Source organism: Salvia splendens, chromosome 12 (genome assembly GCF_004379255.2).
Source record: "Salvia splendens isolate huo1 chromosome 12, SspV2, whole genome shotgun sequence".
Taxonomy (NCBI): domain Eukaryota; kingdom Viridiplantae; phylum Streptophyta; class Magnoliopsida; order Lamiales; family Lamiaceae; genus Salvia; species Salvia splendens.
The window spans coordinates 18,261,387-18,333,475 of NC_056043.1; the positions used below are offsets into that span (position 1 = coordinate 18,261,387).

Sequence of the window (72,089 nt, forward strand, 5' to 3'; positions counted from 1 at the left end):
CTATTTTTTGTGGACAACCATATATGGCAAAATGATACTCCCTCCGTCCGCGAATAGGAGTCCCGTTTTTCTACTTTGGTCCGTCCGCGAATAGGAGTCCTGGTATATTATTACTATAAATGGTAAAGAGGTCTCACATTCCACTAACTTATTTTTACTCACATATCATTTAAAACTAAAATATATAAGTGAGATTCATATTCCACTAACTTTCTCTCACCCACTTTTTCTTAATATTTCTTAAAACCCGTGCCAAAAAGGAATGAGACTCCAATTACCGGAGTACTATTTTTCATGGATGGAGAGAATAATATTTTGTTTATTTTAATTAATTTCATATTTATTTTATTACTAAGCAATAAATTATAGAGGAGGAGGTGAGATGAATTTTCTAACTCAATTATGAAAACTCTCAAGTCAATTGATATAACGTATATAGTGTAACACATTGTAAATTTAAATATGATACGATTAATTTTGAAAGATGTATCTTTGATAAATTAATTATTTGATGCAAAAAAAATTCATGTATGTCTTTATTAATTATTTGCATGGTATATCTTCAATTAAAATGTTTGATTATTTTGTATTATATACTATCTTTTAACATTAGTGTATATTTTATTAATAAAATTAAACTAAAATATTAATTAATTTAAGTTATCATCATTTGCAAATTTTAAGCGAATGGCAATCAACATTCAAATAATAGAATTGTCAAATAGAGATTTATTATAACTAATTAATTTTATATATGACAATGAATATAATTAAGGAAATGTTAGAAGTATACCATAATTATATGGATATTAGCAAATTTCATTCACCTTAATTAGAAGAAATAAACGGTTTTATATATATGAAGACAAGGGATTGTGATCCATTTCTAACTAATTAGCAATCTAATAAATTTTTAGCTACTAGATTAGGAGATCTTGTGGTTGAAATAATACTAAGTAGATTATATTTTAAAATTTAAAAATTATTGATTAAGTTTAAAAAGTAATAATGTCAATTCGTATATATGATAGATAAAACTAACCACTTTTGCTCTTCAAAATCATCTTAAAACTTTTAAATTTATGTAACTCTCTCGATTGAAATTATTTTTTCATAAAAAATATATCAAATTAAAGGTAATTTTATAAGGATTCTAACGAGAGCATATGTTCCGACAAGGATCTGATGATGAAATTTTATAATTTTTATTTCAATTTTAGCATATGTTAATAAAAAGATTTATATCAATTAATGCATCAAAAAGTTTCGCAATGCATGCATGTACAATCAATAAAACTATGTTGAAGTTTTCGTTTACATATGTTAAAATATATATATCATTGTATTGATATTTTTAATACACTATGTTGATATCTAGAAAAACCACAAAAATTACTATATTATGATTGATTGACAATTTTACCCTTTTATTAATATTTTATACACTATTTATTGAAAGCCGTGAGCTTTAATCTCATCTTCTCATTTTAAGATCTAATAATGTATAATTGATATTAGTTTTGGATTGGAGTATTATATATACATTTTAATATGTAATATGACCCTAGGACAAGAATGTATGTATACAAAATGTAAATTTAATAAGAAATGAAATACAATGTAATATTACTATTTAACCTCTATAATGGCAATGCATGCATATAAATAGTGGATATGATTCTTTAGGGTCATGTTAAAATGCATATGGTATCCAATCCACAATTAAGATTAATTCTATACCATTAGATCTTAAAATAAGCGGATAGATTAAAGTTTACAAATTTCAATAAATAGTAGATAAAATGTCAAAAAAGAGTAAAATAGTCAATATGTTATAACATAATAATTTTTTGCGATTTTTTTATATCAACATAGTGTATTACAAAAATCAACACATGCACCAGAAAATATGAACACAATTTTATCGATATTGTAGATGCATTATATTGGGATTTTCGATGCATTTATTGATATAAAATCTGTTTATCAACACATACAAAAATTAAAATTAAAATTATAAAATTTCATCATCCGATCATCGTCGGAACTTATGCAACTAAGATCTCGTTAGAATCCTTACAGAATTACCTTTAATTTGATATATTTTTTACGAAAAAATAATTTAAATAGGGAGACTTATGTAAAGTTAAAATTTAAGATGATTTTGAGAAGAGAAAATGATTAATTTTAACTATCATATATAAGAATTGACATTAATATCATTTAAGATTATTTAATAATTTTTTAATTTAAAATATAATCTGCACGTCACTATTTCAACCACTAGATATTATAATTTAATGACTAAAATTTAGTCTTAATTTGGGATTGGTAATTATTTAGCAATTGATTATTACCCTGATTCTTTATATATGATCTTCATTTTCCAATCCATCGTCATTCCTCTGTCCATTAAAGAGTCATTTTGTCATTTTGAATTATTCATAATTTATAAAATTATTTGCTTTTTCTCACTTTTAGTATGCGGAATCCACATTGAACTAATTGTTTACACTCACGATCTATTATAAAACTAATACTACAAATGGATCCCACCTTCCATTCACTTTCTCTATTTTAATTATCTTCATAAAGTTAAATAATTTTATAAAATTCATATCGAATCAAAATGATTCTCCAGGTGGACAGATAGAGTACAAGTGAAAACTGATGGCATACGTTAAGTAGAAATTTAATCATATTACATCATCATTACCATTATTAAACACCAGATGAATAATCACCGTACATAGATAGTGCTTCCAAATATTTCATTTTACTTCATCATATCTTTTGGGAATGTCAGCATTTTTTTTGAATATATTAGGTCGTAATTAAGTTAAGCAAACTATATTGGTGTACTAAAGCATTTGCAAAATCCGAGTGGACTCAAATAAGAGTTTTTTTAATCAGAACACCAGATTGAGCCTGGTATGGCCCAATTGGGCCTTTATTTTCGTGAATTGAAATTTGCTAACAAGTTCACGATATTTATTTCAACATTCCATATTATAGTTATATATCTTCCAATTTTAACATGATTTTAATTATATTTATTTTTATTTTTTAAAATTCTATTTTATATTTGATTTTTCCCAAAAGTAATTGCAATAAAAGAATTTGAATGTTAATTTATACTCCATTGTCTAATAATATTATATTTCACATAATTCTTAAATCATCTAATAAATACTCCCTTTAGGCCCAAAAAAATTAAGACTTTTTGGGACAACACACGAAAATTAATGCATAATTAGTAAAATAAGAGATTTAGGGAGAAACATAATTAAAATAATGTTAGTGGATAGTGGACACATCATATTATTAGTGTTTAATGGTTGACCATAGTGATATAAGTTGTAAATAAATTGATGTAGATGGGTAATTAGTTTGGGAGAACTTTGCATAAATGAAAATGAGATCTTTTTATGGAAAAGACGAAAAAGGAAAGTATCTTTATTTTTATGGGATTGAGTGAGTATATATAAATTCTTAGTACAAAAATAAAATGTTATAAATAAGTTTAATCCTATAAATGTACTCTCTCTGTTCCACCATAACTGAGTCGTTTTTCCATTTTATAAAGTTTCATAATATCTTAGTTATTTCTATAATTGGAAACAAATACTCCCTCCATCCCAAGGTAGTTGGAGCATTTTTTTTGGGCCCGAGATATAAGAAATTGATGTGTTACAGATTAAAGTGGAGAGAATAATGTAAGAGAGGGAATAAAATAAAAAAGATGAAGAGAGAGAAAAGTATGAGCGAAGATAAATTTTTGTTAAAAAAGGAAATGACTCAACTACCTTGGGACAGAAAGAGTAACATATTTCTCTTTCTTACTTTATTATATCTCATACTTTATTTCCTCTACAACTCTACTTTATTCTCTGTATAACTTTGTTTCCTATGCTTTATTACTCTTTCGTCCCACTAAAATGATACACTTTCTTTTTTAGTTTGTTCCAACCAAGATGACATATTACTATTTTTGGTAACTTTCTCTCCCCAATAAATACATCCAACCACTTTTTTCTATCTCTCAATTCTTTCTCTTCCCATTTAATACTTGCACTCACTCTTTTTCTCTCCAATTAACCACATTAACCAACAAATCCTAAAATCGCGTGCCGACTAAGAAATGTGCCATTTTAGCTGGAACGAGGATGTATCTCTTTTACTTTATTTTCTCTCCATTTAAAATAATAAATATATTTTTTCTCAACTTTGTGGGACCAGAGGGAGTAACTATATTTTATTATAATATCTAAAATTCAAAAATACGTAACCCTTTTTTTTTAAAAAAAATGTATGAAAAATATTTTTCTATACAGCCCAGCCCAGTCCGGCCCAAATGTTAAACACGGATTTTGCATGTTTCTAGAGCCTATATTCGGTCAGTTTTGAATGTTAATCATGCAAATTATGTCATTTAATTGCATACTATTTTATACATTTTGGTATTCCGACGTGTTTTGTAAGAAATGTGCAAAATAAACTTAGAAAATGGTTGAAAAAGTTAAAAAATGAAGATTGGAGAAAACAGACTAAGTCAGCGGTCCGTTGAGAAGCCCAATGATTGTTGAAGAGCTAGCGGTCCGTTTCAGAAATCAAGCCTGAGCCTACCTCCCATCTCGCGGTCACCGAACACAAGTCAGCGGTCACTGAGATTGATACAGAGAGTCCAGTGTAAGTTTTATGTCACACATATGTGACATATGATAGAATCCTAAATAGAATTGGACTTTTCATATAATATATGAATTTTGTATAAGACAAATTTTCCCGAATTAATTAGCTTTCAATTAATTATTGTATTAATTGGAATGAAAAGGGACGATCAATTAGCTATTATATATTCTCTAAACCAAAGAAAGTCCGAGGAAGTTTTCTTCGTCTTCCCTAATCGCTTCCGCTATGGATCGTCAAGGTAAGTTTTCGATCCATTATGTTTATGGTTAATACGTGAAATACATGATGTTCGAAGATCTTGCTTTATTTATATTCAATTATGTATTCTTGAATATATGATGATAAATTCAACGATCCGTTGAATTTATGCGGGGATGCAACAGTTTCAGTTCGAGCTAATTCTTCCATCGATGTTGAAGTCCAATGAGTTCCAAATGCATACTATTCTCTTTATCTTTGAAAGAGCTTAGCATGGGTACCTTGAAGGTCTTAATCGGAGTTCTGTAGAGAAAGTTATGACCATTCTATAAAAATCAGGCAGTGTAGTCAAAGCTGAGGAAGGATAGAAATTGTTACCTTGTGAAGCCAAATCTTTTCCATTCCTTGTAGGACACGAAAATTACCACGTCTAAACCTTTTTCAACCTATATACCCCATAACCTTATTCATATTATTCACCATCTATACACCACTCCTAGGGAAGCCTCCAAGACTCCTCCCTCTCTAGTCTATACCCTAATTCTTCCATCATTCTCGGAGATTGAAGCAAAGCAAGAGGGAGACTGAAGACTTTAAGATTCAACCTTGGGTTTTGTTTGTTTATTTCAATTTTCTTACTTTAATTATTGTTTTAATTCATCTGTCTATGCATTGCTAAACAACAAAATATTCAGGATTTACAGTATTTGACTTTTATGTAGTTCTTTTTATGTTTAATATTCAAAACTCGTTGCGCTTGATTTTTCGTGAGCTTTTGTTCAACTAATTGGCTGTTATATTGATTGCTGTTAATCACCGATCGGTGATTGCTTTGATAATTTTTATTTTAATTTTTATACATGTTGTTAAGCAGATTTTTATCAACAAATGCAAAAAAATATCAATATAGTGTATGTAAAATATCAATAAAAATGTGTTGGTATTTTAGTGTGCTTGTGTTGAGATACTCATGTGATTGTGTTGATGTTTGTATACACTATGTTGATATAAAAAAAACTCATGAAAATTATCATATAATAATATAATGACGATATTACCCTTTTGTAGATATTTTGTCTATTATTTATTGAAATTTGTGAGCTTTAATCTCATCCACTTATTCTAAAATTTAAGGGTGTAGATTTAGTGTTAGTTTTAGATTATGATACTAGAGGACCAATCTTATATATACACACATATATATGGAGCATGCGATTTTTAGACATGCCGGACTTTGGATATAGGATGCATATATATTTTTATATATAGTGAACACATAAATTACTAGAAATCCATGGTGAGCGGTGATTGATTAGAGGGTTTATTTCTTTATTAGATTTTCAATACATATTTGTTATATGAATGGATAAGTTTGGAGTACTTTATTACTCACTTCGTTTCAATGAAGATGATCCCTTTATTAGGCGGCACGGGATTTTACTATCAATCCTCAAAATTCTACTATTGTTTATCAATCCATAGACAAATGAACTAAAGCAATAAATTAAGTACAATATATGAAATAAACCAACAAAACCCAAGGTTGAATCTTGAAGTCTTCATGCTTCTCTTCCCTTGCTTCAATCTCCAAAAATGATGGAAAAATTCGGTCATGGAGTGGAGAGAGAGGAGTCTTGGAGGCTCCCCAACGGGAGGCGGTCCTTATTTTGAGTTAGGTTATGTGATATTTATGATGCTTGAAAAATGTTTGGAGAAGGTGAATTTCGTGGCCTATAAGGAATGAAAAAGATTTGTCTTCACAAGGTAATATTTTCTTCCCTTCCTTGAATTTCCGCCAGAACTTGATTGCACTGCGCGACGTTCGTAGAATGACCATAACTTTCTCCACAATACTCCAATTGAGATGACCTTGGTACCAACATGAAGCTCTTCAAAGAAAAAGAGAATGAAGTGTAGTACGCACTGATTGGACTACAAATTCCCTGAAAAAATGGGTTTGAACTGAGGCTGCTGTGAGCAAATAGGCCCAGCGGGCCACTAGAAAGTTTCTGACCTCTCTGTGCAACTTTCAGCGACCACTGGCTTGGGCTTCTTCTACAACTTCCAGATTTCGACCTTTTTTTTTTACTTTTTTTGCTCTATTTTGCATATTTCTCACAAAACACGTCAAAATATAAAAATAAATAAAATATGCAAATAATGATATGCAATACAACTTTGACACTCAAAATGGACCAAATAATGACATTAAAACAGTGCAAAATCCGAGCGTATCAACGAACCGCCCCGTTCCAGCGGTTCAAAATGGCTCGATTATCCACTGGTTTTGTACGATGAATCGGGTCGGACATGTTGGCGGTTCGCGGCCGAACCGGTCAGTCCGATCCAATTTGTAAAACATTGATTTAGACTCATATTTCTTTCAACCTTGTTAAAATACTTTGTTGCTTTGATGGCAGTGGTGGTTGTGTTCCATATCGAAAATATACATCATCTTGGTTGTTCAAATCAACTTTGAATGTTCCTCCTCCTTGATCTTGTACGAAACTCGACATCACCACCAATATTTTAGGCAATATATTTATCTTTGTGCTGAAGTAAATGAATATATAAAATTAATATTACTAGTATATAAAGTAAACATAAAAAAAAGTAAACATAATTTAGAGAAATTAAAGTTAAAAGTAGTAAAGAAAAATATTGGTAATAAAATAGGTGTGATTTGACAATGACGAGATGCAAAATTTTTGAAATTGAATTTTTTTATAAATATTAAAATAAAAATATAAGATAACAAATTCTTTTCTGTCTAAAAGTAAGTCTGTAATATTGGCTGTCTATTCTCAGCTAACTGTAGTTCGAATAGTGGATTTTCAATATACACTGATTTTCGATACGGTAATAGTATGCCTTTTTTTAGCAGCGTGGTGAGTGATGCCGCGATCATAGCATAATGTCAGATGAAACGTCGATAATATCCCGTAAGACAAAGAAATCTGCATAATTGCTTTAATAGTCTTCGGGGTTGGCCAAGCCACCCATGATCGAATGACCCAAATAATCTACTGTGTGGCTGCAAAATGAACATTTTGAGAGCTTAACAAAGAGTTTACAGCCAAAATTGATAAGACCTCTGAAAGATGTATGACATGCTCCTCCTATGTGGCACTATAGACAAGAATGTCCTCAAAAGAGACGATTACAGATTTGCGCAAGAAGGGCATGAAGTAATATTCATCATCACTTGGAACATTGAAGGCGCGTTCATCAAGCCAAATGGCATCACTAAGAACTCATAATGACCCTCGTGGGTATGGAAGACCGTCTTGAAGATGCCATTGTGATGCATTCGATTTGATGATACACAGACCAAAGATCTAGCTTTGTGAAAAAGCGTGCTGCCCCTAACTCATCAAATAACTCGTCGGAAGTAGATGTTGTGACAAATAGGGCAATTGTGTAATCGACAAACGAAAGAACGTAAGGAGACACAAAATTTACGTGGTTCACCAATTGGCTACATCCACGGGCAGGAACGAAGAACAAATTTTATTCAGAGTGTTTTCAGATTATGGTTACAAATTTCAGATTGGATCTAAGATTACGATCACAGAATTATGTGCTCTACTCCCATATAAATAGGCACACATGAGATCCTATCATAATTCAGAAACATAATCCTATCCAAATTAGGAAGCATAATCCTATCCCAATTAGGAAACAAATTCAAGGCATACTAACAAATCTCCACATTGACTTGAATCCTCCTTCCAAATGCATCATCATAATACCAAACAAATAAACTTCTTCATCCTTGCCTCAAATTTGCCCTCCACGGGCAACTAATAGCTCATGACATTAAGCAAGTCCAAACAATGTTGAAACTTACTCTGCGGGACCAGCTTGGTGAACATATCAGCAGGATTATCAGCAGTGCCAACTTTCTTTACCTCAATTCTTTTCTCATTCTTCAGAAAATGATACCTCACATCAATATGTTTAGTCCTCTCATGGTGGACTTGATCTTTGGCTAAACAAATAACACTCTGACTATCGCAGAACACAACAGCTTGATCTTGATTTAAACCAAGATCACCAACTAGCCCTTTCAACCATATTCCCTCTTTAGCAGCTTCTGTCAACGCTATATACTCTGCTTCAGTAGTAGACAAAGTAACAACGGCCTGCAAAGTTGCTTTCCAACTAACAACAAAACCACCAAGAGTGAAAATATAACCGGTCATAGATCTTCTACTATCGACATCTCCAGCATAGTCAGAATCAGAATAACCAGTCACTGAACAATGAGTATCACCTCCATAAATGAGACCAACATCAGACGCACCTCTCAAGTAGCGAAAAATTCTCTTCACGGCTTGCCAGTGTTCCTTTCCCGGATATCCCATGAACCTGCTGACAACACTAACAACATGTTCTATGTCTGGTCTAGTACAGACCATAGCGTACATCAAACTCCCTGCTGCATTAGAGTACGGGACTCGAGACATGTACTCCTCCTCAACTTCAGATTTCAGTGCATTATCCGATGACAGATGGATATTTGTAGCACTTGGAGTATCAATAGGTTTAGCTCCAGACATGCCAAATCTTGACAGAATCTTCTCAATGTAGCTCTTATGTGACAAACAGAGCTTCTTCTTTGCTCTTTCCCTAGATATCTCCATGCCCATAATTTTCTTCGTAGCACCCAAATCCTTCATATCAAATTCAGCACTGAGATGAGCTTTCAACTTCTGAATTTCGGACTTCGACTTTGCAGCTATAAGCATATCATCTACATACAGAATGAGATAGATCACGTGACCATCATCAGTTTTGTTGTGATACACACAACAATCATACGGACTCCTGCTGTATCCCAGCTGGACCATGTAGCTGTCAAATCTCTTATACCATTGCCTCAGAGACTGCTTTAGTCCATACAAGGACTTCTTTAGCTTGCAAACATAATCCTCCTTGCCAGGAACCACGAATCCCTCTGGCTGAGTCATGTAGATATCTTCTTCAAGCAATCCTTGTAGGAAAGCTGTCTTCACGTCTAGTTGCTCAAGCTCCAGATCATAATGTGCAACTATTGCTAGTAACACTCTGATGGAAGTGTGTCTGACCACTGGCGAGAAAATCTCATTGTAGTCAACCCCCTCCTTCTGCGTGAACCCTCTTGTAACTACCCGAGCTTTGTATCTAATACCCTCATCTACTGTGGTCCCTTCCTTCTTCTTGAAGATCCATTTGCAAGTAACAATCTTTCTTCCCTTAGGCAGTTTGACTAGCTCCCATGTCAATTTATTCCATAGTGATTCCATCTCTTCTTCCATTGCAGCGAGCCATTTAGCACGCTCACTGCTCGAAACAGCTTCCTTATAGGTGGATGGTTATTCAGTAGATGGTTCATCTTCCACCTCACTGGCAACTTGTAGTGCATATGCCATCATGTCCTCAAAGCCGTACTTCAACGGAGGCTTCACACCTATCCTCCTAGCTCTGTCAATAGCAATGCTTCTCTGACGAGCTTCTGGATGAACATCAGAACTAGTAGTATCAATAGTAGCTTCAGCAGTAGTGTGTTGATCTTCTCCACCTTAGAGTTGTGATTCACTCTCATCGTGAGTGACTTGCAGCTCCACCTGTTTATCAACACCTTCCAAATCCTCTACAGTAATAGACTTCACAGTAGAGTTAAGCATAGAATTTTCATCAAACACCACATTCTGACTGAGAATAATTCTATCCTCTGAAGGCGACCAGATTCTGTATCCCTTAACTCCATTCCCATAACCAACAAATATACCCTTCTTAGCTCTCGGTTCTAGTTTACCCTCACTGACATGATAATAAATAGTACAACCAAAAACTCTAAGCGAAGAATAATCTGCAGGCATATCATTAGACCATACCTCGTAAGGTATCTTACAGTCAATGCCAGTGTGAGGACTACGGTTGATCAGATAACACGCCGTGTTTACTGCCTCTGCCCAAAACTTCCTAGTCAAACCAACATGAAAGAGCATGCATCTTGCTCTCTCCAACAATGTATGATTCATGCGTTCTGCCACACCATTCTGCTGTGGTGTATGTCTAACGGTGTGATGTCGAACGATCCCTTCACTCCTGCAGAACTCAGTGAACTTAGACGAACAAAATTCTAGACCGTTATCTGTTCTCAATCGCTTGATCTTCTTCCCTGTCTGGTTTTCAATCAGAGTCTTCCACTCTTTGAACTTATTGAATTCTTCACCTTTACGTTTCGTCATAATCACCCAAGTCATCCTCGAGTAGTCATCAATCATCGACACAAAATACTTGTGTCCTCCAATATATTCAACACGTGAGGGACCCCAACAATCCATATGAATGGAGTCAAGTGTCCCTTTCGTTCAATGAACACCCTTCTTTGGAAACTTGCTGCGATGGAGCTTCCCAAATACACAGTGTTCGCAGAAATCAAGTTTCTGCACTTTATGCCCAGAAAGAAAATCACGATTTGACATGATTCTCATGCCACGTTCTCCCATATGACCGAGCCTCATATGCCACAGCTTGGTCATATCCTTGGTTGCAACCTCGGATGATGCAATATCAGCAGAATTTGCCACGATGGAACCTCTCAAAACATACAAGGTACCTCATTTCAGAGCTGTCAGAACCACCTTCGAACCTTTCAGAATACGCATTACTCCACCTTCACCTTTGAAACTAAGACCCTTACTGTCAAAAGTACTCATCGATATCAGATTCTTCGTCATTTGTGGAACATGCCTAACATCGTTCAAGGCGCAGAAGACCCCATCATGCGTCCTAATCTTGATTGAGCCGATGCCAACCACCTTGCAGACAACACTGTTGGCCATGGTAACATTGCCTCCATCTATTTGCTCATAAGTGGTGAAATACTCCCTGTGAGGACAGAGATGATACGATGCTCCAAAATCCAAAATCCACACATCATTACAGTATGGCTGTTCATCCGCAACCAAGGCCAGTTCTTCTTCCGAGTTTGCGTCACCAGCTTCTGCCACAGTAGCAGAACCGTTAGCATCCGCTTTCTTGCCCAATTTCTTCTTTATCTTTGGACAATCAACCTTCCAATGCCCTGGTTCTTTACAATATCTGCAAATGTCATCTGACTTAGTGGCTTTAGGACCTTTTGAACTTTTGGAGTTCTGCTTCTTCTGTCCGAATTTATTCTGTCCCTTACCCGTAACAGATAATCCCGATGCCAGATTTTCTATGGGCTGAACTCGTTGCCTGTTAATTATCCTATCTGATGTGAAGAGCAGATCGAACATCCTCCAAAGACAGAGTTTCTTTCCCAGTCATAAAAGACTCAACAAAATTCTCGTACGACTCAGGCAAAGAAACTAGTAGAATTAAAACAGCATCCTCGTCTTCTACTTTAACATCAACATTACGCAAATCCAGCAAAATTTTGTTCAAATTTTCCAGATGATCCCGAAGGGGCATACCTTCCTGCATGCGTAATCGAAACAAACGTTGCTTCAGGAGCAACTTGTTGGTTAGAGACTTCGTCATGTATAGTCGAGTGGGCCTTTTCGTCTAAGGTTGTCCACTCCTCATCATCTTCCATTGCCTTCTTTGTTTTGAGTGGCGCCCACAAACCCTGCTTCATCAGGGATCGCATCTTGATCTGCCATAAGCCAAAACTATTTCTCCCGGTGAATTTGTCGGCCTTCACGTTCAGAGCAGACATCTTGATCGATTAACACATAAACCCTAACAGATGCGGAATTCAAAACCCTAGTCCGAAAAACAGGGTCTAGATACCAGTTTGTTGTGGCAGAATAGAGCAATTGTGTAATCGACAAACGAAAGAACGTAAGAAGACACATAGTTTACGTGGTTCGCCAATTGTCTACATCCACGGGCAAGAACGGAGAACAAATTTTATTCAGAGTGTTTTTAGATTATGGCTACAAATTTTAGATTGGATCTAAGATCACGATCACAGAATTATGTGCTCTACTCCCATATAAATAGGCACACATGAGATCCTATCCTAATTCGGAAACATAATCCTTTCCCAATTAGGAAGCATAATCCTATCCCAATTAGAAAACAAATTCAAGGTATACTAACAATAGGAATAGGAAAGAGATCAGGAACAGTGGTGGTATTAAGAGCTCTGCATACTACATATAATCTAAATGTGTTATCTTTCTTGCGAACAGAAAAATGACAGGAGATGAAAACTAGCTATGACTATGGCGAATGATTCCCTGATCCAACATTTCTCGAACTTGATGCTAGATCTCATTTTCTGAAAATACGGGTATCTGTACGTGCAGACATTGATTGGTTTAGTATTGAGAATATGTATTCGATGGTTGAATTGTTGAGGCGGTGTCATGCCTACAGGCAAGTGAACCTCGCGATGAGACATCAAAGAATAATATCTCAGCTGGAATTTTGATCTCAATGCTGCCCCAACACCGATGTATAGTCGTCATGTGACATCCCTAACCCGAAACATACATCATTTTTCATGATTACATATTTTATTATAATTTGCATCATATTATACAGTAACTATGCCTAATAATTTTTCTAATTGTAAATATTATTGTGTTTAGAATACACATACACAATAAATAAATTAAAATATATATCAATGTGTGTAGTTATGCACGAAAATGTTAGATAAATATATAGTATGTATCTATCTGTATATATATATATTTGTCCTCAAATGGAAATGAATTAAAGTATGTAAATAATATTTTTATATCGTTTATATGTTTTAATCATCATCAATTATGGATTCTTATTATTATGCCACGTACTATATTTTCCTATACATGCAAGCATATATGTGTATGCGTGTAGTTATATTAGTATGCCACTTTTCCATTAGTTTTGTAGTAGAGAATTAAGGCGGCTGAGATAAATAAGTGTTCATTTTCTACAATATGAAGTATAAACCTAAGTACGGTGGACTAAAGCAGTAAGGAGACAGCAAAAGAGTAGTCCAAATAAATTACTCCGAATTTCTTGGATTAGGGAAGGTGAGATCTTTAATTGAGTTAGTTACTCTTATGGACTTCGAATAATAATTCTACTTATGCAATGATTTAATTATCATAAGTAGCATATAGTACCCTACTTTACGAAAAGTAGTAGCCTTTGAAATGAAACTTTCTATGTAAAGAAAATTTGAAGAAGATAGGATTTTAAATTTCAAAAATTCATAAATAATTTTGGAATATATTACCACATTATAATCAACTGTGCATTTATAATACTATAATAAAATGATTTCAATAGTCAATAAGTATATATATTCATTTTAGTGATTATATGACATCAAACCAAAGTAATTATTATAGTAGAATTTTTGTATTTATTTGTATAGCATCAAGGATCGTACATCTTGAAGTAAGAACAAGTGCTCAACTAGATTATCTGTATCAGGTGTGTATAAATCACACTTTTAATTTTACATGTTTTACTTGCTTCCTTGCTAGGTGTTAAACAAAATAAATGATTTGATTATATGATGTGATCCAATATGATTATGTGTTATTTGATATAGATGGTGGAATATGATATGGATATGTGATTGGTGCAATGAATATGAGGTTGTAAATGAATTATATGATAGAAATATGTAATTGATGTTTTACATATGGTATTGAAAGTACATGAATCATGTGATTAAAGAGGATATGTGACAGCCTTGTACTGGATGTGAAATTTTAGAGGGACCTATGAGTCCAATTACAGAGAAGCCTTCGGGTTAAATACAGAGGACCTATGAGTCCAATTACAGAGAGGCCTTCGGGTCAAATACAGAGGACCTATGAGTCCAATTACAGAGGGACCTTCGGGTCAGAGAGGAATCCCGGGCAGATACCAGACTTGACTGTTACAGAATAATAAACTGAATAGAGGGCATATGCATATGAATATGAAATGGTTTGTTTTTAAATTATGTTATATATTGTTTCTGATTATATGTATTGATAAAAGAATATGCTTGATGTTTGTTTCATGTGAGATTAAAGGTGGAAATTTATATATACTGAGTTGTGGCTCATATAAACCACTCAATTTTTCAGGAATAAGATTGCAGTAAAGTTTTGACTGACGTGGGTCATAGGAACTCCACGTGTTATCAGGTTCGGCGGCTGACGCATATTGGCAACCTTCTCCTCCTCATCTTTTTGCATGTAGATACACGTATAGTATATAGACTGGTGAGAGGGTTCCAATACTTTACAAGATATTTTGAAATATGTATCGAATAAGTGTTGATTTGAACTTATATAATATGCGTGTTCTATGAATTAGATATATGTATTATTTGCGTTTATGAGAAGGGATTTATTTATAGTAAGAGTATACGTAAGAGGAGTTAAGGTGTGACAGTTTAGGTGGTATCAGAACAGGGATAAGGATCCCGCTGGGACATTGCATCCATGCATTGCATATGATACGTATTGGTTATAAGTTGCATTTGCATTTGAATTATCAGGAAAATGGATATTCCTGAACATATGTCATCGAGGAGAGAAGGGTCAGCCGCCCCGCATAATTCATTAACTGCAGAAGCATCTCATACACTTGTTGCATCATCTGGAGGTAGCCAGCTAATACATAGGCGGGTTGAACAAGAAGTACATGGGCTAGAAATGAGACCAAGGGGTAGAAATTTTAAAGAACTACGAAAGATGGGAGCCGTTGACTTTGTTGGGACTACTGATCCTGCCGAGGCTGAGATATGGTTGAAGAGGACAGAACGTGTGTTTAATCAGATGGGTTGTATTGCAGAAGAACGTTTTGATTACGCAGTGTCTCTTCTTCACGGCGATGCATACTATTGGTGGGAGACTGTCCCACGAGCTATGATACATCCTCCAGTACTCAGTTGGGATGACTTTTTGAGAGAGTTCAGTGATAAGTATATGCCACCAGTGTATCGTGATGAGAAACACAGAGAGTTTTTATCCCTTAAACAAGGATCTATGTCAGTTGCAGATTATGAAGTGAAGTTTACTCAGCTTTCTCGTTATGCATTGGCATTGCTACCTACAGAACAAGATAAGTGCAGACGTTTTGAAGAAGGATTGATATATGCGATAAGAAGCAAAATCACACCTTCAGACTTTCGTACTTATAATGATCTATGTGCAGCGGCTATACGAGCAGAGAGACTAGTGAAAGAAAGACATGTGTATATTCAAAGACAAAAGAAGGGACCACCGGAGTATAGGGGTGAATCAAGCTCGAGCATTTCAAAAAGGCCTAGTTCTTTTTCTTCGGCATCGAGTTTCAGTAGAGGAGGTCCATTGGGTCAAAGGGGCGGACGTGCACCACCTTTCAGTTATGAGTGGGGACGAGGATCTGGTATGACAGCACGTGCACGACCTTTATGCGTGCACTGTGGACGACCACATACAGGGGAATGTCGAATAATTACAGGAGGTTGTTTTCACTGCGGACAACAAGGACACTATTATAGGGAATGCCCACTTCGGTCTGACATGATATCAAGTGGAAGAGCAAAGCGACGGAACCAACAGTACAGAATGTGTGACCCGCAGCATCGAGTGCAAGTATTAATCGAGGTCGTGGAAGAGGACAGACTATGAGTGCACCTATGGGTCGAGGGCGAGGTCAGTCAGAGGCACATGGATCTACACCCCGAGGACATGCTCGTGTGTTTGCTATGACATATGAGGAGGCATCTAGAGCACCAGAGGTCATTACTGGTACACTTTATTTAGTTGATGCTATGATATATACATAGATAGATCCAAGATCTACTCATTCATTTATATCACCTGTCATCACATCACATATGCATAAAGAACCTGAACCTCTAGATCACAGACTAGGTGTACACACACCTTTGGGTGAAGTTATTTCAGTATATACAGTATATCGAGATTGTGCGGTGAGAATCAATTCAGTAGAACTATTGGCAGATTTGATTCCCTTGTTCATACATGAGTTTGATATTATTTTGGGTATAGATTGGTTGTCACGTCACCAGGCTAAGATAGATTGTTATGCTAAAGAAGTGGTAATAGAGTCACCAGGATGAGATCGAGTGATATTCTACGGCAATCGACAGATTGTTCCCTCCTGTCTTATATCTGCTACAACGACTTTTCAACTGATTCAAAGTGGATGTGAAGCATATCTTGCCCATGTTGTAGATTGTGCTACGGTTAATGATCAAGTTAAAGAAATTTCCGTTGTTAAAGAATTTCCTGACGTTTTTTTTGAAGATTTACCTGGATTGCCACCTGATCGAGAAACAGAGTTCACTCTTGAGTTGTTACCAGGTACTGCACCTATTTCAATTCCTCCTTATCGAATATCGCCGATGGAGTTACAGGAGTTGAAGAAACAGTTACAAGAGTTGTTGGATAAGGGATTTATACGGCCCAGTGTTTCACCTTGGGGAGCGCTAGTTTTGTTTGTGAAAAAGAAAGACGGTACATTGCGACTTTGTATAGACTATCGGAAACTGAATCAAGCGACGGGGAAGAATAAATATCCATTGTCGAGAATAGAAGATATGTTTGATCAACTTCAGGGTGCACAAGTGTTTTCAAAAATAGATATCCGATCAGGGTACCAACAGTTGAAGATTGCTAAAGATGATATTCCGAAAACAGCCTTTCGAACTCGATACGACCATTATGAGTTTTTGGTTATGCCTTTCGGACTGACGAATGCACATGCAGCTTTTATGGCACTGATGAATAAAGTATTTTAACCATTTCTAGATTAGTTTGTGATTGTTTTTATCGACGACATATTGGTCTACTCGCGAAGTACAGAGGATCATGTTAATCACTTGCAGTCAGTATTACAAGTTCTACGAGATAAACAGCTTTATGCAAAGTTGAGTAAATGTGAGTTTTGGTTAGATCATGTGCTATTTTTGGGACACGTGGTGTCAGGTCGAGGAATAGAGTGGATCCACAGAAAATTGAAGCAATTGTCAACTGGAAAGTGCCAACTACAGTCACAGAGGTTCGAAGCTTCCTGGGTATGGCTGGATACTATAGACGTTTTGTGGAAGGATTCTCAATTATTGCGGGATCAATGACAAAATTATTACGGAAGAATGTCCCTTTCCTATGGAGTGAAGAATGTCAGAAGAGTTTTGATGAGTTGAAGCATCGATTGACTACAACACCCATATTGACTATTCCGACAGGTATAGGAGGATTCGTTGTGTACAGTGATGCTTCTCGGCAGGGACTTGGTTGTGTTTTGATGCAAAATGGAAAGGTTGTTGCTTATGCATCACGATAGTTAAGAGTACATGAAGTTTCATATCCTGTTCATGATCTGGAATTGGCAGCTGTTGTTTTTGCTTTGAAGATTTGGCGTCATCATTTATATGGAGAATCTTTTTGAATCTTGACAGATCACAAGAGTTTAAAATATTTAATGAGTCAGAAGGAGTTGAATATGAGACAAAGACGGTGGATGGAGTTGCTTAAAGATTATGATTGTACCATTCAATACCATCCGGGGAAGGCAAACGTTGTTGCAGACGCGTTAAGTCGGAAGTCAAACAGTATGGTAGCACACATGGAGATGACCCCATTATCAAAGTTGATTGCTCTTCGAAGTTTGAATGTAAGATTACAACTAGATACGAGTGAAGGGTTAATAACGACTCTTGAAATCCGACCAGTTTTGAGACAACGAATTCAAGATGCTCAAATGAAAGATGAAAAGTTTGTAGAGTTTATTAATGAGGTACGAAAAGGTAAGGACACGCTGTTCACTCTACAAGAGGATACATTGATGTTTGGTACTAGATTGTGTGTACCAGATGTTGATAATTTTCGGAGAGAGATTCTAGATGAGGCACGTAATGCTCCTTATGCAATGCACCCAGGAACAACAAAGATGTATCATACTATGAGGCAACATTATTGGTGGCCAAAGATGAAGAAAGAAGTGGCAGAATTTGTTTCAAAGTGTTTGACGTGTCAATAGGTAAAAGCAGAACATCAAGCACCTGCCGGTTTATTGAAACTTTTATCTATTCCAGTTTGGAAATGGGAGCGTATCACGATAGATTTTGTAACGGGTTTACCGAGGACAAAGAAAGGGAATGATGCTAGTTGGATTATTGTAGACAGATTAACTAAATCAACACATTTCTTGCCTATACGATGGGGTTGTTCGTTAGACCAGTTGGCTGAAATATACGTGAGGGAAGTAGTAAGCTTGCATGGTATTCCGATATCCATTGTATCAGACAGAGATCCGAAATTCACATCCCGATTTGGGAAAGTTTTCAGACAACCATGGGAACCCAACTACATTTTAGTACTACTTTTCATCCACAGACAGATGGTCAGTCAGAAAGAACTATTCAGACGTTAGAAGAAATGCTTCTTGCTTGTGTTATTGATTTTCAGGGTTCATGGGATAAGTATATTCCGCTGATGGAGTTTGCTTACAACAACCAATATCACAGCAGTATTGGAATGGCACCGTATGAAACATTGTATGGCAGAAAATGCAGAAGTCCGGTATATTGGGACAAAGAAGGCTTGGAGATTCTAGAAGGACCTGAAATTATCCAAGAAACTGTTTCTAAGATTGATATCATTAAAAGCAGATTGAAGGCGACACAAGACAGACAAAAGAGTTATTATGATCAACATCGAAAAGAGATGGAATATGAAGTTGGAGATAAAGTTTTCTTGCGAGTCTCACCTTGGAAAGGAGTAATGCGATTTGGAGATAAAGGTTCTGAGAGTCTCACGTTATCGGTCTGATCCGTTACATGTTCTGAGAGATCATGATATACAGATTTCTGAGAATCTGAGTTACATAGAGGAACCCGTTAATATTTTAGACCGACAGGTTAAACAATTGCGAAGAAAAGAAATCCCAATGATTAAAGTTATTTGGCAAAATCACGGAGTCGAAGAAGCGACTTGGGAAACAGAGGAAAAGATGAGAAAGAACTATCCACATCTGTTTACGGGTTAGCAATTTTATTACGCATGTCAAATTAGAAAGAAATGAATTTTGCGGACAAAATTCTTAAAGAGGGGAAGAATTGTGACATCCCTAACCCGAAACATGCATCATTTTTCATGATTACATATTTTATTATAATTTGCATCATATTATACAGTAACTATGCCTAATAATTTTTCTAATTGTAAATATTATTGTGTTTAGAATACACATACACAATAAATAAATTAAAATATATATCAATGTGTGTAGTTATGCACGAAAATGTTAGATAAATATATAGTATCTATATATATATATTTGTCCTCAAATGGAAATGAATTAAAGTATGTAAATAATATTTTTTTATATCGTTTATATGTTATAATCATCATCAATTATGGATTCTTATTATTATGCCACATACTATATTTTCCTATACATGCAAGCATATATGTGTATGCGTGTAGTTATATTAGTAGGCCACTTTTCCATTAGTTTTGTAGTAGAGAATTAAGGCGGCTAAGATAAATAAGTGTTCATTTTCTACAATATGAATTATAAACCTAAGCACGGGGACTAAAGCAGTAAGGAGAAAACAAAAGAGTAGTCCAAATAAATTACTCCGAATTTCTTGGATTAGGGAAGGTGAGATCTTTAATTGAGTTAGTTACTCTTATGGACTTCGAATAATAATTCTACTTATGCAATGATTTAATTATCATAAGTAGCATATAGTACTCTACTTTATGAAAAGTAGTAGCCTTTGAAAAGAAACTTTCTATGTAAAGAAAATTTGAAGAACATAGGATTTTAAATTTCAAAAATTCATAAATAATTTTGGAATATATTACCACATTATAATCAACTGTGTATTTATAATACTATAATAAAATGATTTCAATAGTCAATAAGTATATATATTCATTTTAGTGATTATATGACATCAAACCAGAGTAATTATTATAGTAGTTAATCTACAAATAGAGGTATTAAAGTAATTTTTGTATTTATTTGTATAGCATCAAGAATCGTAGATCTTGAAGCAAGAACAAGTGCTCAACTAGATTATCTGTATCAGGTGTGTATAAATCACACTTTTAATTTTACATGTTTTACTTGCTTCCTTGCTAGGTGTTAAACAAAATAAATGATTTGATAATATGATGTGATCCAATATGATTATGTGTCATTTGATATAGATGGTGGAATATGATATGGATATGTGATTGGTGCAATGAATATGAGGTTGTAAATGAATTATATGATAGAAATATGTAATTGATGTTTTACATATGGTATTGAGTACATGAATCGTGTGATTAAAGAGGATCTGTGACAGCCTTGTACTGGATGTGAAATTTTAGAGGGACCTATGAGTCCAATTACAGAGAAGCCTTCGGGTTAAATACAGAGGACCTATGAGTCCAATTACAGAGAGGCCTTCGGGTCAAATACAGAGGACCTATGAGTCCAATTATAGAGGGACCTTCGGGTCATAGAGGAATCCCGGGCAGATACCAGGCTTGACTGTTACAGAATAATAAACTGGATAGAGTGGCATATGCATATGAATATGAAATGGTTTGTTTTTAAATTATGTTATATATTGTTTCTGATTATATGTATTGATAAAATAATATGCTTGATGTTTGTTTCATGTGAGATTAAAGGTGGAAATTTATATATACTGAGTTGTGGCTCATATAAACCACTCAATTTTTCAGGAATAAGATTGCAGTAAAGTTTTGACTGACGTGGGTCATAGGAACTCCACGTCTTATCAGGTTCGGCGGCTGACGCATATTGGCAGCCTTCACCTCCTCATCTTTTTGCATGTAGATAAATGTATAGTATATAGAGTGGTGAGAGGGTTCCACTACTTTACATGATATTTTGAAATATGTATCGAATAAGTGTTGGTTTGAACTTATATAATATGCGTGTTCTATGAATTAGATATATGTATTATTTGCGTTTATGAGAAGGGATTTATTTATTAAAAGAGTATACGTTAGAGGAGTTAAGGTGTGACACGTCACTCAGTGGAAATAACTCATAAATATCATAATTAGAGTCCCTGTTGAAAATCGTTGACATTGAATGGAGTAAGATCAAGCATGGTCGCTGGGAATCCGCCTTTAAGCACACTTGAATATCCCCTCTAAGTAACTCCATAGTGCGTTCATCGTAGTCATGAATGACCATCCCAATGATTCTAACCATGTCATGCCCAATATAATATCCGGTCCATGAATAGGCAAAATATACAAGTCAACTAGGAATGGAACGCCCTGCATAATCAACTTTGTCTTGTGAGTGACGTGGGAGCACAGAAGTGAAGCTCATTTCCGACATACACTCGAAATAGCGAAATGGGTGATAACAATAGACTGAGTCGTTCGACAATCCGAGGGTGTATAAAGTCATGAGAACTACATGTATTGACTAAAACTTGGATATTAATTCCTCTGATGTTGACTGTGATCATGTTGGCATCATACCGATCCGCATCTCGAGTGGAATCCGGTTCTTAAATATCATGTTCTATCCCATATAAGCAAAAAAAATTGCATTTGTACCAATGGCCTTGAGCCCATCATGACAACATAATGGAGGCACTGCACATCAGGCATCTGGACATGATCAAAATAATATTGAACACGCGATATGCAATTAGCTGCATGGGAACCATCAAAGAGCGATCCATTCGGATACGGGGTGTAGAATCAAATCCCTGATACTTGTGTTGTGGTCGAGTAGACGGAAGATCCCGACAAGATGGTTGGTGACCCGAATGGTGATCATAGAAAGGTGTCCTGAACAAGGTGTGCGGGCTGGGCAAATCGCAACTTGTGTGATGGCGAAGGGAACCTAGTACAGATTGGTGGAGTGCAGCCGTTGAATCCACCCAGAATGAGGGTGAATGTTGACGGTTACTAATGGAAGAGGGTAGTTGCGGTTGAGTGTATAGGTCATGCATGTTGTTGGAGTGGTTGGGAAGGGTATCTGAGGGGATGGTAGGGCGAAGATAGTGATGGTTTCTAGAAAAAGCGTAAGGTTGTGGAATCCTTGTAACTGCACCATGTTCCTTTAATGGAACGTAATCATGTTGTTTAAATCCGATATTCCATACAGTGGGCCGAGACCGGGTACTGTCGAGGGTCGGTTAGACTCCATGCGATGACCGGTTTCATCCATTCGGGTTTCTAACTTTCGAATGGTAAATAGAATAGCGTCCAGCGTGCCGGCACTGGAACTAAAGATTGACCATCTTCGAATGACGGAACTGATTGTGTACACTCGGGCTCCAGTGGACGGGGCATTCCCAATCGTTTGACGCGTTCAACTCCAGAATTTAGGTGAGACATGAGATTCAATGAAAGCACCAAATTGGTAAGGCAATTGTCCTTATTGTAGTTCTGATGCCAAAATTTTGACGTGAGTGGGGTGAAGTAGCATCAAGGATTCAATGTCCCTCGATCACTCTTAAGTTCTGAGCAGTTTCAATGAGAGATTGAAAGCAAAGATAAATAAATTAGAGCTTGATATTTCTTAAAATAAATAAGTTATGACAAGACTCTATTTATATTAGGGACTCTAAGGTTGATTCGACTCTCTTTTGCGATCCCAGAAAGAAGCAACAAAGAAAATCAGAAAGAAGCTTACAAATAAGCTTGACTCTCTATCCTATTACAAGCTTGCTTACATAGTGAAAATAAAGAGAGTAACATAGCTAGAAATATGGTTAAACGACTCATATCGTCGAACGTAATCCTGATAGCTTTCAGGTGGCTTAGTTACTCGACGAGGTCTTTGATTCTGTTGTACTCGGTCTCAATTGCCTCCGTTGTAGGTTGTGTATCCTTTTCATGTATATCCTCAGTTCAGTTGCCGGAATAGTGACAATCGTATCAAATGCGTACGAAGAATGAAATTCGATAAATTATACTCCTTCGTCCCAATAATATGAAATGTTTGCTTTTCGGGACGAAATTTTATGTAGTGTTGTTTCATGAGTTAAAGAAGAGAGAGTAAAGTAAGAAATGTGGAAAAATAAAGATAAAGTTATTTCTATTTTAGGAAACAGTTTATTTTTAATGGTATAATTAAAAAAACATTTATTTTTAATGGAACTGGTAGAGTATAAGTAGAGAAAAATGAAATAGAATCTAACTTCAGCCTTAAATGATGATAGTGGAGTATTAATAACTTCAGCCTTAAATGATGATAGTGGAGTATTAATTAATACTAGTAGAAAGACGGCTCCAAACTACCTAGTCGCCGTGGAATATGACCTATAATTTCAGAATAATTGACTCTACTTATTCCAAGTATACAGAAAATAAAAGATTTTAATATTTCCTTTCCAACATAATTTAGGCATCTTTAATATCAGAGCTTACTCAGATATTTCCATTCCAACCAGAATTCTTCGATATGGCCATGGCTGCTTCCCTCTGCTACGCCGCCCCGCTCCCCATCAACACCTCCTCAAAGCAACCCGCCTTCCAATCACCCGCACCGGGAACTTGCTTGTCCCGAAAATTGCCTCTTCCCTCGTTGAAATTCACCGCCAGGCCGACGGTAGCTTCCGCCGCTACTACGGTTGGAGTAGAGCCTCAATCCAGAGCTGCAACTCCGCCCAAGGTTCTACCTTTCCGCGTCGGCCACGGATTTGACCTTCATCGCCTCGAACCGGGGTATCCCCTCATTATCGGCGGCATCGATATTCCTCACGATCGAGGCTGCGAAGCTCACTCCGACGGTACATCGAAATATATATATATATAATCCCCCAATTTCAATTGCTTTGAATTCAATTCAATTGTTAGGTTTAGGTTTTGGTGTTTTTATTCAACCCTGACTCCTTACGTAAGTTCGGCCATAATCTGTAGTAGTCTCTTCTTTAAATCGATGAATTGGAATTATTAGCTGTGACTGAGATTTTAGTAAATTTTAGGTGATGTATTGCTGCACTGTGTGGTTGATGCAATATTGGGGGCGCTTGGCCTCCCAGATATAGGTCAGATATTTCCAGACACAGATCCCAAGTGGAAAGGCGCAGCATCTTGTGTTTTTGTGGAGGAGGCTGTGAGTTCACTTCACCTCAAAACCCCAATATGAAGGATAATCCCAATATGATTATCCTTCATCTTTGTATATATGCTAGTAATTGTGATGTCACTGATTTAGTTAGTAAAATTACATTAACTAGATAATGCTTTGTTTCTATCACACATACACATACACATACACATACACACGAACTTTGCTCTGATTTTTTGCTTCGCACATTGACTTTTAAATTTTCTTCACAAATATACATTGTTTACAAATTTCTCTTGATTTTACTACTTTTGGGCGAAATTGAAGCTGACATGGAAAATAATTGTATGGTTATTTGTGTGTTGGGAAATTTTGGCTGCCAAGTCAACTTCAATTTAGTCAGAAAAAGTAAAATTTTGGGGAATATTACAAACTAAGTAAAATTTGTGTATTCTATGACAATTTAAGCTCGTTGTAAAACCGAACTTGGAGCAAAGTTCATGTATTTTAAACTGATTAACCCTTTTATCTTGTTGGAAGGATTTTAGAGACAAAATTATGCCTCATCCTTATTAACCTGGCAGAACATTGATTTTTTTTATAGAGAGAAAAATCCATACCTCCTTTATCTTAATGCTCCTCAGCTTAGTAGACTCAAAATAGTTGCTAACTTCATCAAAATTTGTTTGTATCATGTTTTTAGATCGTGCTGAATGACAAAATGCTTGTTGTAGAATAGAGGAATAATAAGAAACAGAGCTTTCGTGCTGTCATTTTGACATTACCATAAGGGGGGCATTTAGTTTTTATTATTGGTATATATATGATTAATAAGTATTTACCAGGATTCCTCCAATTCTACCTTTTAAATGGGATATGAATTCAACAAAATTTTCTGAAATGGTATAAATTGTCAAGGGCCTGGAGATATCTCAAAGTCTTAATCCACAAAAGTAAACAACCCTCTTAGAGAAGGCATTAAGATACTTAAAGCTCATTGCATTTATGAATTATTAACACTATTATTCTACTACATGTTAGGTTCGGCTAATGCACGAGGCAGGCTACGAACTAGGTAACTTAGACGCCACATTGATTCTCCAAAGACCAAAACTGAGCCCTCATAAGGAGGCTATACGGGAGAATTTATGCAAGCTACTTGGTGCGGACCCTTCGGCTGTGAACCTCAAGGCAAAAACTCATGAAAAGGTAGACAGTCTTGGGGAGAACCGGAGTATAGCAGCACATACAGTTGTTCTCCTTTTTAGGAAGTGATGATACATATATGTTTGGCTTATAATTTAAACACATAAAATGTATTGATTGTGTTTACATCTGTAGCTTCTCAGAATAAAGTCTGGTAGTTTTTGCAACTGATGGACATGGGCAATCAAATTGTTTATAAGTATGAAAGATTATATGATTGTGTTAGTTTCTTACTATTTCTTTTGCTGGTAGTTTCTGACCGTTCACTCGTTATCGAAATTATTCTTAATATCAGATTAATACGATGCGTTGGTATTATAAATATAAGAAATAATTAAATTAATTATCATTTAACCTTAATAAATATTAATTTTTATTTATATAAATTTCATGCAACATGAGTTAACTAATGATCCAATTGAATAAATTCTAGTCTCTTCATATTTATATTTCATAACTAAGGGTACAATTGTACAAATAAAATTGATACTTTTTAGAAGTATTGATTTCAATGAAATGGCGTTAAATACACTATCTTTTATTATTTTTTTATTTTTATGGCTGACCATAATGTGACCATTTAGCACTACTCTAAATGGAAAGAGTAGGTTGTCCCATTAAAAATGAAACGTTTCCTAAAATAAAATTAATTCTATCTTCACTTTTTTTTATCTCTTTTACTTTACTCTCTCTTCATTAACTTACAAAATAACATTACATAAAATCACGTGCCGATTCATAAATGTTTTATATTTAATGGGACGGAGGAAGTATTTACTAAACCCTGAACAGGAAATCACTAAGCAATATTTAATCAATTTTGAAAGGTGTGGAATATTCTTTGACATATGATTTCATAAATTGCTAAGCAGGCCTTTTGTTAATGAATTTAGGTGTGGAATATCCTTTGACATATGATTTCATAAATTGCTAACCAGGCTTTTTGTTAATGAATTTTGAAAGGTGTGGAATATTCTTTGACATATGATTTCATAAATTACTAAGCAGGCTTTTTGTTAATGAATTTAGGTGTGGAATATTCTTTGACATATGATTTCCTAAATTGCTAACCAGGCTTTTTGTGGAACTTTTTATCAGGCATTTTTATAAATAAACATCAGGTCACTCTATTATTTTGAATATAACTATTTTCATTTTATCATAAAAAATATTACATTTTATTTTCTAGAAAATAAATTCTCACATTTATCTATTACATTATAATTACCTTCTCTATTTAATACATAAAAAAAAATCTTCTAAAATTTTGTGTCATCGTCCAAATATATCATCTAATTTAGGACGGATATAACATGACGTAGGTGAATTAGGAAGTGGAATGGGAAGTTCAGAAATGTCAGATGCTACTTCTAGATATAGAGGTAAACTCTTTTTTCACTTCCATTGTGCTATCCTTTTTATTAACACACCTATTTTCTAATGGAACATTTCTTGAATGATGAGTTGCAGAACCATTTGAAGAAGTCAGCACCTGAAAAGGACTTGATTTGGAGAATGTGCAAGCGGTAGACACTTATGTTTTAGCTTATATTACTAAATATCAAAATACATTATTTTACTATATTCTCTCTCTTACTTTATTCTTTTCATTTAACATACAAAATAAAGTAGCCTATCTTACTGGATGGAGTAATTTTTTGATACCATTTATTATGCCTCCAAATTTTAATTTTCTTGAATAATCTTCTTTTAATTACTAATATGCCATCAGATGGTCGATAATTGCTAGAAGAATTCGAAGACGAAATCCAGAAGAACAGTCAAACTCATTTTCAGTGGAAAGCAAATACGATGGCACTACTAATGCAATTTGCCATTAAAACTACCATATACGTACAATCCAATGTTCCCAGAAAATATAATTTTGTGATGATTCAGATCTATGTATATGATGTCATATAATATGAAATCTTGAAATGCAATACTCCCTTTCGTCCATGATCAAATGTTTCATATTTGATCGAAATTGTTAGACTTTATGTAGTAAAGTGAGTGGAATGTAGACCCTACTTTTATATATTAGTTTTATAATAAAATGCATGTGGAATGCATTAGTGAAATGCACGGCCCACTTAACAAATATAGATAAAATAATATGAGACATTTATTAGGGACGGACAAAAAAGGAAAAAATGAGACATTTAATGACGGACGGAGGAAGTATTATTCACCAAATAATTATCCATATACCTAACGTTATACTCGCAACGTTTGATACTGTGAATATAATTGATTACTATATATGCAGGCCCATGACAAAGAAACTCCTTTTCTAAATTAACAAAAACCAAATTCAACTATATGCACCAATAATTTGTCGAAAATTCACACCAAATTGAATTTACCAGAACCACCATATTCAAAGTTAATAGGGTCAGTTTTCATTTTACCATTAGCATGCAATATTGTGTAAAAACCTTATTGATTTTATATCTCATTTCTGACACCAACAATATTTTCTCAATTGTTTCAAATAACTAATCCTAAAAGACTTGAACAGACACGAAGATTTGCATCTAAATTAGTAAGATGTCTCCTTCAATCCATACATCAGAAACTCTAATCATCTCGAATGCGTGTGAGTTCAAATCTCGATTTTTATAAATAGAATATATGTATTTATAATCCTTATCTTGAGAAATTTATTTTAATTAAATAAATAGATGCGCAATTCATGTGACTTCGCCGAAAAAAGATTAAGAATGTCTCGTGAGAGTATCATGGTTGCACCAGCATTAATTTAACTTATTTAATCATTTAATCAATTTTATATTGTATTTCATTATTATAATTTTTGACAAGCTATAAAAAAGTAAAATAAAATTACCAATCTTACTTGTTATCGAGTCACCTGTTGACCAGAAGTAAAATTGTCAAAATCCACAAAGAAACACTAGAGCTCACATCTTGAATGAAAATATATAGGCTTGAGCATCAAGACATATGAACTAAACTTTAACTACTTTACATGCAAATATTTACTAGTCTGCAAATCATCACATGCCTCAACCTTGATCAACTGAAGCAGCTTCTTCTTCTTCTTCTAAGTTAACAAAATCAAATCACTCGGTCCATCATCGCGCATATGAATCTTCAAGCGCCCTACAACGTCGTAGATCATCTCCCTCTCCGGGTGCCTCGTGTCACCTGCAAAGAAATCAAACTCAAATCCCTCAACATTCACACTACTCCACCCCCCTTCCTTCCTCAACCTCGTTGCACCTCTCAATTCCGCTACTTTCTCCCATTTCCCAGCAGCAGCATATGCATTCGCCAACGCAACTCTCCAGATGCTACTACAAGGTTCCAGAGCTGCAAGCTCTTCCCCCGCCCTCTCAGCTAGTGCCACATTACCAACAACCACACAAGCACTCAACAGAGCTCCCCAAATATCAGAGCCAGGCCGCATTGGCATCTTCTCAATGAAGGCCTTTGCTTCGTTCACTCTCCCTGCTCTCCCCAACAGATCAACCATACAAGCATAATGCTCCATGTTTCGACTCACTCCACAATGCTTCTCCATCGACTGAAAAATGGCAAAACCTTCTTCAACCAATCCAGCATGAGCACAAGCTGAGAGAGCATTGGTGAATGTTATGGCATTCGGTTTCTTGCTCCCTTCCCTTTCGAGTTCCTTGAACACCTTCACAGCAGATGCCCCATCTCCATTAACACCATAAGCTGTGATCATTGAGTTCCACGAGCCAACATCTCTTTGGTGCATCCCCTCGAAAACACACTCCGCCAAATCTAGTCTCCCAGACTTTGCATACATATCTATCAGAGCATTTTGCACAAAGATATCACCAAGCAACCCTGTTTTCATTGAGTAACCATGAAGAACTCGGCCTTCCCTAATCCACGCCAGCTCAGAACAAGCTTCAAGAGATGTAAGCAACGTGACAAAATCGATCTCTCTCAAACCTTCTCCATGAATCTCACGAAGGAGTCTCAGTGCATCAGCAGCCTGAGCATTTTTCACGAAGCATTTCATAATTGTGTTCCAAGAAACAATGTCTCTCTCGGCCATTGTTCTAAAGATGAGCAACGAAGAATGAACAAATCCGTGTGCAGCATACATGTTCATAAGTGAATTCTCAGCAACGGTGCAAGGAAGAAAGCCGTGTTTAATCAAGTATCCATGAATCTCTTTCCCTAGCTTTAACCTTCCACAACCATGTAGAAGGTTTGCCATAGTCTCAGGACTAGGATGGAAACTCTCACTACCAAAGCAGAAACAACGAAAGACTCTCATAGCCTCGTTGAAGTATCCATTTGTAGAGTACATCTCAATCAGCGAATTCAAAACTAAACAACTCATCCACCAATTCCCTTTCAACACCAATCCATGAATCCACTGCATAATTCCATAGTTGCCAATCTCCGAGCATGCCTGCAACACAGTAACCATTGCGATATCATTAGGCACGATACCGTCTTCCTGCATTCCGCAAAACAGCGCTATCCCCCTCTCGGCATCACCACTTCTTACGCAACCAGACACGACACAAGTCCACGAAACAACGTCTCCTGCGCCGAGCCTGAGCAGAAGCTTCTCCGCAGTCGTAAGCATCCCTACTTTGGCATACGCGTCGATCAAACAATTCCGCAAGAAGCTATCCGATAAGAGGCCGCTTGTAATCGCGTGAGAATGAACAGCTTCGATCAAATTCACATCACCGCCTCTAAACGCGCAAGCATGGAGAAGCACTGCCAGTGTGAACTCGTTAGGGTTGAGATGCTCCACCATTCTTGAAAACAGCAACATCGCTTGATCGAGGCGTGAGCTGCGGTGATAGGCCGACATCATGGTGGTCCATGATACGATAGTTGTGTGAGGCATTGTGTCGAACAAGTTGCGTGCGTCGTGTATGCGCTCGCATTTTGAGTACATGTTGAGTAGTGAATTGGATATAAAAACATCGGTGTGGAGTCCTAATTTGAGGATTTGGGCGTGGAGGGAAGAACCCGCTTTGAGGTCTTGGTTTTCGACGCATCTACGCAGTGAAACAAGTGTGTCTGCGAAAATGTTTGATGGAGAATGTTGCGATAATGAGAGGCTGATTTTTGGATTTGGAGAAGATGCTGATATGATTCTATGATGATTCATATGTGTAGTGTACATTTTTGGATTGAATATCACTGGACAATGGATGTGAATCAAATTATACTACTTTATTTAACACGGTGAGAAATGACCTTATTTTGATATATTATAGGTAGGGATGTCAATGTAGCCCGCAACCCGTGGGCTGGCCCGAATAGCCCGCCAAATTTATAGGGTTAGGGCTGGAAATTTCTAACCCGATAAAATTAAAACCCGATTAGCCCGCACCTGATTAACCCGCGACCCGTTAGGGCTAGACCCGAAAACCCAATGGGCTGGCCCGAAAACCCGATTTTATTAATATAATAATTGATAAATAAATTAAAAACTTCAAATTCACTTAAAAAAATATTTAAATTTCTAAAACATACATTAAAATTTCATGAAATATTTCAAAATTTAGTATTTGATCATGTTTATGATTGAGTTTGACCATATATCTCAAATTTATCATAATTAAATATTTTACATTTATGAATATAACTAATTTTCATCATTATTTATTGGATTGATCGAATGTTAATCTTATCGGTAGCAACCCGATTAACCCGCTGGGCTAGCCCGAAACCCGAGCTTTTAGGGTTAGGGTTGAACTTTTACAACCCGAAAGAATTCACAACCCGATTTGCCCGCACCCGATTGACCCGCAACCCGAGTAGGGCCGGCCCGCAACCCGATGGGCCGGCCCGATTGACATCCCTAATTATAGGAAAAACAACTAATTATATGGATCTCAATTCGCTTACCTTTCGAAATTTGATATTAAATTTTGCTGATTTTTCAGAATATGAGATCGAGACATGCTAATTTTTCGGAATAAGGAATTTTCACTTTTAATTTTTTTTATCTTCTTTTTTCTTGTTAAATCTTCTCCAAATTTATCAATTGACCAAATTACTCACCTCAATTTTTCTCATATTATTTTTCTTATTTCGTAATTTGTTTTCTAATCTCTCTCTAACCAGTAAGGATTTAACGATCTCCTAATCCACTTTTACTACTCCATTCCTAATCCACTAATGTAAAATTGACACATGGATACTCTCTTTCTCTATATATATATAGTCCCATTATTCACAAATATAGTCTTAAAGACCGAGCTAGAGACCAAATTAGGGCCCTTAGATCTAGTTTTTAATGGATGAGAAGAGATGATGTAGTGAAAATTTTCGCATTTAGTAGGTAGCCAAATTACTTCAGCCAAGGGTATTTTTGTGAAATTACATTTATAATTTATTACTTCATCCAGTAGATTTATTACTTCATTCCGATAGTTAATTACTTCATTCCAGTAGAATATTACTTCATTCCACTTTAAAATTTGTTTAACATTTTTACAAAATTGAAACGCGAATAGACTATGTGAAGTGTTTTCAAAATGAAGTATTTATTCTTTATTATGATGTATGTCAATGTTGATGAAGTTATAACCTCATTTAATGAGGTAATGGACTGAAGTAATAACCCAATTCAAGTTTAATGAAGTAAAATCTTATTGTGATGAAGTGATATACATGTTGAATGAAGTAAATGCACATATGAATGAAGTAGTGATCACTATGCTCAAGAATCCCTTAAAGTAATAACCTAGTCGAATGAAGTGATAAAACTATTTGAATGAAGTAATAGAATAGAATAAAATGAAGTAGTGGTCTAGTCAAATAAAGTAATATAGATAGTTAAATAATGAAGTAGTAATAATCTAGGTGAATGAAGTAATAATGTAACTGAATGAAGTAATAGTTTAGTTGAATGAAATAATATAGAAATCTAAATAACGATGATTTTTTATACTTTTTCTTCTCCAAATTCGTAGCCAATAATAGTACAAGTTGAATAAAATAAAAGTAGGCAGGTTGTGATTCCACCATGTATTTCCACACTTGTTGATTAAACTACTCACACTTTAAGCAATTCAACTAATAAACGCACAACACACAATCAAAATTACTCTTCCTCTGCTCCAACACATGCCCAATTCTCGTTTTTGTTGCTCTCCGGTTTGAATTGCAGCTGTCAAAGTTTCCGAGCATAACAGTTAGCACTGTCGAACTATGACTAACAGCAAATTGTTCCCTGTTAAAGTTTCATTTGCTTCAAATCAAGAGTAAAATAACTACTACTATTTCACTCAAAACCACAAAATCAATACAATTACAACACTTGCAGTAAACAAATTCATCCTACAGATCTGTTGAAAATTATCTGTCAATCTATGCTCAAACAGCTCATATTTTTTTTCGATTTCGAACGAAGCGATCTTAGCAAAATAAATCCCTGGAACTTGTAAATTGAAAATTTACACCGAAAAACGCGCCAAATATTGGCTGTTGGTATTTGATTAGAGATATTCTCATAGATGTACCTTTCTGGTGCGCTGACAAAGACTTCGTATTGATCGGAGTAAACCAGAGCACGAACAAGAGCTTGGAGGCCGGGGGCGTCAATTCCGTCGTCATTCGTCACCATCACCGTCGGAAGATCGCGATTGCTTTCCATCGAGCCTCGTCGTATTCTTCCGCTGCCGGCTGTAATTAACAGTTCAGGAGTCACCATTTTTCTCCGAGTATTAGGCAGAATTACGTGGTGAGAGCTGTCGCCACCGAGCCTAAGCCGTCGGATACCAAGCCTCCCACTGCAGTTAATCGGAGAGCTTCTCCATCTCCATCAGATCAGAGATCCACTCTGCATAGTGCTTCTACTTCCTCGAATCCGATGCGGTAGGGCGGGGGAGGCTGCGCGCCGGAAGTAGTTGGCGTGGCGGATGAGTGAGAATTGTAGAGAGAGAAGTGGGTTGGGTTTGGAAAGATATGAAGCCATGCATGTACAGTAACCACATATTATTTGATCTTCTAAAATTACCTTTTTGTTAATAAAAAATCAGATAATTTGTACTCCTTCCGTCCCAATAAATATGCAACATTTAGTTTCCGGCACGAGATTTTATGCAGTGTTGTTTTGTGAGTTAATGAAGAGAGAATAAAGTAAGAGAGAAGAAAAAGTAGAGATAGTATTATTTCCATTTTAGGAAATGTTTTATTTTTATTGGGATAATCCAAAAAGGAAAACGTTTCATTTCTAATGGGACAGAGAGAGTAATTATTAATAACTGATTAATGGGTGGATGAGATGTGATCACATCTATATATATATATATATATATATGGATGTATTCATTTCCTTTTTGTATCTTTTGTTCTTTGTTCTTTTTAATCTCAGCCCCACGATTTTGTCATCCGACGGTTAGATTGGTGCAACGTGTCATTTTATAATGCAGATTTTCAGTTGAATAATGCACACCGACTAATAATGCACCATTATTGTGTAATAATGCAGATTTTCAGTTGAATAATGCACACCGACTAATAATGCACCATTATAGTGTAATAATGTAGATCATCTGGACCGTTGATGAATGAGATCTAACGACCCATATTAAGAAGAATAAAGGATCTAAGGGATGAATGGGAGAATAACACTCCCATATATATATATATATATATAGTTGTGATCATATGATAACCCCCAATTTGTGTGATAACCCTATAACCAAATCTGGACTACACATATTTTCTAATCTTGTGGCTGAGATTCAAACTTAGATTTACTTCATAAAAAAAGGCGCATGGGGTAAATATGTCATTTCTCTCATTTAATTTCTAAATTTCGCTCCATTCTTTCATTATCTCTCTGTTCGATTCTCTCATCTTTCTCAGTATTTTTGTTTCCATATTCCTCTTCTCATCGATTTTGTTCCCAGATTTGATGGTGTTGAGGGAAGAATTCTGGTTGATGAAGCTTCTGAAGCGGCAGACGACGCCAGATCTGGAACAGAATCGCACCGTCTCTTCCCGGAAGAAGGCCGACCGAGAAATGTTGACTCTCCTCGCCACCGTCGTTAGACAAAGCTAGAGAGTCTTAATTTCGTTCAAAAAATAATTGTACCATAAAAAATGAGAAAGAGGGTGCATGTACAATTTGATTGGTACACCTCAAAACTCTATATATATCTTTCTTTTGTAATATCAGCTGAAACTAAACTCAGTATCAACTCAGTTTTATAATTAATTTGATGATGATTTTATTTGAATGGGTGAGATCTTCTTTATTTGTTCAGTAAAAAAAAATTTGAAAGAGGTTTTAGTGTCTTTTTTATCTGTAATCTTGCCTAGTAGTTAAACATAAAAAATCATTTTTTGTATATTTGATGAGCTATCCAATACATAGTTGTCTACATGTTCTTCATTTTAATGATGCTAAAATGATAGTTTTGCCGGATAGAATGATACTCTGAGTTGATAAAATGATACTTTTACTTTTATCCCCTGAAACTATCATTTTATCCTCTGAAACCATCATTTTATCAAGTGCAACTATCATTTTACCTTCTGAAACTATCATTTTATCCCCTGAAACTATCATTTTATCCAGTGCAACTATCATTTTACCTTCTGAAACTATCATTTTATCCCCTGAAACTATCATTTTATCAAGTGCAACTATCATGTTACCTTCTGAAACTATCATTTTATCCCCTGAAACTATCATTTTATCTCCTGAAACCATCATTTTATCAAGTGCAACTATTATTTTACCTTCTGAAACTATCATTTTATCCCCTGAAACTATCATTTTATCCCATGAAATCATCATTTTATCCCCTGAAACTATCATTTTATCTCCTGAAACTATCATTTTATCCCCTGAAACTATCATTTTATCTTCTGAAACTATCATTTTATCCCCTGAAATGATAGTTGAATTGCATGGATGAACAAGTATCCAACTTCAGAGGTTGATGACTGTGCAGTGGCCTGCCTCTTTCTCAACTCAACAACTAATTCAACACCACACCCACTAGCCCAACTCACACAACACTAATACTCCATGTTTTGGTAATCGTTTAAGATTTCCAACACTATATGTTTTATTACTGCATATTGTGGGATGGGATTCAAAGCTTCTTCATAATTACTGTTGTTTCTTCGATAATTTTTTTATTTTCGTGCATTATAATTGTTTCACTGATGTTAACTGATTATGAAAATCGTATGGCCTTTGTATTATGTTTACATGGTTAGATTTATAGTTGTTTTGCAAATAAGAGTGAAGTGAAATCATAATAAGAGTGATGTGTTTTGTGAACAAGAGTGAAGTGTTTTCTGAACAAGAGTGATGTGTTATGTGAACAAGAGTAAAGTGTTTTCTGAACAAGAGTGATGTGTTTTGTGAACAAGAGTGAAGTGTTTTCCGAACAAGAGTGATGTGTTTTGTGAACAAGAGTGAAGCAAAATCAGAATAAGAGTGAAGTGTTTTCTGAACAAGAGTGATGTGTTTTGTGAACAAGAGTGAAGTAAAATCAAAATAAGAGTGATGTGTTTTGTGAACAAGAGTGAAGTAAAATCAGAATAAGAGTGAAGTGTTTTTTGAACAAGAGTGATGTGTTTTGTGAAAAAGTGTGAAGTGTTTTCTGAACAAGAGTGATGTGTATTTTGAACAAGAGTGAAGTGTTTTCTGAACAATAGTGATGTGTTTTGTGAACAAGAGTGAATTAAAATCAGAATAAGAGTGATGTGTTTTCTAAACAAGAGTGATGTGTTTTGTGAACAAGAGTGAAGTAAAATCAGAATAAGAGTGATGTGTTTTGTGAACAAGAGTGAAGTGCAACTATCATTTTACCTTCTGAAACTATCATTTTATCCCTTGAAACTATCATTTTATCAAGTGCAACTATCATTTTACCTTCTGAAACTAACATTTTATATGATAATATTAGCTTTCAATACAACTTTCAATTTGTTGCGATTTTATTAACAAGCTAAAATCTCCAAATCAAAAATTGAAGATCAGTATTATTCCTTTCATTTATTAAAAGTACTGTTATTTTCATTCCTCGAAAACGTTTTCCACAACTCATTACCTCTAATTAATAATGTGGACAATAGTCACAATACAACAAGCAAAGTTTAGTACTCTCCAAATTTTGGGATTTTAGATAAAAATATTTATGTATATTAATCATATCAAAATTATCCATATGCACTGTATATTATTCCGCATCATTCTATACAACGCGGCATTGCTTCCCCCACCCTACACTACCCCCCCCCTCCCCCAGCATTCTATACAAGGCGCAGAGGGTAAATATGTCTTTTCCCTCATTTAATTTCTGAATTTCGCTCCATTCTTTCATTCTCTCTCAGTTCGATTCTCTCCTCTTTCTCAGCGATTTTGTTTCCATATTCCTATTCTCATCGATTTTGTTCCCAGATTTGAATCCGATTTGGTTCATTATTCCATAAAATCCAGATTTTGTTTCAATATTTCTCGCATAATTGTGAATTGTGATCGGTGTGATGTTTTCAATTTTGCGTTCTTATTTTCATTGATTACCTGTTCAATTGTGTTAGAATTCGCTTCGATGGAGTCTGTAGCAAATAACGAAGGTAACAATCATCATCTATTATTTAGCTTATTGATTGTGTTCATATTTTAATTTATTGATTGTTTTGCTTCATGTATTGAATTTGATTTTAGAATAATATTAGCTGTCAATTGGTATATGTTTCTGATGTATTGAACTTCATATTTAATTATATTATGTAGTGTTAAGATGATACTTTTGTCTTATAAATTTTAGGTGTACTGTATAAAATGATAGTTTTGCCGGATAGAATGATACTTTGAGTTGATAAAATGATACTTTTGTCGGATAGAATGATACTCTGAGTTGATAAAATGATAGTTTAGCCGGATAGAATGATACTCTGAGTTAATAAAATGATAGTTTTACCGGATAGAATGATACTCTGAGTTGATAAAATGATAGTTTTGCTTGATAGAATGATACTCTGAGTTGATAAAATGATAGGTTTGGTTTATAAAATGATAGTTTTGACGCATAGAATGATACTCTGAGTTGATAAAATGATACTTTTACTGATTTGTAGGTATGTACATTCCTGTTTGTGATGATGCTTTGAAGCCAATGATTGGTAGTTAAGATGATACTTTTGGCTTATAAATGTTAGGTGTACTGCATAAAATGATAGTTTTGCTTCATAGAATGATACTCTGAGTTGATAAAATGATAGTTTTGCCGATAGAATGATACTCTGAGTTGATAAAATGATAGTTTTGCCGGATAGAATGATACTCTGAGTTGATAAAATGATACTTTTGCCGGATAGAATGATAGTTTGAGTTGATAAAATGATACTTTTGGCTTGTAAATGTTAGGTTTACTGCATAAATAAAATGATAGTTTTACCCGATACAATGATACTCTGAGTTGATAAAATGATAGCTTTACTGATTTGTAGGTATGTACATTCCTGTTTGTGATGATGCTTTGAAGCCAATGATTGGTATGAAATTTAATACATTAGTACAAGCATCTGATTTCTATGAACATTATGCTCGTTCAGTTGGTTTTGGCATTCGTAAACTGGGCAACAAATCAGTGCATGGTATTATTAAGTGGCAGTATTTGGCTTGCAGCAGACAAGGCTCTAAGAATTTTATACCTGGTGATGCATCCAAATCAACTGAAGTGTCTGTTAAGAAGCGTAGGTGTCGATCATTTAGGTGTGAATGTCTTGCTAAGCTCAACTTGAGATATTTTTCAGATGGCATGAGCAAAGGGTATGAGGTTTATCAGTTTGTTGAGTATCATAATCACTTAATGGTTGCGGATGAGCATATGCATTTTATGACGGCCAATCGCAGTCTGGATCCTATCCATCGGAGGTTTATGTAGGATTGTGGCAGGTGTAATATTGGTCCCACACTCACATTCAAACTTCTGAAGGAGATAATGGGTGAACCTGAAAATGTTGGATGTGATATTATTGATATTAGAAATGGTTATCGCGATATTATGTCCAATATTGATGGTTCAGATGCTCAAATGATTTTTGATTATATGCGTTCTCAAAAGGAATCATCTGATGACTTCTATTATGAAATTGAGATAGGACCTCATGGAAAGTTAACTAAACTCTTATGGGCTGATGCTATTTCAAGACGAAATTATCATATGTTTGGAGATGTAATTTCATTTGACTCAACATACAACACTAACATGTATATTACTTTTGTTGCTAAAAGACATAAAATGATACTTTCGGCTGATAAGATGATATTCTTAGCTGATAAAATGATACTTTTATGTATGTATGAAAATATAATTCGTTTTTATGTTATGTTCTGAAGGTATTGCATGATTTTTGCTCCATTCACTGGAAAAGATAACCATTCCAGAGCAGTTACATTTGGAGCTGGATTGTTATCAAGTGAAGGTAGAGACTCATATGCTTGGTTGTTTGGCTGTTTTGTTCGATGTATGGGGGCAGCACCCAAATTGATTATCACTGATCAAGATTGGGGATGAAACTTGCTGTTCAACAAGTACTTTTACAAACAAGGCACCGATGGTGCATGTGGCATATTATGGTTAAGGTGTCAGATAAGGTGCCCAAATCCTTGCTTGGTAATGAAGATTTCAAAAAAGAGTTGAATGCATGTGTTTGGTCTGATTTGTTAGAGCCTGATGAGTTTGATATAATATGGAATGATATAATGGAACGGTATGGATTAGAAGACGTGCACTGGTTTGGATCGATGTTTGAAGATATAGAATTCTGGGTTCCTGCTTATTTTCGAGATTTTCCCATGGGGTCGCTTCTTAGGACTACATTGATGTGTGAATCAGAGAATAGCTTTTTTAAAAACTACACAAAGCCTCGTGCAAATCTTGTACAGTTCATCAATTTCTTTAACTGTGCTGTGGGAGATCAAAGGAATGCCAATTCACGATTGAACTACTTGAATTACTCAACTATTCCTGATTTGTCAACCCAATTGCCTATTGAGAAGCATGCATCTACAATCTACACTGATTCTATTTTCAAACATGTACAACAGGAAATAAGTATGGTATGTGAGATTGTTTCGATAACTGTTGAGGATAACATCAAGATGCATAAGGTCAAGGACCAATATGGTAGAACATGGGATGTTAAGTATGATTGTAATCAAGACACATTCGACTGTAGTTGTAAGAAGTTTTCCAGAATTGGTTTGTTATGCTGTCATATATTTTGTTTGTTGAAGAATAAGTCTGCTAATCTCATTCCTGAGAAATATTTTGGTCGAAGGTGGTTGAAGAGCTCTTTACTAAAGGCAGCCCATGGTCTACCATCTGAGGAGATACAACCATTTGAACGTGTGCTCCATTTTTAACCTTATTTGTAAAAACTCTATTTTTCAGTCAGATAAATGATAGTATTTATTGTAATAATGTTATCTTTTATCTTGCAGATTTGGATGAAAAGCAGGAAGTTAAGAAAAGGTTGTTCTCCAACTTTTATCGATTAGTCCAAAAGTCTGAGGGAAGTATGGATCATCTGTCTTTGTTATGTGCTGGTCTTGATGATTTGGAAGAGCATATATTTGGAAATTGTGCAATACCTTCAGTCATTGAAAAGAAAAAGATGGTTGAGGAATTTTATGGAATGGCAATACCTGATGTAATTGATGTACATCCTCCAGATGTTGTTAGAACCAAAGGATCAGCTAGTGACAAAGTATCAAAGAGGGATAGTGCAATAAGGAAAGCAAATAAGCCTCTACGACGATATGGTAAATGTCATGAGATGGGTCGTCATGATTCAAAAAATTGTGGTAGATTCAATGAGAAGGCAGATTGAAGCCATTTGATATAAAATGACACTTTCAGGCGATAAAATGATAGGTATTTTTGGTGTATAAAATGACATTTTGTGGGATAAAATGATAGTTTCAGAAGGTAAAATGATAGTTGCACTTGATAAAATGATGGTTTCAGAGGATAAAATGATAGTTTCAGAAGGTAAAATGATAGTTTCAGATTATAAAATGATAGTTTCTGTGTTTAGATTTATGAAAACAGTAGTTTCTGTGTTTAGATTTATAGTTGTTTCACTGATGTTAAGTGATTATGAAAACCATAGTTTCTGTGGTTAGATTTATAGTTGTTTTTATAAATGTTAACTGATTATGAAAATCGTATGACCTTTGTATTATGTTTACATGGTTATATTTATAGTTGTTTTGCAAATAAGAGTGAAGTGAAATCATAATAAAAGTGCTGTGTTTTGTGAACAAGAGTGAAGTGTTTTCTGAACAAGAGTGAAGTGTTTTCTGAACAAGAGTGATGTGTTTTGTCCCATGAAACTATCATTTTATCATCTTGAACAACTTTTTTCTTGCATTTTATACCCTGAAACTATCATTTTATCCCATGAAACTATCATTTTATACCCTGAAACTATCATTTTATACCCTGACACTATCATTTTATCCACTGAAACTATCATTTTATAAAGTGCAACTATCATTTTACCTTCTGAAATTATTATTTTATCCCCTAAAACTATCATTTTATACCCTGAAACAATCATTTTATCCCATGAAACCATAATTTTATCAACCCAGACTATCATTCTATCCGGCAAAACTATCATTTTATCAACTCAGAGTATCATTGTATGCAGGAATGTACATACCTACAAATGAATAAAAGTATCATTTTATCAACTCAGAGTATAATTCTATTCGGCAAAACTATCATTTTATCAAATCAGAGTATCATTCTATCCGGTAAAACTATCATTTTATCAGACAGAAGTATCATTTTAATCAAACAAAACTATCATTTTATCCCATGAAACCATCATTTTATCAACCCAGACTATCATTCTATCCGGCAAAACTATCATTTTATCAACTCAGAGTATCATTGTATGCAGGAACGTACATACCTACAAATCAATAAAATTATCATTTTATCAACTCAGAGTATAATTCTATTCGGCAAAACTATCATTTTATCAACTCAGAGTATCATTCTATCCGGCAAAACTATCATTTTATCAACTCAGAGTATCATTTTAATCAAACAAAACTATCATATTTCGTTTATATAAGAGCAAAATTTTCATTTCGTTATAAAATTGGCGCGTTGAAAGAAAACGTGAACTAGACGCTTCGAATTCAATTTCTCTCACACTCAAACCCTTCGAATTCAATTTCTCTCACACTCAAATGCTTCGAATCGCATCCAAACCCTCCGAATCGCATTCAAACCCATTGTTTCTTCAGTTTCGAAGGAAAAACCATTCAACTTCTGAAATATGACGACGAAAAACGCTCTAGTATCATCGAAGAATGGTTGCATGATTTTTTTACTTATTTCACTTTTATTTTTGATCGATTTTATCATTTTGCCTGCGATTCTCATTTTTTTAGATTCTATAGTTTTTTTAGTGTGGATTTAGAGTTACATATGACAGCATGATGAATTTACTTTGAATTTACTTTATATAATAACATAAACCGTTTAACACACTTAAATCTTTTGTGTATTAGGAAAGAACATTCGTGATGCTTCTGCTGCTGCTGATGATAGACAATTAATGATGGTTTCAGAAGGTAAAATGATAAATCTCATGTGTATTAATGATAAATCTTTAAATTGAAAATGATATTTTCAGAAGGTAAAATGATAGTTGCACTTGATACAATGATGCTCTCAGGGGATAAAATGATAGTTTCAGGGAATAAAATGATAGTTTCAGAAGGTAAAATGATAGTTGCACTTGATAAAATGATGGTTTCAGGGGATAAAATGATAGTTTCAGAAGGTAAAATGATGGTTTCAGAGTATAAAATCATAGTTTCAGGGTATAAAATGATAGTTGCAGTGGGTAAAATGATAGTTTCAGGGGATAAAATGATACTTTGAGTTTATATAATGACATAAACCGTTTAACACACTGGATCTTTTGTGTATTAGGAAAGAACATTGGTGATGCTGCTGTTGCTGCTGATGATGATATACTATTGGCAGATGAAGTAGAACGTATAAGAAATAACAAGAAAAGAAAGAATGATGATGCAAGTAATAGTAAGGCATCTTCAAAGAAGGGCAAGAAAATAGTTGTTCAAGATGATATAGCCATTCAGTCCCCAACTTTGGTAGGAAGAAGGAATACTGACTTCTTCGTTGACATGCTCAAATCTCTAAACAAGAATCAAAGAAGAGGTGTCCGAGAGATTGGGTTTGGCGCACTCCTAAACTTCAATATAAGAAGTTTCCCAAGATCATTAGCATATTATCTGATTTACAACTTTAACCATAAAAATTCATCAATTAAATTGAACAGTGGGGAATCACTGTTTTTAGATGATGAAGATGTCCATATAACTCTTGGGTTCCTCATTGGATCTTTACCTATGAATAGGATAAAATTTCAGAAAAATATCGACATCAAAACTGAAATTGCTAGATTCTGTAAAGGTGGAGAGAAAAAATGGTGCCAGCGTATGTTGTAGAGCAGATGATGAAAGACGAAGAAGGTGGTGAGTGGTTTAAATGGTGTTTTATGGTTCTCGTGGAGTATGCCTTAATTAACACTCCTGCTGATGGAAATTTGAGTCCACAAATTTTGGATTACATAGCTGATGTTGAGAAAATCAATCAATACAATTGGTGTAGCTATGTCATAACTAAATTGCTTGAAACACAAAAGAGATGGAAAAGAAACACAGCAAAGATATTTACCGGACCAATTATCTTTATAGTGGTAAGAATATATTTGTTTTCCATTGTCTATGAATCTATTTACAGAAAAACTAATATTTATTTTTTGTTAATGTAGGCTTGTTACGTGGACATGATTGTCTTTGAAAAAAAATGGTGCCAAGATGTTATCCAACAGTTAAGGGATGGACTGCCGAACTGTTGAAAGAAAGACAAAGAGCATAAATGAATGATTCAGATTTTGGTCTCGGTCATAAGTATGACCGATATAAAAGCAACCACATGAAGAAAATGATGAAGATAATGAATATGAAGATGAAGATGATGATCCTGAAGATGTAAAAGCTTTGAAGATGAAAGATCATGATGAAGAGGGGACAACCAGTGGAAGTCAAGAAAAGACTTTCATAGATCAATGGAAGGAAGCTGCCAGGGATTGTAAAGCGTCAATGTCGAAGATGCTTGATGTCCTTGAAGCAGCGCCGGATGAACTCAGGAAGCTTGATAGCTTTAAGATAATATGTGATACAACAAGAAATGCAATGGGAATGAGAGAGGAAGGTGTGCAGAATGTTACAGAAAGTCAGAAAACAATGTCACATGCTACGAGCAATGATGAAATTGATGATCCTGAATGGATCGATATCATGATTGAGCTAAATAAAGCTGCTGAGAGGACATTTATTCTGAAAAATAGGGATGAGTTCCCTACCTTCACTCTCATACCAGAATATGACCACACTCTTGTTGAGGTGGAAAAAGAGCAAGAGAAAAAGAATGAAAGCGAAAAGGAAAAGGCTAATAAAGCAGCTCGAGAAGAGAAGGAAATAGTTCTAGAGAAAGAAATTGAATTCTTTCACAACGATGAATATGAGGTAACTTTTAAAAATGATAGTTTAAGTACATAAAATGATTGTTTATATGGTTAAGATTATATAGGTTTGATGATGTTTTTTTGGTTGTTCTGTTTTATTTGAAAAATGACACTTTTGCATCATAAAATGATAGTGTAAGGGGATAAAATGATAGTTTCAAATGATAAAATGATACTTTTGCATAAAATTATAAAATGATAGTTTCAGTGGGTAAAATGATAGGTTCAATGATAAAATGATACTTTTGCATCATAAAATGATAGTTTCAAATGATAAAATGATATTTTTGTATAAAATGATAAAATGATAGTTTCGGGGAATAAAATGATAGTTTCAGTGGGTAAAATGATAGGTTCAGTGATAAAATGAAAATTTTGTTTCATAATGATAGTTTTAGATTTTTGGCTGATAAATGATACTTTTGGCTGATAATATGAGTTCCATTGGGTAAAATAATATCCCTTATGTCAATAACAATTTATATTTTTGATTGAAAGCATGACAGAGCATATACCATAATATCCACTGTCATGGAGGATATACATGGTGAAATAGGAGATGATGAAGTTTTAAAAGAGAGAGAAGAAATTTTGAAAAAGGCCAAAGGGAAGAAGATGGTTTCCCAAGAACCTCCAGCTAAAAAGGAGAAAGTGGCCAGAACAACAAAGAAAATTGTTGAAGCACTGTGCTCTCCCTACAATGTCAGAGCAGTAAATATAAAAGGAAAACTGACTAAAGAAGAGAAAGAAATAATGTACTGGTTGATGACACATGAAGAAAACGAATAGTAAGTTTTGAATTACATAATTATATTCTTTTTAAATTCTTTTAACTAACATTAAATATGATTTTGAAATCATTTATGAGATGGTTTATGAGAACAACATGATGAGCATGTTCAAGATTGATTTCCAAAGTCTTGCTCCACGTACATACGTCAGTATCAACATCATAGAAGCATGGGTTGTGTACCTCAACCACCATGAAAAATTCAAATCAAAGGCATCACCAAGTCGTCTTTTCATCAACACCACACCTACGGTATAGTAAACGAGTAAATAAATAATAGTGTTACATTAAAAGTTATAAAATGTTAGTTTTGGTTTATAAAATGATAGTTTTGGTTTATAAAATGATAGTTTTGACGCATAGAATGATACTCTGAGTTGATAAAATGATACTTTTACTGATATGTAGGTATGTACATTCCTGTTTGTGATGATGCTTTGAACCCAATGCTTGGTAGTTAAGATGATACTTTTGGCTTATAAATGTTAGGTGTATTGCATAAAATGATAGTTTTGCTTCATAGAATGATACTCTGAGTTAATAAAATGATACTTTTACCGATAGAATGATACTCTGAGTTTGATAAAATGATAGTTTTTCCGGATAGAATGATACTCTGAGTTGATAAAATGATACTTTTGCCGGATAGAATGATAGTCTGAGTTGATGAAATGATACTTTTGGCTTATAAATGTTAGGTTTACTGCATAAAATGATAGTTTTGCTCGATAGAATGATACTCTGAGTTGATAAAATGATAGTTTTACTGATTTATAGGTATGTACATTCCTGTTTGTTATGATGCTTTGAACCCAATGATTGGTAGTTAAGATGATACTTTTGGATTATAAATGTTAGGTTTACTGCATAAAATGATAGTTTTGCTTCATAGTATGATACTCTGAGTTGATAAAATGATAGTTTTGCCGGATAGAATGATACTCTGAGTTGATAAAATGATAGTTTTGCCGGATAGAATGATACTCTGAGTTGATAAAATGATAGTTTTACTGATTTGTAGGTATGTACATTCCTGTTTGTTATGATGCTTTGAACCCAATGATTGGTAGTTAAGATGATATTTTTGGCTTAAAAATGTTAGGTTTACTGCATAAAATGATAGTTTTGCTTGATAAAATGATACCCTGAGTTGATAAAATGATACTTTTGCCGAATGAATGATATTCTTAGTTGATAAAATGATAGCTTTGCCGGATAGAATGATACTCTGAGTTGATAAAATGATACTTTTGGTTTATAAATGTTATGTTTACTGCATAAAATGATAGTTTTGCTTCATAGAATGATACTCTGAGTTGATAAAATGATAGTTTAGCCGGATAGAATGATACTCTGAGTTAATAAAATGATAGTTTTGCCGGATAGAATGATACTCTGAGTTGGTAAAATGATAGTTTTGGTTTATAAAATGATAGTTTTGCTGCATAGAATGATAGTCTTGCTTGATAGAATGATACTTTGAGTTGATAAAATGATACTTTTGAAAGGATTGAACTTTGACAAATCCAAACTTTTAAAGGATTGAACTATTATTTTATCCCTGAAACTATCATTTTATCCCCTGAAACCATCATTTTATCAAGTGCAACTATCATTTTAACCCCTGAAACTATCATTTTACCTTCTGAAACTATCATTTTATCCCCTGAAACCATCATTTTATCAAGTGCAACTATCATTTTACCTTCTGAAACTATCATTTGCTAAATTTCAATGAGTTCAAAACAGCTGAGAGAACATAACTTGTCACTTAAGTAGAACAAAACACTACTCACAAAATCAACACTCAAATAAACTGCTTCGAATCTGCATTACTGCTGTACACAATAATATGGAGTAAGGTATGAATTGATGATACAAAACCAAGTGTGTAGTAAATTCAAAGTAAATTCATCACGCTGTCATATGTAACTCTAAATCTACACTAAAAAACTATAGAATCTAAAAAAAAGAGAATCGCTGGCAAAATGATAAAATCGAGCAAAAATAAAAGTGAAATAAGTAAAAAACTTCATCCACCCTTTCTTCATGATGCTTGATTCTTTTACGTCGTCATATTCTAGAATTTGGATGGTTTTTCCTTCGAAACTGAAGAAGCAAGGGTTTGAATGAGATTCGGAGGGTTTGAGTGTGAGAGAAATTGAATACAGCGTTTAGTTCATGTTTTCTTTTTACGCGCCTAATTTTATAACGAAATGACAATTTTGACCTTATATAACCGAAATATGATAGTTTTATTTGATAAAATGATAGTTTTGTTAGATTAAATCTAGACCACATATTTTATAATGCACCCCTATATATAATGCAGCCCTATATATATATATATATAAATAGGGGTGCATTATAATGATAACCCCAATTTCCGTAATAACCCTATAACTAAATCTGGACCACACATTTTTAAAATCACGTGGTGTAGATTCAAACTTAGCTTTCCTTCATAAAAAAGGCGCAGAGGGTAAATATGTCATTTCGCTTATTTAATTTCTGAATTTCGCTCATGATAAAATTTACGTATCCAAATTTCGCTCATTTAAATACGTAAAATCTTATTTCCCATGATATACAGATGTATGAGGTTCAGTTACACGTATGTATGAGGTTCAGTTATACGTAAAATCTTATTTCCCATGATATACAAATTTCGCTTATTTAAATACGTAAAATCTTATTTATGTATCATTTTATCATTTTATCAGTCAAAAGTATCATTTTATCAACTCAGAGTATCATTCTATCCGACAAAACTATCATTCTATGCAATAAACCTAACATATATCATTTTATCATTTTATCAGTCAAAAGTATCATTTTATCAACTCAGAGTATCATTCTATCCGACAAAACTATCATTCTATGCAATAAACCTAACATATATCATTTTATCATTTTATTAGTCAGTCAAAAGTATTATTTTATCAACTCAGAGTATCATTCTATCTGGAAATACTATCATTCTATGCAATAAACCTAACATATATCATTTTATCATTTTATTAGTTAGTCAAAAGTATCATTTTATCAACTCAGAGTATCATTCTATCCGGCAAAACTATCATTCTATGCAATAAACCTAACATATACTACCTCCATCCCTGAAAATTTGTCCCATTTTTCCATTTTAGTCTGTCCCTCAAAATTTGTCACATTTCACTTTTTATCATTTTTGGTAGTGGACCCCATATTCCACTAACTCATTCCTACTCACATTTTATTATAAAACTAATATATAAAAGTAGGACCCACAATTCACTAACTTTTCCAACTCACTTTCCATTACATTTCTTAAAACCCGTGCTGGGTCAAAGTGGGACAAATTTTTGGGGACGGAGGTAGTATCATTTTATCATTTTATCAGTCAAAAGTATCATTTTAGCAACTCAGAGTATCATTCTATCCGGCAAAACTATCATTCTATGCAATAAACCTAACATATATCATTTTATCATTTTATCAGTCAGTCAAAAGTATCATTTTATCAACTCAGAGTATCATTATATCCGGCAAATTTATCATTCTATGCAATAAACCTAACATATATCATTTTATCATTTTATCAGTCAGTCAAAAAGTATCATTTTATCAACTCTGAGTATCATTCTATCCGGCAAAACTATCATTCTATGCAATAAACCTAACATATATCATTTTATCATTTTACGTGATATTTGGCGAAATTCAGAAATTAAATGAGAGAAATGACATATTATCATTTTATCAACTCAGAGTATCATTCTATCCGGCAAAACTATCATTCTATGCAATAAACCTATCATATATAATTTTATCATTTGACGTGATATTTGGCGAAATTCAGAAATTAAATGAGAGAAATGACATATTTACCCCGCGCTTTTTTTTATGAAGTAAATCTAAGTTTGAATCTCAACCACAAGATTAGAAAATATGTGTGGTTCAGATTTGGTTATAGGGTTATTACGTTATTTAGGGGTTATCATATGATCATAACTCTATATATATATATATATAGGATATATATAAAAGCCTACTTCATTCCTAAATCATGAATGTGCCGCGCTAAATCAGCGCCAAATCAAAACAACCTTTCATCTTCCATTTTCAAAATCAGCGCCTCTCTAATTTATTACTAACGAGAAGTATTTCTCCCTTCTCCATTGAAGCGTTGAAGCTCACGATATACCATTCCATAAAAAGCATTCACAAGCAATTCTTTTGAAGCATCCAAAAAAGGTAAAAACTTTGCATTTTTTTTCTAATTTCACGCTAAATGAGTTAAGTTAGAACAATTTTTTCTGATTTCACGTTAGTACGTTACAGATGTGTATCTACAGTCTTCTAAACATAAAATCAAGATCCTAACTAAGTAGTTTTCTTTAATACAGTATGTACTAAAGAAGTTGATATTGTTACTGTTTACTTTTCATTTTTTATTTGCAGGTATGGATGATACTATATCACAAGACTTTATTCCTAAGATAGGAATGGAGTTTGAAACAGAAGTTGAGGCATATGATTTTTACATGAAATATGCTAAAGCAACAGGATTTGGAACTCGAAAAAAATCTGCTCATAAGGATCCAATTACAGGCAAGCTTTTGGACATAAGTTTTTGCTGTTGTAAAGAAGGTTTTAGAGCAACAGACAGTCGAGCTGTTACAGTGAAGGGACCTCGTTCTGAAATTAGGTGCGGATGTAAGGCTATGTTGAAAATCAACTTTAGATACAGTGGAAAGTGTCATATTATGAAATTTGTTGAAGAACACAATCATGATTTGTGTGATCCGGAACAATCTTACATGTTTAGATGTTTCCGTGAAATGTCTAATGTTCAACAAACTCAAGTTGATGTTGCTCAAAGTTGTGGGTTGCCTCCAAAGAAAATTTTGGACGTAATGTCAAAAGAATCTGGTGGAATTCAACATCTTGGTTTCACTCATATTGATTTGAAGAATTATTTGAGAACTAAGAGGACTTCGGAGATTAAACAAGGCGATTGTGGAGGTGCGTTACAATCTTTATAAAGGATGACAAGTGAGGATCCACACTTTTACTATGCAATACAGCTGGACGTGGAAGATCTAATTACCAATATGTTTTGGACTGATTGTAGAATGATACAAGATTTGGTCATTTCGGTGATGCTGTTTGCTTTGATACTACCTATAGAAAACATCGAGATGGTAGACCAATTGCTTTGTTCGTCGGCGTAAATCATCACAAACAAACAGTTGTGTTTGTTGCAACATTATTATACGACAAAACAATTGAAACCTTTGAGTGGTTGTTTAGTGCATTTGAAGATGCCATGATGGGAAAACGACCTAAGACTATCTTAATAGATCAAGATCAAGCAATGAGCGCTGCTTTAGCTTCCAAGTGGCCATCTACTTACCATCGCTTGTGTGTTTGGCACATTTTTCAGAATGCAGCGATCCATCTTTCAAGTGTTTTTTCGAGTTTTAAGAACACATTTGCAGCTGATTTTAGTCGTTGTGTGTACGACTTTGAAGAAGAATCGAAACTCCTCTGGGAATGGAATGAAATGTTAGAGAAATACAACTTGCAAGATAATCAATGACTGACAAGAAGTTTCTCTAAGGGAAAAATGGGCATTGGTATATGGAAGAAATACATTTTGCGCTGATATCATTACAACTCAACGAAGTGAGTGCTTGAATGCTGTTGTGAAACATTATGTAAATTACAGAAACAACATTGTTGAGATGTTCCTTCATTTTCAAAGGTTGATAGATGATTCATGCGAGAAAGAAGCTGCAGAAGATTTAAAAAATGCTCAAAGTTCTACTGTCATGACTTTTCCATTGGAAATACTAAAGCATGGAGCTGCCATATATACACACAAGATATTTGCATTATTTAATGAGGAGTTGAGGGAAGGCATTCGAAAGCAAGATCAAGAGTGAGAGTCAACTTGGACATTCAAGAATATATAAGGTTAGACCTCTTGATCGGGCTTATGAACATATTGTCACATATGATTCCATTGAAGGTTCCATTTCTTGCAGCGGTAGAAAGTTTGAATTCTCAGGTATTTTATGCTCACATAGTTTAAAAGTCTTTACATTAATGAATGTCATTCGGATACCCGATGAATATATCTTAAAGCGATTGACCAAACATGCTAAGAGCGGGATGACAAGAGTTTGCAAGGGAGGAGTTGTCGTTGATGAAAAAACCTGAAAGAAACAACGATATAAAGAGTTATGTTATTCATTCATACAATTGACAGGCAAGGCAGCCGAGAGTGAAGATAGTTATGCTTATGCCATGGAATGTCTCTTGAAAATGGGAAACGACATTGATGGAATGGTAGAGAAGGGAAAAAGTGTTGCTGTTGAGGCAAAGGTCGGAGATGTTGCAACTGAAGGTGAGTGCGATGAAAATCAAATTAAAGGCTTGAAACCTAAAGGAAGGGTTACATACAAAACATGTAAGAGACCCAAGAATACTTTGGAACAAGCTATCAGTAAAAAACGGAAACCAAAAGCAATAAAGAGTGGTGTGGAACATGCTTCTTCTACGCGGGAATCTGAAGGGATTGTGATCATCAATGATGACTACTGGAACTTAATGTACACTGCTTTTGATCCTCAAAATACATCATAAATTTGGTGTAGAAAGAGGTGCAAGCTTTCTTGCAATGAAGAAGAGCAAATTATCTGGATTATTGTTTTGCTATTTTTGAAATTTTCATGCACTAAAGACCAATTGTGTTTGAGCTTGAACTGGAAAAAGATTGATGAACTCAATTAGTTTGCTGTGAACTATTTTTAAGTTTTTATGGTAATTTCATGATTTCATTATTTTTGGTGCTTGGTTGGAGTATATTTGAAATTTTGCAGTTGCTGCTTTGTGGGAAAATAATCTAGAAACAGTGATTCTTTAATGTGAGTAATTGATTGTGTGGTGTAGTTCTATACATAGACTGGAGTATATATATACTGAAGTAGTATTGTGATGAAATGAATTTGTAAGTAGCAGTGAATTAGTGTCTTTAGCAACTTTGGTTGTGTAGTGAATATGTACTGGAGTATATATGTAAGGAATTTGTATGTTGCAGTGAATTGATTGTGTAGTGTAGTTCTTTCCATAGCTCTTTTCAGAAACTTTAGGTGAGAGAAGAAGCTTCTCGTTAGGGAAGACATTGAGAGAAGGTTGTTTTGATATTTTGGTGATATTTAGCGCGGCACATTCATGGAGTAGGCTTTTTTTATATATATAAAAATGGATCCATATGTCAATTTTAGATTAGTGGATTAGGAATGGAGGAGGAAAAGTGGATTAGGAGATCCTTAAATAATTAACACATTATATAACCATAGTTTTGAATTTTGACTCCTATCTGTTGTAAGTTAATTATGGAATACGTGCCGTTTGTGGTGTTCGATGCTAAAAAATCAAGTGGTGCGGTGATAAGATCCCAATACCCTAGGAAATCTCAATTATTTAGTATCTTTTGATTCACCATATCTTTTCCATATCTTTGTTTTCTTATTCAATAAGTTAGGATAGTAGTGTTCTAGTAGTATAAATAGTAGATGAAGTTATCATTTTAATCATTCAATCAAATAAGAAATACAAACAAGATTCATTATCGTCTCTATCGTTCTCTTTTGTGGACAAACTGTAATCAACGCTGCCAGACGGGACGATCCCGCTCACATCCACCAAACCCCTTCCGCCGACCCTACGACTGGGCGCCGGACATCAGCCGCCTCCGAGCTATATCGTTACTTCTACACGTTAAGGGGTTTTGCTCCTTAACAACTGGTGCTTTCATTGACAGCTCAACCTCCGTATCACTACCATCTCCACCGTTGCCACGCCTTAATCCTTCAACATGTCATACGCATACGCCGACCACCACCATATGTCACGTAGCTACACCGAAGTTGGGCGCCGTGCAAAATACCACCCGCAACCGCCTCACCAAATGGAGTCGGTCCAGATCCGCCACCCTACCTGTTGGGATCCTCCCGGTAACCGATCACTCCAGGATTTCGATCCCTATGACCCTCCACCGACGCAGCAGCCCTCTTGTTGGGAACCACCACCTCACCGGGCATCGCAGGGATACTCGGATTATGATCAGCCACCGCCGCGTCCACCTAGTGGCTGAGATCCGCCCAGACATCGAACCAATCACCGTTGTCCACGACTGCCCGTGCGTCATTCTACCTGCGGGGAACAACCATCCTGTTTGGAACCGGACAAGTCACATCCCTATCAGCCTGATAGAAACCCGTACATGAGCCGCCAGCCCCGGCACCACCATCTGCCATCATACCAACCACCACCCAATCAACCTACCGACCCCCTGGATTGGCAACAGCCGTACCAGCCACGCCGCAGCTACCACCCGTCTGGAGAGCCACAGCAGTTCGACCAATCTCCGAGTCACCACCCAACGATGTTGCCTGCAGCTGCCCGGACCCGATCCGACTCTGTGCACTTGCCTCAAAAGTCCAGAAAGTTTAGGGATTTGAGGCAAAAGCGTGGTCTCCCCAATAATCCCGAACTCATGGTTCGATTACTCACGCCTGTCTAACAAGCGGCCTTAGACGAATACAAAGAGAAATTACGTATTTATAGGTTAGAGCAAGCCGCTTTGCTCACCCGTTTGAACATGTGGTTTGAGGAGAACATTCAAGATGAAAATTTAGCCGAAGAGAAAACTGATAATACTCCCACGATAGTATTCGGTGATGATGTTTCCAATGACATTACCGATGATCACAATGATGGTGCTTCTCTTGATGTTCCAAATAACGAGTCCCCTGAAGAGTTCGTCAAGAACGAAGGGATTGTCAAGAACGACAATGAGTCACCGCAAGTGCTCGCCGTGGCATATGATGATAAGATTGGTGATCTTGTTGTTCCAACACACATGGAATTGGAGATAAAGGATGACGTTGGGATTTTGCTTCAGGAGAATATTGTTTGCTATGATGATATCGTTAGTCTAACTAAGAGCCTGGCAAATAGAAAAATTGGAGCAATATATATTCACTCCAAGTGCTCAAGATCACATATTATGTTCACTAGCATAATTGAATCATGGTGCGGGTCGGGTATACATAATTTGATTCATGATCAACCGCGACCGTGCACGTTTGATCCAGGAGGAAAGCTTCCTATCTTCATTGCTTTGTAGTTTCCACCTTGAGGACAAGGTGGAATTTCAACCGTGGGGGAGTTGATACGATCCCCATACCCTAGGAAATCTCAATTATTTAGTATCTTTTGATTCACCATATCTTTTCCATATCTTTGTTTTCTTATTCAATAAGTTAGGGTAGTAGTATTCTAGTATTATAAATAGGAGATGATGTTACCATTTTAATCATTCAATCAAATAAGAAATACAAATCAGATTCATTATCGTCTCTATCGTTCTCTTTTGTGAACAAACCGTAATCAACGCTGCCATATGGGACGATCCCGCTCACAGCCACCAAAACCCTTTCGCCGACCCTACGACTGGGCGCCGGCCATCAGCCGCCTCCGGGCTTTATCGTTACTTCTACACGTTAAGGGTTTTGCTCCTTAACACGCGGCCACAGGCGAAGCAGCCGGGTTTCAGACATTTCTATTGATCACAGCTCTAATCCGATAGCTTCGGTGTTTAATGAGAAGGAGAGGGCGTCGTTGAAGTTGAGGGATGATGAGTTGGATGGGAAGCTGGGGTTGGTTGATGAGCATATCGAGGGGTTGAAGGAGATTGAGAAGATGGGAAGGGGAATTGAAGAAGCGATTCGGGGATTTTGCAACAGGATAAGGAGTATCATGAGTTTTGCGATTGGGGACTCAGCGAAATTGACGAACAACGGCTTGAGAAGCGAAGGCTGTTCGGAGCTTCGTGCAGCAGGAGCGGCGACGTTATACCGAGAGAGAGAGAGCGTGTGTGGAGCATTGTCATCTCTGGCTTGATTGATGATCGGCGAAGACGATTGATGGTGGCGATAGGCTGCACGGTCAGTAGCACCGGCGAGTGCTACAAATTGGAACCGGAGAGAGAGGGATGCGGCCGAGAGGAAATGGCTTTTTTCCATGATACTACCTCCTGGGAGTAAGTATCCGCCGCTTATACCCATTAAAAAAAATTCCATCTAAGGGAAAGACGCGAGTTTAACTCAAACACACATCTCTCTCTCACGTGTTTAAAGAAAGACGTATCTTCCTCATGCGTCTCTAAGTATATACGCATCAGCCTAATGCGTGTTTGCCTTGGATACAATTCCCGTCGAGACTGCTTCAGCCCTCTCATTCACACCGCGACGTCCTCACTCTCAGTGCGACGCCCTCGCTCCCAACGTCTCCAGCCGGCGAAAATCGAAGTTAATCCGACATCTAGCTGCTCCAATTCCTATTTTAAGTGTTGTTAGGTAATTTTTTACCCTTAATTTTGATTATTATTGCTATATTTTAGTTGGGTATAGATTTAGGGTTCATGGTTTGATGGTTTGAAATTTGGTGTTGAATTATTGAATTTGGTTGATTTTTTTTGTTAAATTTGGTGTTGAATTTTTGTAGAATTTGGTGTTCAATATGTATTGATGTGTTGATTGAATTTTAAAGTAGTTTTGAAGATTTTAATGAAATGGTAATTGCATATGTTCGCATGGAGAAAATTAATATGTTGATTGAATTTATAATATATATACCAATTGAGTTTTATATATATGTGCTGATTCGATTTTAAAATATAAGTAAAATATATGGAGTAATGTATACTAATTGAGTTTTATATATACACTAATTACATTTCTAATATATAATTTGATTTTTTTATGTACTATATACTGATTCAGTTTTTACTATATATTGATTGAGTTTCTACTTTATGCTGATTGAGTTTGGAGTTTGGTATATATAGTACTCCCTCCGTCCCACTTAATTCGGGTCAGTTTGACCTGGCACGGGTTTTAAGAAATATTGTTTGACTTTGATTTAAATGAAGTTAGGTAGTGGAAAAGGGGTCCCACCTTGTTTCTTTTTCTTCTATTTTTATGTAAATGTTGAAGTAGTGATGATTTGAGGATAATTAAATTTAGAAAGTTAAATTTTTTAATTGTAATTACTGTGTTTATGTACACAAAATAAAATTCTAGGTACTCAATTGTAATGTTAGCCACTTAATTCGTGGCATGTTATAAACATGCAAATTCTTAATGTAAAGTTAGCCAAATTGCCTCTTCAATTCAACTCCACACAATACAAATTCTTAATGTACATAATGAAGATTACAAATGAGAATTTCTGGGAGGGAAATCCCAAATCCAAGTAACTCAAACAATTTTTTTTGGAGGGAACTTAGTAGGGAATGGCCAACTACCACTAGCTACAAAGGACTACCTACACAACAAAAAGAGATTCATTTATGTATTGCCCTCAGAAAAATTTCATCATAGGGCTATGGAGTATACTGCTGGAGACAGTGCCGGAGACAGTGCCGGAGGCAGTGCCGGCGACAAGAACTCGCGCATAGTAGGAGTGGATACCAAAAATCTGATAGCTCAGAGGCTGCTGCAATTGAACCATGAAGGTAAAGTAGCATATGGAGGTTTTGTGAAGACAGCCAAGGCATTTGGAGTGAGCAGGAAGACAGTACATAGAATATGGGCAGAGGCCAGCAACCAAATCTAGCTTGGAGTACCTGTGAGCATACAAGATCGTGTTAGAGGATACAAGCGCAGTGATAGAGTTCAGATTCAAACAGAGTAAGAGCTCTTTCATTCCTTGAAAGATCTACCATCCGCAAACTGGCTTTCAAACTGGAGTTAAGTAAGAGTGCAGTGGGAAGAAAGGTTAAAGCAGGGGAACTGAGGCCACACACAAATGCGGTGAAGCCCCTACTTACTGCCGCAAACAAGTTAGCAAGAATGAAATGGGGTCTCATTCATGTTCAGCCTCTGGTGCACAATGGTATGCTCAAATACCACACAATGCACAATGTAGTGCACATAGATGAAAAATGGTTTTTCATGACCAAGGCTACAGATAGATATTACCTGCTGCCAGATGAAGAAGAACCATATAGGTCATGTAAGTCAAAGCGGTTTATCACAAAGGTGATGTTTATGTGTGCTGACCATACTTTGGAGAAGATGGAGATGTCATATTTGATGGAAAAATAGGCATATTTCCATTCACAACAAAAGAGCCAGCCCAAAGAAAATCGAAGAACAGAGCAAAAGGCACCTTGGAGACAAAACCAATTCAATCTGTGATGATGCTGAATTTCAGTCAGTTGCAAACACTGATGGCTTCAAATTCCATATCATTTGCCAACCAGCCAATTCCCCAGATTGTAATGTGTTGGATTTAGGTTTTTTCAGAGCAATACAGTCTATACAAGATGACAAACTGGCCAGGGGAGTGGATGACTTGTTGAGCAATGTGCAAAGCTCATTTGAAGAACTTAGTGCACAAACACTCAACAAAGTGTTTCTAACTCTTCAAACTTGTTTAACAGAGATCTTGAAAGTGGAAGGGGGAAATGGCTACAAAACTCCACACATCAACAAAGATAGGTTGTCAAGGTTAGGAATACTACCACAGACTCTAGAGGTTGAAGAACATGTTGTCAAGGCTGCAGTGACATATCTACAACAGAGTGAAAATGATGCTGGGACAGCATATGACATCTCACATATATGTAGGGCTGTAGGTTTCTAATTTCAGTCATTAGGAATCATTTTTTTGGCAGTTGGGTGTGTAAGCCTCAAGATTAGGTGTGGCTTATGCTATCAACTGTATTTTGACATCTTTTGTATAGCCTCCAAACCTTGTAAAGGGGTGGCTTCTAAAATCCTAATCCCTCAGCAAAGTTTCATCATAGGGAAGCCTCCTAACCTTGTAAAGGGGTGGCTTTTGTAATGTCATTGCATGGCTTTTTGTAATCCCTCGGATCTTTGTGTTTATATGAACTCACAAATAAGCCTCCTAACCTAACTAGAGGGGTGGCTTTATCATGCATAAAGTATCAGTAATTTAGACACACAGCATATCATCACAGGGCAAAAGAGTATCATCATGCAACACATCACAATGTACAACATACAACCAACAATTAATCCAACAACCAGAGACCCTCCCCCAACAAAACATCCACAGCCTCCCACCCAAATAACACAACCACAGCCTCCAACCCAAATGGAACAAACACAGCCTCCAAACCAAAACCTCAAACCCACACAATCACTCCAATCCACAGCTTCCCACCCAAATATCACAACCACAGCCTCCAACCCAAATGACACAACCACAACCTCCAACCCAAATGACACAACCCCAGCCTCCAACCCAAATGGAACAACCACAGCCTCCAACCCAAATGACACAACCACAGCCTCCAACCCAAATGACACAACCACAGCCTCCAACCCAAACAAACGCATCAACAACACAACCAAATTGAGGGACAACAAACTTATATTAAATCTAAAATCCCAGGCAACAAAATTGCAAGAATCTGCCTCTCGAAGTCAGAATACACAATGGGGGTGGCTGGTGGTGGTCCGGCGTAGGGGGTGGCTGGTGGTGGCCCGGCGTAGGGGGTGGCTGGTGGTGGTGGCCCGTAGTAAGGGCAACCGCGGTCGTCGTACAGGATGCCACAGTGAGAAGGCCACACATCTACGGGTATGAAGAGATCAGCTGGGGTAACGGTATCAACTAGGGCTCCGGCGTCGACGGCGGAGTCAGAACCCCATACATGCTCCGGGGTGTCTGGGACGACGAGATCGTCCAGATCCATCGATAATAAACCGGTTGGTGAGTCGGGATACGCATCCATCAATTTGGGTGGAGGCGGTCGAAGTTGTGGAGGAATCCGAGTATATCTAGGGTTTTCACAGCGAATAGCTAGGGTTTACAGACGGTGGTGGGAGGCGGTGGGATTTGAGGAGGAATGAGTGTAGATCTAGGGTTTATAGACGGGGGGAAGGAGTAAATTAAAATTGAATGGGGGAGACGGTTGGGAGGAGAATTGAATGGGTGAGGCGGTGAAAGGTTTCTTGAATGGGGGATGAAGTGAATGGGGTAGGTGAATTGAAGGGGGGGACGGTTGGGAGGAGTAAATTCCAACAGAGAAGAGTGGATGAAGGTGGGAGACGAAAATGAATGTGTTCATCAATTAGGGGGACACAATCATCAGCTAATTGTATGCTAATTGTGTGATTTTGGGTCCCTTATTGTAATTAGTATTAGTATAAAAATTTGCCATAAATGGAAAGTTTGAAGTGGGACAAATTATGTGGGACGGACCAAAATGGAAAACTGGGACGAATTAAGTGGGACGGAGGGAGTAGTACTGATTAAGCCTTTTATATTTTGCCGATTAAATTTCTAGTATAAATTGATTGAATTTCTGATATACACTGGTTGAGTTATGGAACTAACACTTGGAATATACTATTGCAGCTTCCATCGATACTATTCTTTTAATTTAATAGAGAAAGGGTCAGTCTTTTACTTAATAACTAGATGACGACGGAATCGGTATAGGTTCTGCTATAAGCAAGCATTTTAGCATGAGATTTAAATTAATTTATATTTTTTTTATTAATTTTATGAAGATTTGTTTAATTTTTGTAAGTTAAGTTATATTTTTATTTTGATATCAATAGAATGAGAAAGTAGTGAAATGTTTTCTTGTATAGAATTTTGCTTTATAATTAAACATGTTGTTAATTGTTGATTTTATTAGGATGTCGCGTTATTGACCAGGAGATCCTTCTATATTGCATTATCAGCATAGTCACATATCTCGCAAGGCGTGGACAAGCGAGGAAACAACTCCTTTCAATATTCGGCGCTTTGAGGGGGATTTTTGGGAAATAGATAATCATCACAGACGCGTGATTGATTATGTCTGCAGATTTGGTTTTGGTGGAGTTAATTACTATGGGAAGTCTCTAGATGTAGATCATGCTTTCATCACAACATTGGTTGAACGTTGGAGGCCAGAAACAAATACCTTCCATCTTCCCGTAGGAGAAGTTACTATTACCTTACGGGACGTTCAATTGTTATGGGGTCTACGTGTAGATGGAATTCCTTTAACAGGAAATGGTTATTGTGAATATGGGTGTGAGAGTCTATGTGGTGAACTGTTGGGCTTCTATCCACATCAAAGTGAGATGAAGGAAAACAGTATTTTGACATCGGCTCTAATAAATAGGATGGCGATGGAACCGTTAGATGATGATCTAGAAGATGAAGCCTACATTAAACAGTCACATATGATTGTGCTTGTGCTATTGGGGGGCTTGATATTACCCGATGGTTCACGGTGTAAGATACCTCTTATGTGGTTGACTCTACTTCGAGATGTTGAGGTTACCTCTATGATTAGTTGGGCGAGTGCTGCACTTGCTACGTTATATCATAATCTTTGTGAGGCTTCCATGGGTAAAGGGGAAAGACATTGGAGGTCTGACATTACTCCTACAACTGTGGGTGTGGGAGAGAATGCCCACTTTGAGACCCGATTTTGTGATGACATGTATGCATACGGACAACACTCCATGTGCATTAATGTAAGTATTTTGTGTATTTAATGACAACATATTAAATTGGAAAATTTCCGTATTGTAGGTGGACTGGCTCATATATGATAAACAAATCGCCTAAACATTCTGTTCGACATTATCGTGAACAATTATCATTACTCCAAAATAGCCATGTAAAATGAATAGTGTTTTCATATGTATTTGTGTTCATTGATTTATATGTGTTTGTCTAATAGTTTAATGTAAAATTGTTGTTGTAGTTTATTTGGATGCCATATGTGAATTGTCAATTGCCAAACATATGAGACAATTTGGAGGGACTCCTTTCATTCCAGAAATGCGTGATTGGGGTTTCAATGAAAATCATTTCAAAACAAATCGTCGTGGAAAATCAAAGAAGGATTGGGCTAATGAGAATAGGGCTTACATTCAACATTGGGAGAAAAGGTCGGAGTTCGTGTCTAACCACTACATGGAACCTCTTGAAGACCACGTGCAGGTGATTAGAACTCGGGCATACATTGAGTGGTATTATAGAATAACTATTACATACATCACTCCGCCGGGTAGACTTCCAGATGTGGGAACGAACACCGGTGCATCATCATCAACACTTTGCGTAAGTATCATTTTTCATAGTTGTTTTTTCATTTTATTTATTTATGTTATTAACTATTCACATTTTTTTTCGTTACAGTTGGAGACATTGGCCCGTGTGTATCACTTGTCGCGTGGTTTTGACCCAACAGACGCCATAGGATTAAAGCATGATATTAATAGGCTTGTTCTTGACTGCCTTAACGATTGCGGTGAGAGTGAACGTACGGTCTTAGCTACCACACAGCACACTGATGTGGATGTGTCCCAGGGTTTTATCCAAAGAGCTCGCGGTAGTGGTCGAATAGGTGTCCGAACAGGCGGGCATGGTTAGCACCTCATAAGTTCCAAGTACTATGCTTGTAGTCCTAACATTGTGACGTCTCCCTCGACGGTCATTCTTCTGAAATAACCTCCAAGCCCACGGTGTCAAAGGCATCTGACATTGTTTGGCTACAGTCGTTCTGTTAACAAACCAGTTGATGGTCCTCCAGAATGTAATAACAATGATAGCTCTAATTGGTAGTTCCCTCGTAGACAACAACACATTGTTATAAAACTCGGACATGTTAGCATGTCTCACCCCATAGACGAAATCCGTCATGTGCCATAGTCCAATACGATCATTCTATGGTGGTTTCGATATACCTCAGAGATTCTGGACTCACCTTTTCTAATGAACGTCTTGCACTCCAATATCTCCGCTCCTCAATTACTTCACCCATTATCCATATCCATTTCTTCACTTTGGGGGCTTTGTGTCTTTGTAACACATTCGATCTGACGTGCACTAAACAGTATCGGTGATAACCTACTGGTACCTCTTTCAACACATCAGACTGCATGGCATTTATAATGCCTTGATGTCTGTCTGATATTATGCACACTTCCCTGTCATGCTTTATAATATGTACTCTGACAAGATTCAAAAACCAATTCCAACTCTCTTTGGTTTCTTCATCAACAAAAGCAAAAGCAACAAGAAAACAATTCTTGTTTGCATCATAACCAACTTCAGCAAGTAATTTACCTTTCAGTCTTCCACGCAGGTGAGTCCCATCAACTGATAAAACCAGCTTTGATTGCTGGAACGCCTCTATAGGTAGCCCAAATGCCCAAAATACATAGCGTAACACCTTTTTATTACCTTGACTCAGTATAGGGTCATGCAACCACTCAGTCCTAAAATTTTGACTCTGCAACGCCGTAAGGTTGCTGGGGAGTTGTCTGAATGCCCCTCCTACCCACCATATACAATCTCAATGGCTTTTCTGCGAGCATACCATGCTTTCTTGAAGCTGATTTTGATGTGAAATTTATTACTGACATATGTTACTGTACGCTCGGATTTTACACGGTTTTAAGGCCATTATTTGGTCCGTTTTGAATGTCAAAGTTGCATTACATGTCCATTATTTGCATATTTTATCTATTTTGGTATTTGACATGTTTTGTGAGAAATGTGCATATATGAGCCTAAAAAGGGAGTCAAAACGCAAAGTTGGAAATTTGGAGATTCTGGGAGCGTCCAACGACCGCTGCAACACCACCGGTGACCGCTGCAACACCACCGGTGACCGCCGACACCCAGCGACCGCCAAGTCACCAGCGGTCCGCTCCAGAAAAGTTATGCATGGAATGAAGAACACACCCAGCGATCGCTGGGCAATGCGTGGCGACCGCTACAAAGGGTCCAGAAAGTTACGGGATGATACCCAACGACCGCTGAAACAAGTGCAACGACCGCTGCTTAAAAGTCAGAAGCCTCGGACCAACCCACAGCGACCGCTGGCCAAGGTGCAGTGGCCCGCTGGGAACCTACTTTATCTCCAAGATTTACCATATTTTGCAACCCTTTTCCTTATTTTTGAAAATGACAAATTTTTGAGATATAAATACCCCTTAAAGCTTCATCATTAAGATCCTCTTTTTGCAACATATTTTCCAGAGATTAAAAGGTATAGTACTTCATTGTGCAAGGAGTTGAAGAAGGATTCAGGATCATCAAAGCTACAAGGATTCAACCTTTGAGTTTTATTTGCTTTAGTTTTAGGATTTCATTGTCTTCCCTTCAAACTATGTTTTTATATAATTCTATCATGTGTAACTAAATTCATAGGATTCTAGGGATGTGTTAGTAACGACTTTGGTTATACAATTCCTATTTCTATTTAATATCTGTTTGTTCTTACTTTGTTTCTTCCTTAAGTTGTTAGATAATAACTTGCTACATAATCGTGAGAGGAGGTTGGCGAGTTAGGTTCACTTAATAGACACTACAATTAACTTCCTTTAAAACAACACTGTTAATTGAGAGTGAGGACTTTTCATGGGTCTTAGATGCTTTTAGGAGTTACGTATTTAAGATTGACAACCCTAATGTTTGTAACCAACGTTTGCATCGCATGAGCATAAACTAGGTGACTCGTTCAATCAAAGTAAGAACTGTGCTAGGGTATTGTAGTTGAAATTTGTATAACCATAACTGTTAACGCACATCCCTGTAATTCCCTTATCTCTATACTTTTATCTCTGTGATCTATTTGCAATTATTTGTTTATTGATTTTAAATTCTTCTTTGTTTTCAAAATTCTCAAATATTTCGGTTTTCCAAATAGTAATTGAGTTTTAGTAGAAGATAGATAGTCTGTGTCTGTTTTCCCGTGATCGATATCCGGTACTAACCTTTAGCTATACTATTTGATGCACTTTTTATTAGCAATAAATAAATATGCAAGTATACAGAGTATATATAGTATAGCTAAAGGTCAGTACCAGATATCGAACACAGAGATAACAATCACAGATTCGCTACCTTCTACTAAGTTTCGTTCACTATTTGGAAAACCGAAAGTTTTGGAGATTTTGAAAACTAAAAACAACTTGAAAGCAAATAAACAACTAATTGCAAATAATTAAAGAGGTAAACTATGAGAGATAAGAGAATTCCAGGGATGTGCGTTCACAGTTATGCTTATACAAATTCCAACTACAATACCCTAGCACGGTTTATACTTCGATAGAACGAGTCACATAAGTTTTACCCATGCGGCACAAGCATAGATTACTAACACTAGGGTTGTCAATCCTAGATTCGTAACTCCTAAAAGCTCTTAAGACCATTGAAAAGTCCTCACTCTCAATTAACAATGTCATTTTAAGGGAAGCTAATTATAGTGTCTACTAAGTGGATCCAACTCGCCAACCTCCTCTCACGATTATGTAGCAAGTTATATTAAATCATCACCGAATGTGTCACTCAAACGTGAAGTATTATGGAACAACTTAGGGAAGAAACAAAGTAAAAACAAAACGGATATTAAATAGAAAACGGAATTGTATAAGCAAAGTCGTTACTAACACATCCCTAGAATCCTATGAATTTAGTTACACATAATTAAATAATCTAAAAACATAGAATGAAGGGAAAACAAAGTGAACATAAGAACTAAAACAATAAAACCCAAAGGTTGAATCCTTGTAGCTTTGATCTTCTCTTGATTCCTTCTTCAACCTCTTGCACAATGAAGAACTCTCTCAAATTTATGCTCTAATATTATATGGCAAAAAGAAGATCCCAATGAAGAGGTTTGAGGGGATATATATAGAGGAAAATTAGAGCTCCAGTAAATAAGACAAAAAGTGGCTAAGTTTGGTAAATCTTGGGGAGAAAGTAGGTCAATTCTGTGCGCCGCGTTTTCCCAGCGCGCCGCTGCAGCTTGGCCAGCAGTCGCTGCATGTTGATCCGTAGCCTCTGCCTCTCGAATAGCGGTCGCTGCACTTCATCCCAACGGACGCTGGAAATTGTCCCGTAGCTTCTGGATTATTTGGAGCGTCGTTAGGCGTGTTCTTCGTTCCATGCACTACTTTCCTGGAGCGGACCACTACTGGCTCAGCGGTCGTTGGCCCCAGTGGCCGCTGTATGTGTTGCAGCGGACCACTGGGCGTCTCGAAAGCTCCAGATTTCCAACTTCGACTTTTTGCAGTCTTTTTAGGCTCAAATATGCACATTTCTCACAATACCAAAATAGATAAAATATGCAAAATATGGACATGAATTGCGATTTTGACATTAAAACAGACCAAATAAAGGCTTTAAACAATGCAAAATCCTAGCTTATCAACTCCCCCAAACTTACAATTTTGTTTGTCCTCAAACAAAACAATAAAGACACAAAATAGACGCACAAAATGCCCAAGGACTAGACGTCATAATTGCCTCAAAGTATGGAATAGATAGATCAAGCATGTATTAACGCAATCAAATCAAGCAAGGCTTATTAGTGCACTTTCATTACTAACTCGTGGAACACCTTGAAATCATGCACTCACATGTGGCAAACTTCCAAAGATGGGAAGTGATTTATCTCTCACTCTCAAAGTGTATATGGAAAAGTGTGTAACTCTCAAATAATGCATCATGCAAAGTTTACCATAGGCTTGTTCAAAGTCTAATCCCTCCTCTTTATTTTTGGTTGTGATGTGGTAGGTGAGGAATATTTGGCTAAAAAGTGACTCAAAATAAAAATATCCTAAGTTGAGTAAAAATGACTCAATTTTTCTAAAAATCCAAGACACTTCTAACATTTAGTTTTCTACTTCTACTCACTTTCCAATTCCTTTGATTTTTTTTTCTTTTCACAACCTTTCACAACTTTTCTTTTCTTATTCATTCTCTTTTCATAAGCATCTTTTCTAGATCAAGCACACATTTTTGAATTTTCACTATTTCACAACTTGTACTTTTCTACAATTAAACACACTACTTTTTATAATTTTCTTCCTTATCCCTCCAATTCCTTTACAAAAGATAATACAACTATACTAACCAAGGAATTGTCCCCATTTATTTTGGCTTCCAAAGAATAGGCTTAAAGGCTCAAAATTTGCTCCAAAGGGAAAAAATTGGAGAGGTCAAAAATTTGGGAATAAAAGTACCTAAGAAAAGATGGTCTAACATCCTCCTAAATCAACTTAAACACTGTGTAAACTTAGCCAGACTAGGAGCAAGTTCTAGAAACATATACCTGAATGCAGATAATTCACACAAGAAAGAAATTAGGCTAAAATCTCACAAGGTATAAGCATGATTCAAAGCGAACAAGCAATTCACTAATTATGCTCCTTTTCACCAAACTATCAAATCAAAACGTCAAACCATACTTAATCAAAGATGAAAAGAACTTTATATCATTGGCAACTCGGTCTAATGTGTCTCTAAGCATGCGTGTTTCTATGTTCTTCATGCTAAGTTCATGACATGGATTCACCTTTGGGGTTTTTTAAAAACAAAAACTTAAACTAAAAACTTATAACAAAACCCTAAACTCACGGTCCACCACTTCATCCCTCCAAACTTATTTACAACAAAGTGTAAAATAAGTTTGTAGAGTCGTTAGGGACGTGAGTAAACTACTAAAAAGAAAACATACCTTGAAAAATTTCGCGTAAAGGCTGGACGGTGTTAAAATTTGAAAAATTCTAAAAATCATGCTGGAAACTGCAATTGGGCAGCGGTCGCTGGGTGTCCACCAGCGGTGTGATAAGTCGCATTCTAGGCCTTGGTTACTGGTCAGTATAAAGTGCTTTATTGGATAATATCTGCAAAATAGTTGTTAAAGTGTGAAGGTTGAAGTACTAAATCAGGAGGGAAGGTTCAGAAGGAATTCGAGTGAAAAAGCTGCGAAGAGTGTGCAAACTGGTCAGTATGAGCAGAAAATACGCAAACTGGTCAGGATGGATGCTACAGAACTGGACACGAGAAGGAAGGACTTGCTTGGAATAATCACCTATCTAAAGAAGGGCAAAATTGTCATTCCACATGAAGAGAAAGCCCTAGAAATTAGGGCAAGCCACCCTATAAATAGGAGCTGAACATAAAGAAAAGGAGGAATCTACACACCACTTTACTTAGGACTTATCATCACTTTTGAGGAGAATAGCTCCATTAGCTCTTAGTTCCATCTAAATCCAGCAGCCTGACTTGAAGACTCCGGCCACCTGCCGGCGAGGAGCATCATGCCTGATTCATTCCAGCCGCCGTAGTTCCAGAAATTCATCCAGTTTCAGTTTCCGATGAGCCAAACAATCTTTTACTTGCTTTGTTTTTAAGATTTCTTAGTTTAAGTACTTGTTTTTTGCTTGCCTTTGATTTGGATTCCAGTAGCTACTTAGTTGGAACATCTTTTGGGTGATAATCTTTAATGCAATGAAGTTTATTGTGGTTTTATTTTATGTTTCAGCTTGCTTATTATTTCTTTCTGCCTAGTAACTAGATCTGGTAGTTTAACGTTGATTTTTGTTGTTTAAGTGCTTGAATCTGCTTTGCTTAGTTAGATCAAGGTTTTCTTAGAGTGTTTACAAGTTTTAATTGGGTTAAGGTCCTCAAAAATGCATGAGAATCGTTTCTGCTTGCTTCTGTCACCTTGTCCCGCTGACCAGTTTGCGTAGATCTCAGTTTTCTTAGCTTTCGTTCTCGATTTCAAGTTAAATATTGCATTTACGAATTTTCATGCTTGATCATTCATCAATGGAGTTTTTTAGATCTTGTTGTTTAGCTTGGTGAAGAAGATAATGTCACAATCAAAGAATGGGACCACTTGTGTTGCTTTTGTTGCTTTTTGCTTTTGTACTTGCACTTTTTCAGCTTTTCTGCACACCCAGGAGGCAGTCTGCCAGCATGTCCTTTGATTCTGTTTACCTTTTGTCTAGTCATTTTTAGTAAGTTTTGTCTAGTAGCTTCTCACGTACACACTCGTACCCTAATTTACACACGCACTTTAATTTCTCTTAGCACGCAGCATTTAGAGCCCACCCTGACCTACTGGTCAGGAGGGGTATAGGTTCCATTTCATTTTCCGACTAGGTAAAACTCAACCCCAAAAAAGCGTGGTAGCTAACCAACCGCTCCCAGAATGTCATCGCAATTGTATCTCGCCTACATCCATCTCTGTGGGATTCGACCCTTACTCCACTATACTAGCCAGTAGAAGTGGGTTGAGGTATTTTTTTGTTGATAGGGAAGATAGACACAGACCCAACGACACAGCTAGGTCTAGGTACCCTCCTGGCCAGCTGACACACACACACAGAGTCATAGTCTCATCTTTTCCCTCCTATCAAATGGCGCCGTTGCCGGGGATGGATGGCGTTTTTGCATACATTTGTTGCATGACACTTTGGTGTACATATAGTTAATTATTTTTCTTTTCTTTTGTTTATTAGTTTATGAGGAGTTTTGTTAAGAATTTTGGTGTAAATATTGTAGATAAACTTTTCTTTATTTTTTGTGTTCCGCAGTTAAATGAAACTGAGTCCAACTGGCCAAAGGAAGAAGGGGTGAATCCAGTCACCACTCATTCAGAATTAACCGCTGCCTTGCCTGTTGACTTGGATGCGAGCGATGAGGAGGATCGCGGCACAGCCATCAAGAGTGAACCGGAATCAATATCCGCAGCTGAAGATGAGAAAGCCAACATGGCTGACGACCAGGAAGATGATCCCGAGATAAGCTCATTGTACGCCCACTTGGATGGTGAACCACCGCAAGCAATCGTCATGACCCTAGGACAAGAAGCAGTCTACGTGAAGCCTCGTATTATGGCCGTCCTGCCTGTGTTCTTGGGGAGGAGTTGTGACAACCCATACGAGTTCTTGCATGAATTTTGCAAAATCTGCAAGGCTCAAAAGCGGCCAGCGGGGTCGAGCGAAAATGATTACAGACTGAAGGCCCTTCCCCTTGCCCTTAAAGGGGAGGCGAATACTTGGTTCAAGAGGCTGCCACCGAATTGTATCAGAACCTGGTCTGACTTCAAGATGATGTTCTTGGATCAGTTCTTCCCAGCGGCCAGGACAAGCGCACTAAGAGAAAGAATTCGAGGAGTTACACAAAGTTATGATGAGACCCTTACTCACTACTGGTCAAGATACATGGGTCTGTTGGATGCATGTCCGAACCATCGCATGACGGATATTGAGATACACCATACCTTCTATGAGGGGATGAACAAGGCAACCAAGGATCTTGTAAACTCATCGTCCGGAGGAAGCTTCACGCAACTACGGGTCAGCGAAGCGAAGAGGGTCCTAGGGAAGCTACTGAGTGCAAAGAAGGAGTACGACAATTCAAGGGATGGATACAGCCGAGAAAGGGTTGCAAGTGCCTCGTTTACTGATCAGGAGCAGGAGCTTGAACAGAAGATGGATTTGAAGATGGAGGAGTTGAAGAAGACACTTCTGAGTGCAATTGAGAAAAACACTCCACCACCTTCCTCAACTGGGAGCTACAAGGGTGCAAAGCAAGGGAATCAAGGGTTGACCTATGATCAGCCAAACGACTTGGCCAGTATGGAGCAGTTCAATGCTGCCGGCTACTTTAATTCAAGTGGGAATTGGATCCAGGGTAGGCAACGGGATGCACCATGGAGGGATCACCCGAACTTTCATTGGGGAGATGGGAACCAGAATCAAAACCAAGGTCAAGGTCAGAACCAATATAACTCCCATCCGAACCAAAACCCAAACCGTGGCCTAGCAAACCCTGACCACCAGTTTAACTGGTCAGGAAGGAACCAACAACCCCAAAACCAAAACCCACAAAACCAAAACTCTAACCCTAACCAGCATCACTACCCCAACCAGTTCAGTCAGTACCCTTCATACCGAAATCAGCCAAACTACCCCTACAACCAAAACCATCCATACTACCAGTCGTATCCCAACGGCCAGTATAACTCCCATCACCAGCAATATCCCTACCAACACCACCTGAATCCCAATCACAGTCAATCCCACAACTCTAACCAATTCGGCCAGTACCCCTCTCATCAAAATCAGCCAAACTATTCCTACCACCCATACCCTAACACCCAGTATAATCCCCACCATCAGCAAAACCCTAACCATTTCCCACACCAAAACAAGTCAGAAAAATCTATGGAAGAGATGATGGGAGAGATGCTTGCTTACCAACAAACCATGAGGAGTGAATTTCAGTCAAATAATGAAGTGGTGCAAGGCATGCAAAACGCCCAGAAAGAGCATAAAGAAAATATGGACATGTTGAATAAGCAACTGTCCTACCTGGCCAGTTCGATGAATGAGATTTGTGGGAATGCGGAAAGGCTCCCAGTTATGGTGCACATACATGACAAGCCTAATGTTAGCAAGGTGACATTGTGGTCAAGAACATCCTACAAGGAGCTTGAAGGGAATGAGTCATTTGGGGAATCAAGCAAGACGAAGGATATGGAGGACATACTGATCAAGAGGAGTGGTCCTGATAAAACAGAACCAGTTGCTGAACCTCAAATCAACCAGGGTCTGGAAGAGAGTTCAAGGGAAGCCACCAAAGAACCTGATGAAGAGGATATTGAAGAGACTATTTGTCGGAAGTCAAGATTCGCTAGAGTCACTTGGGCTCACCAACTGGCCGAGAAGAATGCAGAGAGAAAACAAGGGATGAAGCGCGCATCGAGGCGAATCATCGGGCGTAGGATTGAGAAAAAGAAGGGGCCCAGCAAGGTTCATGATCTTGTAGAGATCTCAAGTGAGGAGGACAAGACTCCTTGCAACAAAAAGAAGATAAAGGACACTGATACTGACCAGGAAGATAGTGGACCTCCTACAAAACCTGGGGAGGATCCAAAACATAATACAACCAAGTCAGAGACCCCTGCTGTTGCTGGACATCCGTCATCGACCCTTACTATCCAGGAAGGGGGTTCTCCTACAAAACCTGGGGAGAACCCGACTGCAACTTTCTCCCAGCCAGTACAGAAGGCCAACATCGACAATCCACTTACCATCCCTGCTGCCCAGAAAGAGACACCAGTATCAGAAACTGACTTACAGGAAAATCAAGACAAAGAAAGAAAATGCAACCAAGAAAGAAAGAGGAAAGGCTATGGGGCAGCAAAGCAAAAGAAGGAGACGAAGAAGCCCAGGGTGGTCCTATCGGCCATTATGATCAAGAAGCTGGGACAAGTGCCCAAACTGATCGGGAGCAAGGTCCCCAGCAACCATCATCTGCGGCCCATGGAAAAGAGGAAAATCAAGGGGACTTTCAAGAATCATAAGAAAAAGAGTGGCACCCCTGATGTGTACCAACAAAGGAACTCAAGAAGGAAACTGCACAAGGCTCCTGACCAAAGAGGATTCAGAAGAGAAGATGACCAACCCTACCAACTGACCAGTTAGCTTTCTTTTTATTTTCAGTAAACTTGAGTTTTTTTTTCTAGTTGTGTTATTTTTTTTTTTTTTTTTTTTTTTTTTTTGTACATGTTTTAGCATGCGTATACCCTCATTCATAACACTTAGTCTATTCCATAGTCTAAGTGTGAGAAGAAGAGGGTTTACAACTTTATATGTGTTTAGGATGTTTAGAAGTTGTCTTTGTTTTGTGTTTTTTTTATGTGAGTCCTATACCTTCCCCCACTTAGCCTATTGCATAGTCTAAGTGTGAGAAGTTTTTGTTGACATAGTATGTT

The 72,089-nt window shown here is 36.4% G+C and overlaps 3 protein-coding genes across 4 annotated transcripts; 1 reads left to right on the forward strand and 2 right to left on the reverse strand.

Moving 5' to 3' along the window:
* Positions 1-24,200: 24,200 nt before the first annotated feature.
* On the forward strand, positions 24,201-26,316 carry LOC121759199 (2-C-methyl-D-erythritol 2,4-cyclodiphosphate synthase, chloroplastic-like). The gene is made up of 3 exons (XM_042154697.1): positions 24,201-24,604; positions 24,800-24,930; positions 25,927-26,316. The coding sequence occupies exons 1-3, from the start codon at positions 24,277-24,279 to the stop codon at positions 26,158-26,160; spliced, it is 693 nt and encodes a 230-aa protein (XP_042010631.1). The 5' UTR covers positions 24,201-24,276; the 3' UTR covers positions 26,161-26,316.
* A 2,643-nt stretch (positions 26,317-28,959) lies between these two features.
* Positions 28,960-31,272, reverse strand: LOC121757306 (pentatricopeptide repeat-containing protein At3g53360, mitochondrial-like). Its single transcript, XM_042152844.1, has one exon. The coding sequence runs from the start codon at positions 31,235-31,237 to the stop codon at positions 29,156-29,158; it is 2,082 nt and encodes a 693-aa protein (XP_042008778.1). The 5' UTR covers positions 31,238-31,272; the 3' UTR covers positions 28,960-29,155.
* A 1,812-nt stretch (positions 31,273-33,084) lies between these two features.
* LOC121758723 (5'-nucleotidase SurE-like) lies at positions 33,085-33,944 on the reverse strand. 2 transcript variants are annotated; one of them, XM_042154113.1, is made up of 2 exons: positions 33,585-33,944; positions 33,085-33,295 (listed from the first exon to the last, which is right to left on the reverse strand). In XM_042154113.1, the coding sequence occupies exons 1-2, from the start codon at positions 33,773-33,775 to the stop codon at positions 33,139-33,141; spliced, it is 348 nt and encodes a 115-aa protein (XP_042010047.1). In that variant the 5' UTR covers positions 33,776-33,944; the 3' UTR covers positions 33,085-33,138. The 2 variants fall into 2 exon arrangements, 1 of the variants encoding a protein (XP_042010047.1); XR_006041551.1 differs by having other exon boundaries at positions 33,217-33,232.
* Positions 33,945-72,089: the final 38,145 nt, after the last annotated feature.

Excerpts from the sequence above, each read along its gene's own strand:
- LOC121758723 (XM_042154113.1), bottom strand. The coding sequence starts at position 33,775 with ATGGTGACTCCTGAACTGTTAATTACAGCCGGCAGCGGAAGAATACGA. Across the intron at positions 33,296-33,584 it reads TTTGTCAGCGCACCAGAAAG|GGAACAATTTGCTGTTAGTC; the intron begins GTACATCTATGA and ends AAACTTTAACAG.
- LOC121757306 (XM_042152844.1), bottom strand. The coding sequence starts at position 31,237 with ATGTACACTACACATATGAATCATCATAGAATCATATCAGCATCTTCT.
- LOC121759199 (XM_042154697.1), top strand. The coding sequence starts at position 24,277 with ATGGCCATGGCTGCTTCCCTCTGCTACGCCGCCCCGCTCCCCATCAAC. Across the intron at positions 24,605-24,799 it reads CTGCGAAGCTCACTCCGACG|GTGATGTATTGCTGCACTGT; the intron begins GTACATCGAAAT and ends AGTAAATTTTAG. Across the intron at positions 24,931-25,926 it reads GTGTTTTTGTGGAGGAGGCT|GTTCGGCTAATGCACGAGGC; the intron begins GTGAGTTCACTT and ends ACTACATGTTAG.